The sequence below is a fragment of the Mytilus edulis genome, chromosome 2 (genome assembly GCF_963676685.1).
Source record: "Mytilus edulis chromosome 2, xbMytEdul2.2, whole genome shotgun sequence".
In the NCBI taxonomy this organism is placed as follows: domain Eukaryota; kingdom Metazoa; phylum Mollusca; class Bivalvia; order Mytilida; family Mytilidae; genus Mytilus; species Mytilus edulis.
The window spans coordinates 71,560,680-71,632,768 of NC_092345.1; the positions used below are offsets into that span (position 1 = coordinate 71,560,680).

The window sequence follows — 72,089 nt, forward strand, 5'->3', positions numbered from 1 at the left end:
TTTATAAATCAATTAAGTACATACACTCATAGATGAACTCTGAGGAAACCAAACTATATAACGTGAAATAAAGTCCACCTACAAATACTTGTGAATCTTACTTACTACAAAATACTGTAGCTATTGAAATGCAAAGCAGTTTATTCATTTTATTTTTGTGTATCACAGGATTCCAGATTTCGCATGAGTATGCTTTCGGTAAGTTTCTGTTTGGTACGACACAATCAATTTTTATTTGGAATCAGTTCACTTATTTGTAAGCTGCTATGTAAACTATGGTAACTTTCCCAATGTTGCTACCATATTTATTATAATCAGAATAGTTATTTTGCATACACGGATGATGGCCATTATGATTTGCATGCTGAAATTACCCTCAGTTCAAAATTCCATCACATTTTAGTTAACTTTGTTCAGTTTGAAGTTGAAAATAGAGAGAAGTTTCTTAATCATAAAGTTTAAAAATTATTTAAACAATATTGAAATACAGTATCAAAGTTATTAACAATTTTAGCTCCTTGACTTTTGATCTTGTTTGTACCCGATGAAATGTAGCCAAACACAAGTGTCATAATCGATGCCATATTAGTTTTGTTTAGAATTATGTGTTGTGTTTACACTAGTTTTTTTTCTAGAATTCTTGGTTTTGCGGCAAACTATTCAGAAATGTACACCCAATTGGTTATATGTGTAACTTAAATAACTCGAATGTTTCGAATAAGTGATTTTTTTCTGAAAGATAGAAAGACCAGATGATAAACGGGATAGTTTACGTGTCCAGAAGGAATGGAAGATAAAGGTTGGGATTGTATTACTTTGATATAATTAAATGTAAAATAATTCAAAAGCACACTGATATATGTATATTTAAATCTTCGTCAATAGATATTATGACAGATCTGCTTTCATCAGGGGTCAATCTGTCAGTTTTATGTTACACTGTTTTTAATTTGATCTAGTAAGCATGACTCCTACACTTTTGTGTTAGCACAGCTATTTGTTTCACATTACTGGTATCTAATGCAGGTAGAGAAAAGAAATGTTTTTCAAGAACAAGAATGTCATGTATTGTACATCTTTGACCTTTAATAACAGCAGCATCTACGATCGACTATTTATCGTTTGAGAGTTCATACTATGTGAATGTCAATGCGGAGATTTGACTATTTTCAAGACGGAACAATCTTTATTTCCATTTGATGTTCCATTATATACTATAAATCAAGCATTCTTGTATCTGTCATGCTAAAATGTTTTGTCTTATAAATTTATATTTAAATTCAAAAACTATTTCATTCATTACTTTAAACATAAGTATGTCACAGATTTCATTATATCAGGAAACCTCGTTGGTCTGGCACACCAAATTATGAAGTCATCGGAACATTGAGCTGTTCTACTTTGCTTTGATTTCATACCAATTTAATTTATCATTTACTATGAATAAAAAACATATAGTTTGATGATGTGGTAGAGACGTCGAGTAAGGTTATACCTTTATCTCCACTTTTTATATTTATTCTATTCTGAATTTCGCCTTTATTTCGAAAAATAATTGCTACTATATCTCTCAGCATTTCCTCAGTTAAATCATAACACTTTCTGTTGGGTTTAAACACTTGGCTCGGTACTTATACATCTCGTCAATGTGTTTGTATTGTCTTTAATTTTTTGGTGGTGTGTTTTGTATATGCGACTTTTTGTATCTCTTTGGTTCTTATAACGTGACTCTGTACTTTAAAGAGATCCCGTCAGTACGATATTGTTCTAGCTTATGTCATTATGATATATTTCTATTATGAATTACAATATACGTTGAACCACAAAAATCATTCAATCGCGTAGTTGGATTAACTATTTGTGGATTCTTATACATTCTATATATAACTTTTGGACTAGTTTAAATTTCGGTCTATTTCTGAAATTTATTCTTACATACTTTTAATTTTTTAACCCTGTATGCTAACATTGCCTAGGTAAATTTTAAAATTGTTTGTTTGCACATTGAACGACAACTCTATGTGACGTATAAAATTTTCTGACGTCAGACACACAAATCAATGAATGTGTTTGTAGATAGATGTTGTTGTGTTCTGTTAAATTGTTCCTTTTAACATTGTTATATGATGATGACTGATGTACCCATATTCTGACTATTTTATTTATTGTGTCTGTTTAGTTAACGCATCAATGTAAATATAACGAAATTTGATGAGACTGTCATCAAAGTGAGAGGGTTAGCGCCATAAAACCAGGTTTAATTTACCATTTTCTACATTTGAAAATGCCTGTAACAAGTCAGGAATATGACAGTTCTTGTCCATTCGTTTTTGATGCGTTCTGTTATTTGATTTTGCCATGTGATTATGGACTTTCCGAATTGATTTTTCCCTAAATTAAGTATTTTTGTGATTTAACTTTTTAGAAGAAGAATGAGGAATAACATATCAATGTCAAAATAAAAACATCCAATAAAAACAATGTGTAAAATTGAAGATCAATCTCACGAAATCAAATTTAATTCAAGGTGAACTTTAGTGCTTAAAAAAAAACCTAGATCTAATTGGCCTCTATAACGAATGAACAAAACACAATCCGATGTATATATTTTTCAGTGGACGAAGACGACCATTAATTACTATAAAGAAACTTGATTTGGTTCATTTCGCGTATGGACAAGGCTGGTCAAGATGGCTTTAAATTGTGCAACGAAAAAGAGTGGCAAAAGGTCGATAGTTGTGTTTACTGTCACTGATTGCAGTGTTTTTGGTGATACGTATAATTTTTAGAACTATGTAAAACAATAGAATGATTCATGTGTTCTGTATGATAAAATATCAAGGTTAACGCAATGTATAATCTTTCTTCAAATTGTCATAGTGTTTCATAATTTACAAGTGTCATCTGTGTTCAAAGGGGCATAATCTATCGTAGACTCTAAAAGAATTTTTCATTATAAAAAATATGTGTTTTACATTTACTGTATGCAGACCAGAAACGATGTTTAAAAGGTTTCTCATTGTTATTAAATTTTTCTTTCAGTTGAATTTGTAAGAATGCATGTTACTATTTTGTTTATATCATTTATCGTTTTAGTCTTACGGCAAAGAAAGACAAATGGTTCTAACCTCAAATACAAAAACAAAAACCAATTCAGAGATTACTTGATTTGTTTTTCAAGTTAAGTTGCCCTTTTTGTAGAACGAATAATTGTAAGTATTATGTGTAGCACAAAAAATTCTAATTTAATATCTGATATTGCAATAATAATGTGATTTCTAGAATAAGATTTAAGATTATAACACAATATGATTAGAATTTTCTCTGACTGGCATACAATTGAGAGTAGTCGCTACCTATATAGTAGAATAAACTTCTCATTTGTTGTATGACACCTGTTTATAGTTCCATATTATAAGCACCAATAGGTGAGCAACCTGAACAAACATAAAAGATAACTGTGACAATACCGGAACCAAGTTTAATTAACCATTTTCTATATAAGGAACTGTCAGTACCAAGTCAAAAATGTGAAAGTAGTTTTCCATTCGTTGAAGTGTTTGAGTTTCTATTTATGCCATTTGTTAAGAGACTTACCGTTGTGAGTTTTCGTTTGAGTTTTTTGTTTGTTATTTGACTTTAAAGTATATGGCGATTGAAATATATTTTGTAAATCATTATTGTAGAATTCAACTTTCCTTTTGCTGTGATTATTTTATTGAGTTGTTTCCCATTGTATCTGTTTGTTAGTATAGGAATTTAACGTTCCTGACATTATACTGTTTCTTATAACAGTATGCATATTTGATTAAAAAACAAAGAAGAAAAACTATGTGTATGCTTGATTTTATTAGAAAAACTAACCATGAAATTACTACACCTTTTTACATAGCTGGATAAATATATGCATGTGACATTACAAATTGTTACAAAAAATCAATTTACATGTTAGTTGTGTATGTATGTTTACATAATTTTTGCTGCTTGATCCCAATTATTTTAACACTAATCTATTGAGTCTATTTTGTATTCTCATCCAATTTTGCTAATAACTTTTAACAACTGCTTTACAATTGAAAGGTTTAGCTATAACTATAAAATCTGGTTTAACCCATCATTATTTCGAAAAGAATGTATGTACCAAGCAGACTTGGGGTAATTGTAATTGTAATCGTTAATCAGCTGTAATTGATTACAATTTTTCAAGTAATCATTGTAATCATTAATCAGCCAAAAATCTGATTACATGTAATTTAATTTAATCAATTACTTTTCAAAATGCCCTGTAATCCTGATTACATTTTGATTACATTATGATTACAATGAAAAAAATCTTGAATTGTGTTTATGGTCAATATATAAACCTTTTTGTTATTCTTATATAATAGATATTTAACAAGTTAAGATAGTTTAGTTTACTTTATCAAGCATGTTAATTGATTTGTATACTTCAGTAAAAAATAAACTGTTACAATATTTAAAAAAAGTCATCATTAGCCTAAGAAGGCCTAAGTAAAAGATATTGTACATATATTCACAATTAAAAAAATGTGCATATATATATTTGATAGAAAAACCTGTTAAATTTAAGTAACATTATATTTTTCTTTAACCCTGAATTATAATCTTTTATTGATATTGTGATTATTGTAAACTTTGAATTGACAGGTAGGAAACTAATTAAGGTTTTTGTTATTGCAATTTCCAAATGAGTATAGCTATAGGACAATATATAAGATAAAAGATTAATCAGACATGTGAAAATTTATCTAATTAGCACAAACTAAATTAAAAGTTGGACAAATATCTTGTTTAATGTAAGCAAATTTTTGTATGTACTTGGACTGGACATGTAAATTGCATTGACTTATAGTACTTGTAATTTGTTTACAATTTGTTTAAACAATTCTTTTAATTGTTTTCATAATTTTCATCTGTTAACTTTATTTCATCAATATTTTAACTTCCACAAACTGCACCTTGAAATACATATAAAATCTGGAAGAGGTCAGAAGACAAACAGCAAACTCTTTATAAAGCCATATTCAATTGAAGTCAAAATGATTCAAGGATCAATGATGATAAAGTGTAATAGGTGACACAATGTTCATGTATGTCTGTAGTGAACTTTTGTGGTTTATTAAATAGATGAAGTTTGAAGTTATCATTTTAAAATATATTAAACAATTTTTTTTCTAAAAAGAACTAACGTTATATTAAAAGTTAATTCATTCTCATCATTCAAAATGTTTGGTTTTTTTTTTTAATTCATTGTAATCAGATGTAATCATGATTACTTTGCCAATGTAATCATTAATTTAATCAGACACTTTCAGAAATGAAGTAATCATTAATTTAATTTAATCGTACAAATAACAAAGTAATTGTAATTTAATCAATTACATTGAAAGTAATCGGACCCATTTCTGGTACCAAGTCAGGAGTATGACGGTTGGTTTCTATTTATTCCGTTTATTGACAAAGTCTAACGTTTGATTCTGTCAGTTTTCATGTGCATCATCCGTTTGAATTTACCTTGTTCTGTATTTTTATATTACTTCATTGATTTATACAAAAGATGCATGTCCAAACAGCTGGAGAGAATATATTTAGTCCTTGTTCTTGTACTAAACATCATGTAAACTATGTTTTATTATACAAAATATATCCATATTTTTCAAAAACATTTCAAATTATTTTTCAATACATATAGATTATTATTATAAATTTAATCGTCGTTCTTTTTTCAATTTGAAATCCCAAGTTCCCCTACAGCTGGATCGAACACATGCTTTACTCTGTTTTCACTATTTCATATAAATATTCAATAGAAAACGTGTTATTGATGAAGTTGATTTAGTACAAAAAGCAAAACTATTACATAAGTTGGCTAGGATGGAGTGTGTTAAAATTCAACTATATATATTTATTATACTTCTGTTTCTAGCACAAAGTAAGTACCTGCAAGCATTTATATGTTAAATTCAAAAATATATTTTTTGTTGTATATAAAAAATCCTTTTTATTGATAACATTTTCAATATTCTATAAATTGTAAAAAACACAATTTAAGCTGCAATTTTTACTCGCTCGTTACTAGAATATGACAAAAAAATAGAATAATTAATGAGAGTGACTCAAGCGAACACTTTGTGAAAAGGGGCAGAACATTTGCATCTGACAAATACTGTGACTATTCCTCACATATTATAGTTTGTCAATACACCACTCACGAAAATAGTTGTCATAACTGCCAAGTGTTCGCAAAAACTATCATATTGCAAGTGTCCACTTAAAACCTTACAAAAAATTTGCCCAAATGCTTTTTACAAAATGTTTGCCAGCATATTCCCTATAAATTGTTGTTGTACAATTTACACATCATTAAAAGTAACTTTGACCTCAACCGTAGTAGATAGTATAACGTCATGTTGCGGCAATTTCTTTACGACCAGCATATTTCTACATTCGAAAAATTATATAGTCCTTTGCATTAGATACTTACACTACAAACCAGGTTGAAATGACCTATATCTGTACTCGGCTGTACTGATTTGTACTCGACAAGTCTGAATTGGTCTGAAAATTTACTTGATAATACTCGACTGTAGCCTGAACCATTCTTTACAGTCTGAACTTGTACTTGACTAGTACTGAACCATTTTATACCAGTCTAGCTAGCTGAACCATGCTCAACTCGTCCATCCCGTACTCGACCTAATCTGAACCGTACTCGACCTAGTCTGAACCATACTCGACCAAGTCCTAACCAACCTAGACATATTCTTTGTATCTATCAACTGAATGTTAGCCATGGCGTTGTCAGTTTGTTTTAGATTGATGAGTTTGACTGTCCCTTTGGTATCTTTCGTCCCTCTTTTATCAATTTAGGAAATATTTTTTTAAATAAAAATGAAATTTGAACAACAACTTGAAATTAAAAATGTATTCGATAGAGTATTGAAATAAACATTTCACAATAATCAATCATAATATATAACTTCAACACAATCATAATCAACACTTACATAATAATATATATCAACTTGAAAATATAAATAAAACAAGCTGATAAAATAATCTAAAAAATCAATTGTGACTAATATTTTCAATATTATTCAAAATTTTATAAATATTTCGGAAGTATTTAATGGTAACTGGACTATTTTCATCATTAACTTAAGCCTAGTTTAGATTTATGGTGTCAGTTGAGTTTAGTTAATAATGCAGTGAATGTTTTTTTATCAATATATATATATATATATATATATATATATACAACTCGTCTAAACATCAACCCAACAATGTTAGATCTGTAAATTTGCTTTCGCAAATTTTTTGTTCTTCCCTCGCCGGGATTCGAACCCATGCTACTGTGATATCGTGACACCAAATCGCCTGCACTGCAGCCGTCCCGCTAGACCACACGACCACCTGGGCTCTCAAAAAAAGAGCTTTCGGTGGGCGTGTGTTACCTTTCCACGTCAGTTTTAATCTAGCGGCGTACTACAGTACATGATATATAAGGCATGAAGATGTTATTGTTACAGATCAGCTAAATTATCTATAGTAAAGGATCCTACAAATTAATGTAAGATACAGTCACAGAAAATAATTATATTCATAAGTACGTCTGAGTCAGTGACAACCCTACAACAGATGTATCCATCGGATCGCCATCAATGATGGTGATACATGGCTGTGTACATAATGTATATACAACTCGTCTAAACATCAACCCAACAATGTTAGATCTGTAAATTTGCTTTCGCAAATTTTTTGTTCTTCCCTCGCCGGGATTCGAACCCATGCTACTGTGATATCGTGACACCAAATCGCCTGCACTGCAGCCGTCCCGCTAGACCACACGACCACCTGGGCTCTCAAAAAAAGAGCTTTCGGTGGGCGTGTGTTACCTTTCCACGTCAGTTTTAATCTAGCGGCGTACTACAGTACATGATATATAAGGCATGAAGATGTTATTGTTACAGATCAGCTAAATTATCTATAGTAAAGGATCCTACAAATTAATGTAAGATACAGTCACAGAAAATAATTATATTCATAAGTACGTCTGAGTCAGTGACAACCCTACAACAGATGTATCCATCGGATCGCCATCAATGATGGTGATACATGGCTGTGTACATAATGTATATACAACTCGTCTAAACATCAACCCAACAATGTTAGATCTGTAAATTTGCTTTCGCAAATTTTTTGTTCTTCCCTCGCCGGGATTCGAACCCATGCTACTGTGATATCGTGACACCAAATCGCCTGCACTGCAGCCGTCCCGCTAGACCACACGACCACCTGGGCTCTCAAAAAAAGAGCTTTCGGTGGGCGTGTGTTACCTTTCCACGTCAGTTTTAATCTAGCGGCGTACTACAGTACATGATATATAAGGCATGAAGATGTTATTGTTACAGATCAGCTAAATTATCTATAGTAAAGGATCCTACAAATTAATGTAAGATACAGTCACAGAAAATAATTATATTCATAAGTACGTCTGAGTCAGTGACAACCCTACAACAGATGTATCCATCGGATCGCCATCAATGATGGTGATACATGGCTGTGTACATAATGTATATACAACTCGTCTAAACATCAACCCAACAATGTTAGATCTGTAAATTTGCTTTCGCAAATTTTTTGTTCTTCCCTCGCCGGGATTCGAACCCATGCTACTGTGATATCGTGACACCAAATCGCCTGCACTGCAGCCGTCCCGCTAGACCACACGACCACCTGGGCTCTCAAAAAAAGAGCTTTCGGTGGGCGTGTGTTACCTTTCCACGTCAGTTTTAATCTAGCGGCGTACTACAGTACATGATATATAAGGCATGAAGATGTTATTGTTACAGATCAGCTAAATTATCTATAGTAAAGGATCCTACAAATTAATGTAAGATACAGTCACAGAAAATAATTATATTCATAAGTACGTCTGAGTCAGTGACAACCCTACAACAGATGTATCCATCGGATCGCCATCAATGATGGTGATACATGGCTGTGTACATAATGTATATACAACTCGTCTAAACATCAACCCAACAATGTTAGATCTGTAAATTTGCTTTCGCAAATTTTTTGTTCTTCCCTCGCCGGGATTCGAACCCATGCTACTGTGATATCGTGACACCAAATCGCCTGCACTGCAGCCGTCCCGCTAGACCACACGACCACCTGGGCTCTCAAAAAAAGAGCTTTCGGTGGGCGTGTGTTACCTTTCCACGTCAGTTTTAATCTAGCGGCGTACTACAGTACATGATATATAAGGCATGAAGATGTTATTGTTACAGATCAGCTAAATTATCTATAGTAAAGGATCCTACAAATTAATGTAAGATACAGTCACAGAAAATAATTATATATATATATATATATATTAAATAGTAAATAAAACAACTTAATAAATTTAAAAAAATGAGACCTTAATTGTTTTGTTTTATTAAACCAATAATCTATTATAATCATGATAGAATTTCCATAGCAATCCTTGATAACCTTTTTAATAACGGAAATGTGTAAAAATTTATTTCAATTAATTAAAGTAATTTTTGTCAAATTAAAGACATGGCATGCATCAAGCACTTTAATATGGTCTAATTACCTCAGTACATGTGTGTTTTACAGGTAAAAAGAAAGCCCTTTTTTCTTAAATTCGTGTATTACTTATCTAGTACATGTATATTTGAAAGGCCTTGCTCTTTAAGTTAAACAGGATGTTGCAATTTTGAATCAATGTTATTTAGAACTTGATACCTCTGACCAGGTGTGATCTTATTTATGAGTTTGCCCTAAGCAGAGGTAATACTTTTTGTCATATACTTAGACTAAATAACATGTGATTTTTACTGCATGATAATAGCATTAAATTAACGTAAATTTCATATTTTTCGAATTGGTGCTTAGCGGGCTGATATGAAAAGTTTATCACATGCTTCGATTGTTATCACATGCCTTTCCGTAACGTTATCGCATGGCATTCCGGTAATACTCAGCATATTCCGGAAAATACAACTCAATGCTACGTTTTCAGTGAAAAACATTACAAAGTAGTGTACAAAAGTGTATATTCTGTAAAATAATAATAAAAAAAAACAACATATCAAAATCCAAATACATTTTAAATAAATGCATTTTTTAAAAGTTTCAAACATAATTTACGAAGTTACTTTGAAAAAGTAGACTTTTCCAAACAGTGTTCATTATGTATAATATTGAATTATTTATTTTTTTGTCAATTCGTCCATATTAAAATGATTTTCTTCTCTGATGAGGCATATGATAGAAATATTTCATTTCGAATGTACTAAATTTGGGGTCCGACGTCCGCGAACTTTTCACTCTGTGAACTTCTTTTTGGGAACCACGTATTAAAAAGGATCAATATATGAATCTGTACTCCATTGTTGAAGCATATGATAAAAAGATCATAACATGTCATTTTTCATATCGCATGTATTATCTGCCCTCGGTCAATGTCAGCCCTCGAGCCTTGCGGCTCTTGGGCTGATATTGAACCTAGGGCTGATAATACATGCGATATGAAAAATGCCATGTAATAATCTTATAATATTTCACTGCTAATCAGTTAAAAACAATTTTATTTATGTCTTTAATTTTATCCCTTTTTGATATAAATTATATACAATAATGTGTTTTTATCCTAAATATAATAATAGATATATTTCTAATATAAGGTTAAACAATTTATAAATTTTGTTGGCTGTTGTTATATATGGCAATTAAAAAGAAATTTATTTTAACAGTTAAAAAAGTAGAGGTTATTTGATCTTAGTATGGTTCAGACTGGTCGAGTATTGTTCAGACCTTTGGTTAAGTATGAATTAGACTGGAAAAATAGGTCGAGTACAGGTCGATAATGGTTTAAGACTGTTTCAGACTGGTCGAGTAATAGTTCAGACTATTTTCAACGACAAAGATAAGGGACAAGTACGATTCAGTACAGTTGAGTATGGTTCAGACTGGGGTCGAGTGATGTCCAGTAAAAGTCAGACCAATTCAGACTGGTCGAGTAAAAATCAGTACAGTCGAATACAGATATAGGCCATTTCAGACTTTAGTGGTTTGTAGTGTTATGTTGTTTAATCCTCTTTTTTTTTTGATATATTCGTTCTGCCTTATTTTTTCCTAATCTTATTTTTTCTTCTTTTTTTTCATTTTAACATGTATTTGACATGGCCTCCCCCGTTTCTAAAATGACGCATTTCCGGATGATTATATGTAGGATTTCATAATAACCATTAGAATTTATCTCCCTTTATATATTATTTTTCTATATGCCCCCCTCGTTGTTTTTGAAGATAGCATTACTTCATTTAAATAATAGATATATGTCATCATGAAGTATTACCAGATTACCCTCTGTTGGGTTTTTATTATCCCCCTTTTAGAGATATTTGCATGTAACTTGAAAATTGAAACTGATAGGACCAATCTGAAAACGGCAAAAATGAATATTATGCACTATTTAAAAAGAACTAGAAGTCGTAAAGACATAAATAAAGGCAATAGAAGTATACCGATGTTCAAAACTCATAAATCGATGGAAAAAATCCGGGTAACAAACCAAAACCGAGGGAAACGTATTAAATATAAGAGAATGTCAACACAACATTAAAATTTAACAAACACAGAAACGAAATAAGAATTATATAAAATCCGATGAGAATAACAAATATAACATCATATACCCGATTCACCAACAGCCTTTCAGTAGCACACATTGTCAAATATCAAAGAGTACAAATAGTTTTACGCTTACACTTCAAGCTTAAATACTATTCAGAAAAATATACGAAATAGGTGCAAATACACAGCGTATAAGATGTTCCTCTCAAAAAGCTCTTATTTTATACATTATACACAAACTTTTACGACCATCCGAAAATAATCAGTATCAATTTGAGTGCAATCAACCAAATTTCGTAGATGATGGTCTTTTTTGATATCGAAATAAAAGACATGAGGTCTCCATTATATATAACATACTTACGATCTTGAAAATTTTGGTGTATAAACTCATTTAAAATGTCTTTATTTATAGTATGACCTTCAAGCAATATTTTTTTTTGTTCATTTATTTCCTTGTAGTTTCTCGTACTAAGAATAATAAAAAAGTAAAAACATGGAAAGCAAGGTTCCAAGCTTCTTCACCACAGGAGGAAACACAAGTTCAATTACCAGCATCTAACGGTCCCTCGACTTCTGGACCAACAGCGCCGGCCACGGGTAGTAAAACGAGTAGGTATTGCATTTAGTCAAACGCATTCGTATCTCATGCAAACATCTAATTACTTTTCTATGAAGTCTGATTGCCAATGGGACAACTCCCTACAGGCGAATAAATATCACAGAACTTAACAACTACAGGTAACCTTACTGCCTTCAACTATGAGTAAAAACACTTACTGCATAGTCAGCTATAAAATTCCCCTAAATGACAAATGTAAAAACTAACAGCCTTATAAATGTACAAAAAAATTAACAAAAAACAAATATGTTACGCATCAACTAAACGACAACCACAACATTACAGGCTCCTCACTTGGGACAAGCACATACATACAGAATATGCAGGTTCTACTGGAATGTTACTACACATAAATTGGAAGTTAATAACTGGGAAGCTGAAACCATTTCTTTAGTAGTAAAGGTTTTTCCCGACCGAACAAGTATGTCGCTACTGATATATTTCCCCTGTAAGGCGTGAGCTTCCGGTGGTTTTGTCATCTATCTGGAGGTTTTATACCCAGGGAAAACTTTAGGCTTTCAAACCAAATAACAAGGTTTAGATGTACGCTTAGAAATGGCCTTGTTATATCACTGATAACCAATTGAATTGCTAGAACCTATGCTGAAACTCGAAATTAACTGATAGAGCTGTGATACTGTAAATTGATTGAAAAAAATTTTGAGATTGTCTAGGTATGAAATTCAGCCGAATTATCTTTTAAGGTGACTCGGGCGTCTTCCTCCATCTTGGATTTTGAGGAAGTTGGTTTAGATCTTTAATGAAATTGGCAAATTTTGAGAGGAGTATTTAATTCATTTGTAAAACTTTTAATATAAACATAGAAAATTATGTATTTTATTCTAAATACGGCTGTAATATCAAAGTAATACCATATTTGTGTTTTATTTATTTTTAGCTCACCTAGGCCAAAGGGCCAAGTAAGCTTTTCTCATCACTTGGCGTCCGTCGTCCACCGTAGTCCTGTGTCCGTCGTCCGTCGTTGTTAACTTCTACAAAAATCTTCTCCTCTGAAACTACTGGGCCAAATTTTATCAAACTTAGCCAAAATTATTATTAGGGTATATAGTTTAACAAATGTGTGCAGTGACCCGGCCAACCAACTAAGATGGCCTCCATGGCTAAAAATAGAACATAGGGGTAAAATGAAGATTTTGGCTTATAACTCTGAAACCAAAGCATTTAGAGCAAATTTGACAAAGTGGTAAAATTGTTTATCTAGTCAATATCTATCTACACTGAAATTGTCAGATGAATTGTACAACTGGTGGTTGGGTTGCTGCCCCCCCCCCCCACCCAATTGGTAATTTTTAAAGAAATTTTGCCATTTTTGGTTATTATCTTGAATACCATTATAGATAGATATAAACTGTAAACAGCAATTATTATTATAATGTTTAGCAAAGTAAGATCTACAAATAATTCAGCACGACTAAAATGGTCAGTTGATCCCTTAAGAAGTTATTGCCCTTTATAGTCAATTTTGAACAATTTTCATTAATTTGGTAAATTTTTGTAAATTTTTACATAATATTTTCCTCTGTAACAGAAGGGCCAAGTTTATTATAGATAGAGAAAACTGTAAGTAGCAAGAATGTTCAGTAAAGCAAGATCTACAAACACATCACCATCACCGAAACACAATTTTGTCATGAATCCATTTGTGTAATTTCTTTAAATGCACATATACCAAGGTGAGCGACACAGGATCTTAAGAGCCTCTCGTTTTTATTGCTTTGCCAAAAAAAGCGGAGATAATTCGGATAGTAGGGGAGATAACTTCAGATTTTGTAATAAAAAATGTTGCGAATTTAAATATTTTAATATGTAGCAAAAAAAAAAACAAGTTCGGTGACGCCTTTTTCTTTTACTATTCTTAAAGCATGTTATCAGAGCTATCTTCTACTTTATATCTTAAAATTCTATCAAATAGTGTTCTTTTTATCACACAAAACTGGATTTTCCATGCATAATCTATACAGTAAACTTATAATTTTGCAAAACCTGTGGTGTGAAAATAAAAATCCGGTGACCCATACTTTTTATTATATATTTTTGAAAAAAGCATGATAAAAATTCATTTTCACAAAGTATTAAAAAATTCTCTGAATTTTGATTAAGACGCCCCAGCTAACTTAGTAGACTAGCTGCCATTAAAACAATTTGTAAAAGATGAACATTTATTAAGAGACAACTAAACTATATTGAGCACAGAAATTATCGTTGCACAAATATCAATCGTCTCAATTGCAGTTGTTTTATGAAGGACCGTAAAGTTAAATTCGATTAACCCTCCCTCTAGATTTATTATTACAGACAACAAACCACAAGTAAAAGAGATTGAAGAACCAAAAAACAATATAGTATCAAACAATGTTTGCAGTCTATTAACTTTTTTCATTTCTGATAAACAGCCACTCACTTGTATATCTGATACATAAATTTGGTAATATTAAATTTATACACCATTCTTGAAACAACACACATTTATATTTCAGTTACTAAAATGTGTTGCAATTCACATGTGGAGCGCAGCTAAAAGGTTCGACAGAAGAACAAAATGGGCGATACCAACCAAGAATGAAGTGATTGAAATAAAATTGTTAAATTTCCTATTTCTTTATGTCTCCTAACATGTATGTATGCACCCACACTTTCAAATGTTAATGATTGAGCGTAAATGATGGAGGTATATCCAGTAAAGCACTCAGGACTTTAAAAACTAGTTTTAGATTAGTATTATTTTCAAAATTTTACATAAAGTTGTATGTTTGAAATCCTGCACATCAATTTAATCTACACGAAGATGTAAAACCACAACAACAACAAAATGAATTCAGTGGAAAATTCAAAACGGAGCCCTTAATCAAAGGCAAAATCAAAAGGTCAAATGAATCAAACTAATGATCAATAACTGTCCTATTCCTGACTTGGTGTAGGCATTTTCTTAAGTTTTATGGATTAAAAGCTGCTAAACCTCTCACTTGTATGACAGTCGCATAAAATTTCATTTTGTTGACACAATGTGTGAACAAAACAAAAAGACACAATAAGTAAAAATGTCAAAGATAGGAGTTCAGCTGTCAACATTGTGTTATTAAAGTAATCACTTTAAAAATAAACAAACAAGTTACCATGGCACGATAACACATTAAATGGATACCACCAAAACAGACTACAGAGTAAAAGTAATATTCATAAAGACAAATAAAAGAATACTATAACATGTCATTTATGTCAAGATGAAAAACAACATTAGTTTCTTAGAATCTATACTTTGAGACCATCGTGTTTTATTTATTAAATTGGAATATTCATCAACAAGACCTTGGTACCTTCTAATGACCATTTAAAAAAGAAAAGAAATATACGTTCTTTGACATACCCCTGATTCATCAACATTCTGTCCAGACACTGGTGAAGTTTTACAAAGTCTGAGTTGTCTGAGTGTGAAATAAATTAAAAATGTATAATTGCAGAACTTTTCTCAGTAATGTAAGTGGTATTACATTACTTTGTATCAGTAGTGTAATTCATTGTTTTTATAATCGTGACTTCGGTAATATGTCAGTATTTGAAGAAGTGTATGCTATTTTTGTTGTATTGTTTTGCCTCTTTCTTGGCACCTTTCACTGAGTAGTTTTAAAATTCAATAACTGCAAAAAAATCGCTTTATCTAAGGCATCATTTATAATTTATAAACAAACATGTTCAACCCCGCCACATTCTGTATGTATGGGCCTATCCTAAGTCAGAATTCTCTAATTCAGTGGTTGTCATTTGTTTATGTGTTACATTTGTTTTTTGTTAATTTAAAACAAATTAGGCCGTTCGTTTTCTCATTTGAATTGTTTTACATGGAATTTCGGAGCCTTTAATAGCTGACTATGTGGTATGGGCTTTGCTCATTGTTGAAGGCCGAACGATGACCTATTGTTGTTATTTTCTGTGTCATTTTGTCTCTTGTGGACTTATGGAAAGTTGTCTCATTTGAAATCATACCACATCTTTTTTCATAAATTTGTGGGAAAAAATTGAAATTGTTAATTTCGGAGCTAGTAACTGTGCCTGTTTAGATACAAAGTCAAGTATGTAAACTTTTTATTCTGTGCACTTGTCTTCCTTGACGAATAAAATGGGCATCATTTCACATGTAGAATTTTTAAATCAGTTATGGGAATACAGTTTTTGTCGCTAGAATGTGTTAATACTTTTTTAATATTATTCAAAGTTATTGCATGTATTTTTCTGTTTTTCGAGTAACAATGTACAAACCTTATTGTACGAACTTTAATTATGTTTTCGTTTTAATCAAAATGAAATGAAATTGAACACCTGGGTAGGTGTGTGAATAAAGCAAGTGAGTACACGCACTCAAATACAGAGAACATGAATTTAATCCGCGATCAAAAACTTCTATACATCACCCACAACAAAGCAGTCATTTTAAAGAAAACAGATGGCAAGAAGTACAATTTTGCTATATCTGTGTATCACATGCTACCAGGTTTCATATGGATATCCATTGGGTAAGTATTTTTTTTTAAGTTGGTGAATTCAATTAATTGGTATGGCGACATGAATATTGATTTAAATTTGCTCAACTTATGTAAGCTTCAGTTAAAAATATCATTGTTTAATAACTTCCGTGTGTATAAAAAGTAAAATCACAAAAATACCGAACTCCAAGGAAAACTCAAAAAGGAAAGTCCGCAATCAAATGGCAAAATGAAAAGCTCAACCACATCGAACGAATGGACAACAACTGTCATATTCCTGACTTGGTACAGGCATTTTCTTATGTAGAAAATGGTAGATTGAACCTGGTTTTATAGCTGGAGTCGTCCATCAATGAAAAGAAATTTTTGTCGAAAAACGCATCTGGACTGACGCAATTGTTTTATTCGTTATGAAATCGAAGAAAATGATGAGATACCAGATGAAATTGATTTTAAACATATTTTATTCATTAAGATATGAAAAGGATTGAGCAACAGATGAATCTGGAATAAATTAAGCTGCAGTTATAGTACGTCAACAGATTATGATAATAATTTTGCTTGTGAAAGATATCTTCATTTCAAAAGTTATAAAGATATTTTAACGGTGATAATTGGCGTATCATAAAAATGAAAAAAAAACAACAGAAAACTCTACATGAAATATTGTTCTTAAAGCACATGCGATTGCATTTAAATGGAGTAGAATAGTTACGATTAATACTATTTAACAAGTATATATCTATCTATCAGATTTGAATAAATATTTTGAAGAAGATATACTAAAACAGCTGCATATTAAACACTGTTAAAACTCAACAAGTTTTGACAAATTGGTTTTATTGAAAAGCGATATTTTCGTTCAAAATTGGAAAAATTGTCATGGTTTAAATAAGTTAAATTATGAAGGAAAAGAGATATTATTATTTACAGAGACAAGTTCACAGACAAGGTTGACCAGTTTAATTGTTTTATTTAGCCATATTTGTTTGTATGTTCCCGGACAATGGATTTATTCCGTACCACAGACTATGTTCTCTTGTATTACTGGAAAAGGTTATCAAGAAAAAACGAATCACTCTAATAGATATATAGGTAACCATTGCAACAACCCTTCGGTGTTTTTTTAAGGAAGCGAGGAATAAAGCATATTTGTCTTTTGTACATATGTAGTTTGTCTTATGTTCATATTCATTGACCCATATTTTTCTACATAATACCTTTTCTTGTAGATAAGAGGACAAAACAAAATGCATTTCAAGAGAAAGTTGTTCAGTCGAATACGTTCCCTCTTGCGATATATGATAAAATCGAAGGTCAACCATGTCCAATCGGGATGTATTATAATGCAGCTACTGAAAAGTGTAAATGTTCTGACAACTCTACATACAGAGCAGACAATGTGCAATGTCAGTGCATTGAATGCTATGAAGAAATCACCTTAATTAGAATATATATAGAGTGTTACAAATATACTGTTACTAGATGTAAGCTTTTTGTAAGAATATTTTTCTATTCTTGTAGCAGGGCGTACGGACGACGTCTAATTGTAAATAAACAGAAAAGCAAAATTACAAAGATACCGAACTCCACAGACAATTCAAAATGGAAAGTACCTTATAAATGGCAAACTCAAAAGCTCAAACACATCAAATGATTGGAAAAAACTGATATATTCCTGACTTGGTAAAGGCATTTACTTATGTAGAAAATGACTCTATTTATAAGCTATATGAACAGGAGTTTCTTGTGATTACTATCTACTGCTATGTAAAATATCTCATACCAAAAGCAATGATTTTGAAACAATAAGCATGTACGTTTTCCTGTGCACGACTTTTTTTAAATATAGAACATTCGTTTAGTTCGTTTTTATATCTGTATTAATTATCAATTTCACAGAATATTTGAAAATTTAGATATTACATACAAGTTGATGCAGCTGTAATTTAAGCTTGGAAGGAAGAATTGACAGGGCGATACAGGTTAACTGATGTTAAAATCACTTTTATTTGGGAACTGAAATACAGAAAGGTTTCTATTAAATACAGCATATCCAATTATATCCGCTTTTATATTTCTTTTTCACCTGATGCGAAAAAATATTTGCAATGCTTTATTCAGTCAAGTATCATACTTGTCATGCATTTTCTCCGTACACAAAAGGTTTCTTAGTTACATATGAAACCTTTCATGCGGAACATAAAATCCACGAAAAAGTAAAAGGACCAAATGCAAAATTCGACGACCATACAAAACATTAAAAAGTCGACTTTATATAAGAATGAACTAAATATAAAAGTAAGGAACTGAAGTATGAATGCCAGTGAGACAACTCATGAAACCGTATTGCATTCAGGTAAACGAGAAAATAAACTGATCATAAATACCAGGATTGAACTTTTTTATTTACGTTTTTATTAATTCCTATTGTATATGTTTAACCAGTAGTGCTACTTATTCCCTTGAATTAATGTTTGCGCCTTAACTATTGATATCTGTATTTACTTGTTTTTTGTTTTGTTCCGGTATCAAGTTGTTTTTTTACACTTTTCGCTTTGTTCTGTTCTGTTAATGTATTAATAAATTTGGGCAGTGTACTATAACTCGCGATTGTGAAATAGTTTTCAAAAATCTGCTTATGTCTTAAGAGGGAGGGGGGGGGCAGGACCTTTTTCTGGATTTCGGGATCGGGTGTTTTTAAGCTCGAGATTTCAGGATTGATCCTTTCGGGATCCGGGGTTTAGTATTATACCATCATGAAATATATGAGAAGAACATAACCCGTGTCATGCCAACACCTAGTTTTAGAATAAATGTGTTTAATTCCGACGCAAAGACCCTACACGTGAATCAATATTAAAGCCAAAATATGCAATCTTAAAAAACCTGACAAACAGTATCTAAATAAGTGTTTTTTAATAAAACATAAATTTCTCTCGCTAATATCTAATACGTTGTTACATAAACGAGCGAATCGTATAAATTGAGATATAAAAACACCATAAGATTGTGACAAGGGAACGTCGTCATCTAAAAATGAACAATTAACGATAGGAAATGAAAAATCTTCTCTTATATCATAAATTTTTGTATTAAGCTTCCCGTTAATGATATAGATAACAAGATCGAGGAAGGGGCAGTGGTCATTGTTAGTATTAGCTTTATTTAAAGTAAGTTCAAGAGGATAAATTTCGTTAGTATACGTACTGAAGTCGTCATTATTGAGAGCCAATATATCATCCAAAATATCTAAAACTATTATTATTTTTTTGTATCAAATGTTGGTTTGATGGGTCTTTTTGTTTTTGTTTTATATCTTTTACATAAATTTGTTACCCCTGCCTCCTTTCTTTATTTTGTTAAGTTATCATGTATTTAGTATGCTTTGTTTGTATTAGATCCTTTCATCATTGCGGGCATTTTTTATTGCGAGTGGGTGGTCTTATATCGTCTGCTGTTGTTTTCGGTTAGTCCATCTGCACAATTATAAACAAGTTACAGTTTTTGGTTGAAGAATTTTTTATTGAATTTCAGTATGTATGTTTATGATAATTTCCTCTAAATGAACGTCAAATAGGTTTTTAACAATATTGCATAGATTACTGCACAACGAAATGTGACATTGCGAGAAATCCTTTGGCTAATGTCTTCTAATAACACAAAGAGGATAAGGGTATCCATCCAAGACACAAAATTCATATACGCACAGCAAAAAAAGACCAAATGAACATCGCCTTTATTGTTGTTCCTTATCTATATTTCACAGCGATGCCTTCAACACGGAGCCAAACGAAAATCACCTCACTACAAGTTTAAGACGACATAAAGCACCGTTTTTAGCGAAAATCTGCAACTGAAGAGCAATCCTCAATTGTAAATTGAAGAGCACAGTCTAAAAGTAATACGAATAAAATTATAATCTGGCAAAGATATCAAATATGTACTGTAATAACTTAGCCCGACAATCACACCGAAGGGTTGAAAAAACACATATTTAAACTACCACGTGACACTTAGAGGTGAATATAAGATAATTTGGCAGGAAATAGTGTTTGTTAAGGGCAAATAATTTACATAGACAATGTTAGATGTAATACCATCAACTAGGGTCCTCTCATATGACAGTTCTTTTCTTCTTGTTCTGTTGGTTGATAACGTTTGATATTATCAATTTATATGGACTTCTCTTTCTCCTTTTTGGATCATCCTTATATTTCGATATGGTTGTGATACTTTGTTTTCCTTTTTTTTTTAATTGTTCCACTTTCAGATATTGACTTTTCACTTTTCGCTGGACACATGTATACTATAAAAATACTCATTTAATATGTTTTCCGTTTTGAAATCAGAATCGGGTAGATTTTATCATTTAGTATGAAATTCAAAACAGTGTAGCTGTGGCCATTGATTGACACATTAAAATCATTCATTGACTGGGACAATTTGGGTGAACGTTTGTATGTAACGACCAATGCTCACTATGTACTTTTTAAAGACACTTAAACTATGGGGTCACCAAAGGTTGTCAACACCTAAATAAAGTAATTCGAAAAATTAATCAGAAATAACACGCAGTTGGAAGGCAAACGCCTGAATCTGACAGATAGAGGTCAATTTGTCGACAAAAAAAGAACCCGTATGTAAAATGTGTACGCCCACAAACAGCGCCACCTATATTTTTTTCTGCGGCATCTTTGAGAACGATGTCCCATTCTGTAGTAAATTAAAACATTGAATTAACTAAAACATAGAAAAGTAAGTGTAAAACACAAATTGAAAGATATATTTGCAGATGACTGTTTATGAATGATACGCTGGCAATGTGCGCAATGTCCTTTAATCCAAGACTGAAAATTAGTTTGTTTCCTACGTCAAGATGGCGGATTTCAATGTTTACATTTTTTCACCCATTTATAATCTGACACAAATTCGTATCCAATCATTTATTAGCAATTTTATTATTGATCTTTGAAGATCATCCAATTAAATTTGCCGTTAGAAAGTGGCTACACGTTACCAGCCGTCGTTACAAAGTAGCCATGTGTTTTGTGGGGATACCTTGGGAATGTTGTGTATTCAAAAGTTACGGTAAAAATCAATGTTATCTTCCTTATATTTCCATGCATACACAATTTATAACAGCAAATCCATTCTTAACAGACCCCATAAGGTAAACGGACATATTTAACTGTCTGCTTGAGCAAAAATTCGTGTAAATAAGTCTGATGGGTCGTTTTGAATTCAAGCACAGCAGACAAACACGTGGTAGATTGTTTATGTTTGAAAGTGTGTGTACCTGAATTGCACGTTGATGTTACTATATACTTACCAATAACCTTTATCGTGTTATACTTTCAAGAGTTATATAATACATCTTACCAAAGAAATACGTCTAGTTAGTTGTAGGGACTTCCTTTACTTGGTCCTTAAAAACATGTGCCTGTGCTAGTGAGGGTGTAATGATACATTACAGCATTTTTTGCATTTGATATATTTCATGTACATGTACATTTTATGTACACAAAGAACAATAAAGTAAATGAACGTACATGGGTGTAATTCCCACCCTAGGTATACATTTTGACTCTCATAACAGGTTGGAACAAATAGAACAGATAGCAATTGACAATAATGTAATGCTAAAATGCTAATTGATGGGGTTAAATCATCAACATCATTTTTTCTAGTATACAGCAGCTCCTCTAAGGATTAGTAAGGGCATACATGTACTTTACTTAAAGTCATGTGGCTATAAGTCCTGTCTTTTGTGCCTCTGATATTTACTTATTTATATTATAATTTCTAATGTTCTCTTGTGCATGTAGTAAGGCAAAAGCTATTGTTACTCTTATTTTCCTCATTTGCCTTAAAACAATGGAATGTATTGATTGTTGATGTATGTAAAGTGACTTGTAATTTAACTGTCACTGCTAACAGAGACTTGGACTCTGGTGATAAGTTTTTAGAATGTTATCTCATTGGCAACTATACCATAAATGTCAGTTTCCCCTTTATAAGTTTTAAGAAAAGAATTTAATGATAAAATAATAATAAGTTGTAAAAAAATTGAAAAGTTAAGCACAAGTGCCAAATCTAATTGGCTTTTCATTCAAGAAAACCTAGAGGCATTGAAAAGTGTTGAAAAATAAATGTTTTGAACTCAGAAAACTATCAATATATAGAGTACAGATATTGTTTTAATTGGGCCTTTGGGAATATTTGCTTGTTAATTGAAGATATAATTGTTATATGCCTTTTCAAATATATGTGTGGCTCTGATCTGGCTGTGGTTTAAAATCTAAGAATGGAGTTGGTTATCTCCATATTTATCTGATTTATATCAACATCATTGTTCCATTATATATACATATATATAAATCTTGTAATACATGTACATTACTTTGCTCTTCATATGCCCTTTAATTGGAATAAAATATCTTGTCTTATACCACATTTCTTTATGTTAGTACTGACAGGTTAACTTTTAAAAGCATTTAAAGTAAGTGAGTTGATGACAAGCTTAGTCAATGATTGTAAATCCAGATAATATCATGAGTTTTTTTTTTTTATATAGTAAATAATGTTATTTATAAAACTGGTTATCTCAATTAAAAGAACTGACATTCCGCTTTGAATTTATTTCTGATATCAGAATAATAAATTTCTTTTTGTTGTCCTTTTTCAAAAAATTCTGAACATACTGTATTTAAGTCAGTTTTGTTTTTGTCTGAGACTACTATAACATGGGAGGTGACCACAATCTCTATGTTATACATTGAAGTAGTCTCAGGTTTTTGTAGTCCAATTGACTATGCATTTTAGAGCAGGTAAATGTGAATTTGGATTAAATTTGAAGTTGATTCAGTATATCTAATGACATAATACCACTATTTTATTTCAACAAAGCATTTTCAAATTTTATTTTATACTGGTCAGCTTAGGTTATTATCCAATCAATAATTTAATTGAAAGGACAGTTGGTTGCAGGACTTTTGAATTCAAATATAAGAAAGAAGAAGAAATATAAAGCAAAACTTGAAATATTACATATAATAGGATTTATGATAACTGCAGGATATCAGATTGCAATACAGCTTTTGTTCAGTTATCTTTGTGTTGATTATTATGTTTTAAATCCCTTTCTGGTTCTTTGGATGTTCAGATTTTTTTCTCTTGATTTAGGCAAGCAACAGAACTTGTACAACTTATGTAGTTTCTCATCTCAAGGTGAATCCAGAAAATTTTAAACATAAGTGGTGGTATTCTCAACAAGGATAAAAAGGAGGGTTCCAACTATATGCATGATCCCATTCAAATGCATTAAAAGAGGGACGAAAGACACCAAAGGGACAGTCAAACTCGTAAATCTAAAACAAACTGACAACGCCATGGCTAAAAATGAAAAAGACAAACAGAAAAACAATAGTACACATGACACAACATAGAAAACTAAAGAATAAACAACACGAACCCCACCAAAAACTAGGGGTGATCTCAGGTGCTCCGGAAGGGTAAGCAGATCCTGCTCCACATGCGGCACCCGTCGTGTTGCTTATGTGATTACATTAATCTTCCATAAAAAGAGGAGGTTCCAATCACCAGACTCCCTGAGATCTGCAATTGTATCTTAAAGCAGCTATAATAAAACAAAAATTGTGCATGTACTTCTGGCCACTGCAGATTGATTTTCAATCTATGATCATCTATGAAATGGTCACAATTTTGAAGACTATATTTCCTTTTTTTTGCCATATTTTTGTTTAAATGTAATCTTCTGCTTCTGCTTCTATTGTAACACAGGTTCTTCTGACAAATGACTGATAAACCCATCTTGTATCCTTCTATCTACCAAAAGGGTGTTTGAGAATATATATATATATATATACAATAAGTTCAAGTTTCAGAGAAAAAGTCAGTCTGTTATAAAATGTAGGTAATTGTCTTCTGTAAGAACTTGAAAAAAATGTCATATTCAACCTTTCCATGACTATTTTAATGTTACAACAGTAGAGGAGCATGGAATATTGAAAGGTATTCAAGAACTCTTCGAAATAGATCTGCAATCATTAATTTTACTCAAATTTACTGTTGTGAACTTGCAATATCCTACGATGCGCGTACCGAGTTATCTCCCTTGATCTCCGCTTCGCCACGAATAAACTGACACAATTGCGTATCCGGGGTTTTTGTGATCTGATATTGTTATATTAGGAGCAAAAAACGGTTTTACTTCATATTTTATACCCCTCAACACGTTACCAAACCTATTTAAGGATTTATTAAGGATTTTCCGTGGACCTACGCAAATTTTCAGAAAAAAAGTTTCACTTCAGTCGTGAATTTATAACATTTTAACAATACTTTTTTATTATAATTATATAAGATAAGAAAGCTTATTCAATCTAGAATTGAACACTTTGGTTTTTATTAATGTACAAGTACAAATAAGACGATACGAGTCCAAAAACCACGAGACATGCACGTTTACCAAAATATCGTAAACTCTGACCTTTTATCACGTGACCAATGTCTTGAACTTAGACGCCATTAAATCGTTTGCCGTTCAACTGACGATATTTTGATTTATATCAATTATATAAATCAAAACACAAAGGTTATTCCTGATTAATTTTTCGAATTATTTTATAATTAAAGGCGTTAAGAAACCTTTGTTGACCCCACAGTTTAAATGTCTATCGTAGGTACGTCATGAACAGTGGTTGTTACAGATAAACGTTCACGTAAATTGTCCCAGTCAATGGATGATTTTGATGGGTCAATCAATGGCCACAGCTACACTGTTTTGAATTTCATACTATTTGAAAATTTATAATCCATAATTTTTATAGATAGTTGAAGTGAGGCTAAAAACTTTGACTTGCTTAAATTATCAGGTTATAATATGTAGCTTTGTCCAGAACTGCTTTATTTTTGGTTTTTAATATATTGCTTAGTTTCTTTGTTTGTTAATGTATGCACAATATCAAAATTCAAACATCTCGTATCATTAAAAACATTTCTTTTCATACAGATTCTCCTCCCAATCCTGGAATGAATCAATAAGGTTGATGCCAAACAGTGAATACTGGATAAAGAAGTTATCATGATGTCATCTCTAATAACCCAGAATAATATATTAATTTTGCATTTTCCTTGTGAAAAATAAACCAAATAAATTGTTTGAGAACATCATCAGATATAAAGAATCGATCACATTTAATGCATTTAAATTTTCTAAGGTTAAAAAAATATCTCACCAACAAACAATAATATAATTGATTGTTTAAAAGGAAGACATCTGATCCCAATTACGAACATGTAATACCTAGCTAAAACATCACAAAGAGCCACATCATTTCTTATATAACGTCGATCCTATTCGTGGTGTAAATATATAGGATATATATTAACATTGTCGAGAAATTAAATTTGACGTGTATTTTAAATAAACTTTTAAAAAAGAACTGCAAAAGATACCACAGGGACATTCAAACTCATAAGTCGAAAATAAACTGAAAGTGCAACAAATAAAATTATACCACATCTCTATTTTGATTATACTAAAATATCTAGTTAATCAACTACGATTAAGTCAAGTCCGATTTGATTTACAAAAGATAAATTTCAAGTTCCCAATTGTGAACTTTCCATTTCTATGTAGCAATATTCCAGCAGCGCATGCATACGGAGTATATATCTCCCAGTTGATACGATATTCCCGGGCTTGTTTTCCTATCAAGACTTCCTTGATAGAGGACTGCTGCTCACAAGGAAGATTTTAAACCAAGAGTTTCAAATTCCTTCGTAAATTTTACGGACGCCATCATGATTTGGTTGACAATTATGGAATAACCGTTTCACAGATGATATCAGATATGTTCCTTATGTTTAAACTACAATCCCATTCCCTTTTCACGAAATTGAACTATCGAATAAAACTATTTACCGGGTTTGTTATAACATGAGCAACTCGACGGGTGCCATATATGGAGCAGGATCTGATTACCCTTTGGGAGCACCTGAGATTACCCAAACTTTTGCTGGGGATCGTGTTGTTTAATCTTTTGTTTTCTATGTTGTGTTTTTTGTAATATTATTTGTCTGTTTGTCTTTTTCTTTTTTAGCCATGGCGTTGTCTGTTTATTTTCGATCTATGAGTTTGACTGTTCATTTGGTATCTTTCGCCCCTCTTTTGTAGTTCTTGTCTTGTTGATTAATATTGCTTGAAACATGTACACTCTATCTACTATAGTTTGCGCCTAAACACACACATCGGACTCTAAATCAACAGCAGTTTATCAATTTCTTATGAATTTTTAATAAATCTCATAATTATATGAACAGTACAAACAAAGACTAAGTGAATAACTGAAAGGGACTGCACTTGAAGCTTTGACATAATACACGTATCCTGCGATAGAAAAAAGAGAGGTTGTATGATTGCCAATGAGACAATTCTTCACAAGAGACCAAATCACACAGAAATTAACATCTATAGGTCATTGTTCGACCTTCAAAAATACCAGCCACTATTCTCAGTCAAAATGTAACTATCGAAAATTAAACACATTACTAGAATGATCACAAAATCAGACAACTATATTGGTATTGAAAAATCTGACACTTCAAAAACTAGTCTCTTGTGAATTCAAACAGTAACCCATTGTATCGATCAATACATTACTGTTATTGATTGTCAAACAAAGTGTTGATTTAATTCGAGAAGCGAGTGGCCTTACAACTCTGTTGAAGCAGCTTTTTGTGCATGGGTCACAACCTTGTTAACGAATCCCGTATAGTGGTAGAAGCGCAACATGAGAATAAAATGGAGCAATTTCAGTTCGAAGTGATTTATTCATCACATCTACTCGAAGCAGACGTAATTTCATGTAATTTCAAGTTCAAAACTAACTACAACCGATAACAAATAAAAAAATCAGTTTTCCAAGAAAATCATATCAATCACTACACATCTAACGGATTTGGTGAAAAAGCCAAAAAGCATGACTTTGTGCAGTGCTTAAATACAACTGAAATATAAATTTAAAATCAAATCCATGTATTGTTTTAAAAATCTTGGAAAACCTTGGTATAACTAGAACTAGATATTAAACAAAATTCAAATTGTGACAATATTTAGTCTCAATATGTTCGTTCGTCTTAGTACATACATATTATACGGAATGCTAAAAGAAATCTCTAATGATACACGAAGCTATCGTTTATGCGCATTTTTTCTCTTTTGAATAGTTGTACGGTATATACGAAACGTATGTTTAAAATCAAGGGCCCACCTTACTGTCTATCACAAACAACATGCCCAACAACATTTGACTTATAATATCGATGTCAGCTTTGATAAATGCATTAGTTTTACAATTTTCATCTATACATTACTTCTATTCTGCTTCAAGAAAATGCTCGATACTTTTCAATCATCTTAATTATCTATCTATACATACAAATTGTCATCATAAATTGAAATTCTCGACGTATACAATATTATAATCCCGTAGTCACCTACATCTTGATCGAATAAATATCTTACAATATTTTGACCTTGATTCGTACCATTATAAAGGTCATAATATAAATTCAAAACGTGTCGATCGGGAACTTATTTCAAACATAAAAAAAGAAATCACAAGTCGACTAAGATGCAATGTGTTAAAATTCAAGTGTATGCTCTTGTACTTCTTCTTTTTGTTGTATCGAATTGGAACAGCGCAATTGCTAGTAAGTACTAACATGTATTGATATGTATCTGTTGGTGTGTATAGTGATCTATAGTAAATTCATAGAATACAAGAAAGCTTTTCAACTGCAATATTTTACATGCATGCTAATTTATTCACAAAAATACGGAACTCCGAGGAAAATTGAAAACGGAAAGGCAAATGGCAAAATCAAAAGCTCGAACACATCCAACGAATAGACACCAACTGTCATATTCCTGACTTTGTACAGGCGTGTATTATGTAGAAAATGGTAGATTTAACCTGGTTTTATAAAAAAAAGAGTATATCTAACAAAATTCCGAACCCACAAATTAATTTGAGGGAGCTATGCCCAAAGTTTAAAATTTTTTTTTTTTAAAGTTTTTCAATATATAAGTCGTACTATCTGAGCAGAAAACAAAAAACATAGACGTATTCAGAATTTTTATTAATGAATACACCAAGAGAGAAGATACCAATATTAATAGACATAAGACAATAAGTCCAATGTTACTTTCAATTAAAAGAAACATAATCAATGAATAATTTTTTATAATGTTAATATAGAGTTTTGTAAACAAAATGTATGTCAATTAATTTAATCAGCTGATTATTCCCTGGGTAGTCAGTGGATTGTAACAGGGTACGTCAAGACTTGAAAGTTTATGTAACAAGCAATATTTGATGAATACAATTATTATGTAGTTAAAAAAATAAAAAAAAATTTAAACAAAAGGCATTTTACCTCTGTTTGTAGAGTTTATTAATGATGATAATTTTTGCGGTAAAGTAAAATGCACAAGTACATAACCTGATGGTCAAAGGAAAAGGTTCTGTTTTTATAAGATCAATTAAAACCCTCGTTCATTATTTAGGAATGATTTTGAATTTTTTCATCGTATTAGTTAAATAGTATACTGTTGGAATTTTCAACACTTAACCTTAAAAAATTTGTCAATCATTTAAAGTCAACCATATACCAATTATTTGAAAGAACGATGTCCTAAAATCAGTAAAAGAATTAACAAACTAAATCCATAATTTTTAGTAACAAGATTTGCACTGGCGCAATTACCTGTCAACGGAGGCTGCCGTTATGTTAATAGAACGGACATTGTCAAAAAATTAGTTTTCTGATTACCTGAATTGATGAGGAACATAACACGTACTTTGTGCCTACTTTAACAGATATCATCTGCCTCATTTTATATATTCGGTATAAGCAATAACTGGTCAAGGGTTTGATATATTGCTATGCAGTCTTTGAGACTCTAGATGTGTTCTTACATCGTTTGGTTTGGGTTCATTCAAAAATAAAAGCATCGTCAATAGTTTCTAATCATCGTCCATCTATTCTTCCTTGAATTTTTTTTTCGACAAACAAAAGTTTATTTATTATTTCAGCAACAGTAGAATGTCCTAGATATGCAACATACCAGATTGAAACTCAGACTTGTGAATGTGTAAGTGACTATATATGGGAGGATAGAAGTCGTACAAAATGCGTGGAGGACAGTAAGTATACATTTATGTCACGTTACAAATTAGAATTTATTAACATACATTTCTCAAATTAAAAAAGCACGTTTTTTTTTAAATGAATACGTACTTAATTATTCACCGTTGACTTTATTCTGACCAAGATGGGAAAATGATAAGACGCTGGTTTACATGGAACAGTTCACGTCAATGAAGAACATTAAATTCGGATCGAATTATTCATTGGTCGTGAATGGTTGTTTGGTCCTCTACATGTTTTAGAGTAACATGAACCTTTTTAGTAGATTTTCCATTTGAAGTATTTAAGATGTTATAGTACATCACAACGTTATAAGTGTAGATAATTTAAGTTTATATTTTGTAGCTGAAAAAAGGTTCGGCAATGGACATGTGGATGGCTAAGGGCTTCGACAGATGAAACGAAATAATGAAATAACTATGCCACTGAGGAACGACTCAAACGAAATAAAAATGTACAAGTTGTTTGTCTTTATACATTTTAAACTCTGATTGTTGTACCTGAGATGGGAGATGATTTCACATCAAGTTCCATGAAGGAAAATAGTATAAGTTGTAAAAATTAAATTGATGCATATATACCAAATTGTATTGAATGTTTTTATTCTTGAACAGGTACAACGAAAATGAAAATAATGTTCTTTGTTTATTTCATTGTGTTATTGTCTTATGGTAATGTTTGTTTTTTGTGTTTTATTTACGCTAATTTATTCTTTTCATAGAGTGTCTTTCTTTGCTGTAATAGTTATTTGTTTTTCAAAGTCGTTAAAATTATTTTGACTGCTGTTGCGCAATAAATTTGGACAATTTTACCTTATTATGTGTTTGTTTTGCCTACTCATTGGTGTCAATATAATGGACTTTTATGCAACTGTCATACAATTGCCATTATGCTGAAGATAAGATAAAAGAAAACAACATCAAATGTAAGTAAATTGAAGTGGTTTTTCATTTCAATGTTAACATAGGTTATTTCCCACAAATCGAATAGGAACATAAATCAAGGTAAAAAATAAAACAGAAGAAATTATCAAAATTAGGGACACCGAGTGCGTCGACAGAGTTTGTGTATTTTTGGTACTTCCGCATGCGAATTAGTTCTCAGGAAAAATGTTACAATCGAAAAATTGACATAATCGGTTAAACGACTGATAACACAAGTAAACTGGTATTTAAATTTTTGTTAATGGGTTGTTGCTAGTGAGTCGATAAATACGTTTTCGGTGAACAAATTCGTGAGATGACCGTAAATGGTGCCAGTCGGTCTGCTCCATCAATCTGTTCGGTCAGATTTTGATTTAGAAGGACGACCCTGACAACCAAGTCGGAAATAGTGATAACAACAATATTAGATGGAATAAATGTTCTAAAATAATATAATTATGAAAATTCTCGCATTAAAAATTTTGATTGAAATAGCTAATTATTTTTTTTTTGTACGTAGATTGTAGTTTAAGCGGGAATGTGGGTACTCGCGTGATGAATTTATAATTTTTTCTCAACCATTTATGAATACCTGAAATTACAAAACATATATTGACATTTTCATATAAATGAAGAGATGCAGTATAGTGAATGAAGCAACCAACAATCAGAGATCAATACAGTGGAAGTAATCAATTATATCCTACCGTAGTGCCATCAACGATGAGAAAACCCCATACCGTCTAGTCGGCTATTAAAGTCCTTCACACCAACAACATAAATAATTCAGTTGCAAAAAGTTCCGATCTAATTGAAAACATAACAATTTACCAAAAACCAATATGGCAGACGTTTAACAACAACAACTACTGAACTTCAGACGCCTAACTATATATAGCTAGGGACATGCACATACAGAATGTGTCGGAGTTAAACATGTTCGAAGAAGGCACCCTTTCCCTAACATGGGATAGTGGTGTACTGGTACAACGAATGAAAAAAATATAAATATCAGTTGAAAAGCCATAACTCAATAGATCACAAGAAATAAGCATCACTTCTAACATTAACACAGATCGGACGTTGACAGCAATTGGTACATCATGAACAACAAAAAACAACACAAAGATCTAAGAAATCTGAGAGCACTGAAAGTTAATAACAGTTAGTTAAAAGCCAATAACAATTAATAAAATAATCATATAATTGCTAAGAATAAAATATAAATGAATAGTTTAAATTTCATGGTACACCTTAGTGTAACATTTTATTTGGCTTAGGAAAGAGACAGAAATCAGATGATGACACCAACCGACCTCATGAGGTTTGGTCATACTGTGTACACATATGTTTGATTGGAAATATCTCATGAAAAATATTGCAATTAGTATACGTGGGTTACCTTATTGTGACCTATTGACTAGCTATAAGGTATGTTGAAATATATATTGTAGAAATTCAGGGCCCACCTTGCGTTTTTATCGCAGAAAAACATACCAAACAATATTTGACCAATAATATTGGTGTCATCAAAAATAAATGTGTTTTTCTATTCTCATATGTTACATTAAACGTATAGAAAACATCTAATTACTTCTATTCAGTTGCACAAAATTACTCGATACTTTTCAATTACCTCAAATTATTATCACTACACAAATCTTATCATCATGAATTGAAATTCTCATCTTATTCAACAGTTCAATCCGTGGTCACCCAATGCTGGATTAAACAAAGACTTTACGCTATATTCCCCTTGATTGGATAAAATTTTATAAAAGGTCATGATATGGAGTGAAAAAACGTGTCATATTGGAATTTGTTTTGAACATGAACACAAGTTGACTAAGATGAAATGTGTTAAACTTCAAGTGTATACCTTTTTACTGCTTCTGTTCCTTACACGTAATGGGAACTGTGCAACTGTCAGTGAGTACTTACATGAATTGATATGTCCTGAGTATTTGTTTATTTTTTATCTGTGGATTGTAAATTAAAAAAATTAAAATTCACCTATTATTTTACCTGTATGTTATCTTCAGTAATTACAAACCTTTTACCGCGGTTAGCTATATTGATGTCAATGATTTTTTTTGCTTTAATATTAAATTTTAAAAGATGCAATGTTCTGAGTTTTTGAAACATGTGGTAAGAGGGAAATGTTCTAGTACGTATAATCAAATCTTTGCAATTCAAATGTACATACACCTTTGTGTTTTTTGTTTTCCTGCATTGCAAGTCCTAATTTTTTATAAGAATTTCGCAGCTTAGAAAAGTTCAAAGTCACACGTATGTCATTACGAATATAGTAGAAAAACAAAAAAAACTAAATTTTGACAACATTCGCATTGATGCATACATTAACCAGTTGACGGCGGCTTCTGCGATTCTGTCCTTTCAATGGTAACACTTATAATTACGTCGACAATTAAGGATTTGTCCTATTGCTCATATTCAAACACTCTAAATATCTTCTTATCCTTTTATGCTACCGTCTTGTTTTAAAATACAATCCCCGTCAATTAATTACGACTATTGTCGATTTTTTTCATCATAGTAAATTTTCTCTAACCAGCGTCATTTTTTCTCCTCGTTATATCTTCTTTATCGACAAACGGATGTTTATTTACACATTTCAGCAACAGTATCATGTCCTACACATGCAACATACCAAATTGAAGCTCAGACTTGTGAATGTGATAGGGGCTATATTTGGGAAGATAATAGTCACACAAAATGCATAGATGAAGGTACGTATACATTTATCTGACGTTATTTTTTGCAATTTTTAATATTCATTAAACCGAACAAAAGAGCGAGACTTATTCTTAACGGAATTAGTACGCACTTTCAAACAGAGGAATTCATTCTGATTTAGATATGAATATAATAAGAGTAGTTCATATTTAAACGTAGGCTATTCGTAATGAATTGATATATTGAATGGTTTTCATTGTTGTTGGTTTTTTTACAACTTTGATACTGTACACTTTTTAGCGTGAAATGAACCTTTACTTTTTTTCTTTTCTTTTTTTGGTTGTATGTTGATTTTTTATGTATCTCCCCCTTTGTTAAAATCTCAAACAAATAACAACATGTTCATGGAGGAACGAAGCATATGTCAAAAGTCTATTATTTAATTCTTATATCGGTTTAATTGACAGCAAACACGGATTAAATATAAAGAAAAATTGCTGTCAGTTGGAGCTGACTATTCACGCTATATTAACTCATCATAGATACCAGGATTTAATTTGATTTACCCCCAAAAGCGTGTTTCGTGTAAAGGACCCATCAGTGCCGCTCGAATCCAAAAATGCAATATCCCATTTTTACATTAGAAATAAACCAAAACGCGTTTAATGTTTAATAACTACGTCATTCGTTGCATTCATCATCCCTAGTATCTCAGAAATAACAATTTTACTATATTAAAAAACACAGAATTCATTAAGAAATAACAATTTGACAATATTAGAACAACACAGAATTCATTAAGAAGAAAGCAATGTTTCTAATTTTAGATGACAGAGGGTTTGGCAATGCAGCTGTGGAAGGCTAAGAGATTCGACAGATGAGATTAATAAACCTTGCCAATTTAAAACGGCACAATAAAGAAATAGAATATATCATTTTGTTTTTTATATTGTAAAATTTGAACTGAAATTTGTACCTGATATTTTATGTCTTTTATTTAACATTAATAAGGGTCACTTTGTCTTGATAAAAAGACATATACAATAATGTCGACTTGAATTATTAGCAATCAATAATAAATGCAATAACTGACCAATTCAGCAAATTGAAAAAAAAAGCCATGAGACCAACCATGCTTTTTCGATATAACTCTACTTTCGGTTTAAACTCGAATCTATAAGCAAAACACCTTCTGATAGTTTTAAGTTTTAAGTTTCACTGAAAAGTGTATATGCATTGTGTGCTCATAAAATAACTTTGTAAATTGCAACTAATACAGAACATAAGTGTATGATATTTCTGCTATGTAGATATATATATATAAAAATATTTGAAGTCTGAAAAATAAAGAAAATTTAGTACTATCGATCGAATTTAAACAGCAAGACGTCGTTTGTCATTTTCCAGGCTTAAAATCCGCATTTATATTTTAAACGACTATCATACAAGTGAGGGTTTAAGCTAGCTATAAAACCAGGTTTTTTAAAATAGGAAAATGCCTGTACCAAGTTAGGAATATGACAGTTGTTATCCATTCAGTTGGTTTAGATTTGTTTTAGTATGATCATGCGATGTAATATGGAGTTGAAGGTCTTGCTTGCAGTCCTTTCCACTGTGATACTAGTACTCTTTTCGTCATAACAAATATGCAATACTAAAGAATCAAGTTTCCGGGCTATTCAGGATAAACGCATGACTCTTATTGATAGAGGTATAGTTTTGAGGACCTGTTTTCAGCAAATCATTATCACTCTAGTTACGATATTTATGAACGACCTTGACTAACCATAGGGGTTTTGTGCGGTGATATATTTGCAGACAAAGTCATGTATTTAAAAGATGGTAACTTCATACATACCTTCTTATGAAGAAATGAAAAGAAGATAGCACTATCCTTAAATTTCACTTTCTGCTATATATAAAAAGTAAAATCACAAAAATACTGAACTCAAAGGAAAATCAAATCGGAAAGTGCATAATCACGTTGCAAAATCTAATGACAAAACACATAAAAAAAACACTGTCATATTCTTGACTTGGTACAGGCATTTTCAAATGTAGAAAATGTTGGATTAAACCTGGTTTTATAGCGCTAACTTCTCATTTTGATATCTTTCTGCATGGCTATATTAAACGCATATATCCTATTGAACTTGGAAAACCAATGAAGATACAACAGAGACAATTAAGTCGGGTTCATATCTCAACATACATTTAAAAATTACCAATGAGGGTTTTTGAGAACAAAATATTACCACAGAAATGATATTTTCAGCTTCACAATTGTGACTTTCTATTTCTATGTAGCATCTTGTTGATACGATATTCCAGAGCATTTCATTATGATTATTGGCATTTATATAGAATCTTTAGGATAATATTAGGATTTCCTTGACAGAGAAATGCTGTTTTTACATGGAAGCTATTAAACCAAGAGTTCAAAGTTGTGAATTTGAAATTATCTTTTCGAAAATTATACGGACATGATCACGAGTTTTCCGTTATGAAATATCAGTCTCTAAGATGACCACGGATATGTTTTAATTATCGTTACCACAATACCGACATCTGTTTATCTCCTTAGACCTACCGAATTAAACTAACCACCAAGTGTGTGCTTACATGAGCAACGCGACGGTTGCCACGTGTGAAACTGGAGCACCTACCCTTATATTGCGACTCATATACCACCAGTTGTTGTGTTATTCGTTTTTTTCAGGTTATAGTGTTTATATATGATTTTAGACATCTGTTTGTCTTTTCATTGTATATTCACATGAATATCAATTATATGGTTATTTTTATAAATTTCTTGTTACAAAACTTTTAATTTTTCGAAAAAACTTTTTTTTATCGATACCTAAATGTTATAACGATTTTTTCCTTATAGACTAGTAAGGAAATTCAGTTTCAACGTTATAATATATCGCTTGTGTGGCATAACCTCTTACAATGGTAGTTTGAATCATAAAAAACATTCTACAGCCTTATAAATTCGTATAAACTAAAATTTGAAAAAAGTGAAAGAATGGTTTGACTTGTTTTCAAATTAAGTTTTCTTGCCCTGGGAACGTTTAAATACATTATAAACAAGTGTCTTTATTTCTTTAGATGGTAATTTATCTTTTGTTGATGTTTGGATACCTTGTACTAAATGATTTATGGGTTCCATGTGCGCTTTTGTATTGACGTCTCATGGTACAATGAAACCAATATTTTTAATTATAGAAACCTTTAATAGTATAGAGATATATAGATATTACAAACTTGGAAGGAATCATGAAATAGAGATTCACTGTGAAAGAAATATGTTTTACATATTGGAATTTGATATAAAGTGTTACCTCAGAAGGTTGAATTTCCTAGGAATAATTATATACTTCAATCTCTTAATTATCCTTTAAAATACCTGGTGTAAAACATTCCTTTCAAATATAAGGCTCGAATCATGAACGAAGTGTTAACGATATGCAATTGATAAATTTACGGCTCTAACTTTATCTATTTTTAAAATTAACAATGGACATAGGACGAGTAAGCACGGCTCTCAAATAAAGTTCATCATTCCCTGTTCTATTCTACTGATTTGGAAGACATTTTACAAAAAAAGTCACTTCATTTCAATTACAAGATATTTCATGAGGTTGATGTTATTGGGATCCTAAAATCTGAAGTAAAATCCTCTTTTGATATTTTCAAATTTGTGTCCTGGAGCAATATAAAGATTCATTAATCTTTGAAATACTCTTCTTGAGCAGCAAAATGGGTACTATAAAATTTATTATATTAACAGTCACACACAACACGCATTGACTTTTAAGTAAGTAGTTAATAAAGTATGTCAATAAAGGTTTTGATTTTGTAAATATTGCCGGTATATTTAACGACCATTCTGTTAAAGAACAAATTCCTGGATATTTTGACAATACTGAGCTACCTATTATTTGTTATATTTACAAGAAATCTACCCGGAAATTTGTGTTTAATTATAGTCAACTGTGTAAAGATGTTAATATCAGTGAAAATACACCTACTTCATGTAATTGTAGTACCTTAACATCGTTCAAGACCGAGAGTTAAAATCATTCCTCAGTAAAGGACCTAAATATCGTCCCCCGTCAATTATTAATTGGAATGAGTGTCGTAATATCATCTACGACTCACTCCATACTTACTTACTGAAATGGATAAAACGGGAAAAAGCTGACAAAAAATCTTTGGACTCTTTTTTTTTTAATTCAGTAATGAAGATAGTTGATATACGTATTCAACATTTTAAAGAACATTTTACTATTAACAATAACCACAAAACACATATTTCTCGTATCAAACATAAACTAAAAGAACTAGCCAAGAAATTTGTTTTTGTCCCGGCCGATAAAGCTGCTAATAATATACATTTTCTTTGGTTACATCTTCTGACATCAGACTCGGACTTCTCTTGAATTGAATTTTAATGTGCGTATTGTTATGCGTTTACTTTTCAACATTGGCCAGAGGTATAGGGGAGGGTTGAGATCTCACAAACATATTTAACCCCGCCGCATTTTTGCGCCTGTCCCAAGTCAGGAGCCTCTGGCCTTTGTTAGTCTTGTATTATTTTAATTTTAGTTTATTGTGTACAATTTGGAAATTAGTATGGCGTTCATTATCACTGAACTAGTATATATTTGTTTAGGGGCCAGTTGAAGGACGCCTCCAGGTGCGGGAATTTCTCGCTACATTGAAGACCTGTTGGTGACCTTCTGCTGTTGTTTTTTTTCTATGGTCGGGTTGTTGTCTCTTTGGCACATTCCCCATTTCCATTCTCAATTTTACACTGTTTAAAGTAGAACATAATACAAAATACCATCAACTGTTATTTTTCGTTTGAATTGTTTTACTTTGTCCTGTCGGACTTTTTATAGCATGAGGTATGGTATCGTTTATCGGCATTTTTAAATATATATTCCTTATATCGTAACTACAATTCCGTACCATTTTCACGAATGCGACCAACCTAATAAGACTATTTACCGGGTTTTAATAACATGAGCAACACGACGGGTGCCACATGTGGAGCAGGATCTGATTACCCTTCCGGAGCACCTGAGATTACACCCAGTTTTTGGTGGAGTTTATGTTGCTTAGTCTTTAGTTTTCTTTGTTGTGTCTTGTGTCTTGTTATTTGTCTGCTTGTCTTTTTTTATTAAGCCATGGCGTTTATTTTAGATTTATGAATTTTACTGTCTCTCTGCTATCTTTCACACCTCTTTTAAAGGGGAACTGTAATTGATGGATTGTTATTTCCTAAGCAATCAAATAGCATCTTTTTTTTCGTAAAATGATACATTTCAGAACGATTTTGTTTTATAATTATATTATCGTAAACAAACATAATAGTCACAAATATTTTGAAAGAGTTTTTGTACCGAAGAAATTGAAAATGAGAAAGTTTTTGTCAACGTACATCCAGATGTCTCAAACAATTCCCTGATGTATTTGTATGTTAACCGAGGTCAATATTCTTTGAATGGATATTTTGTTTGATAATACACAATCATACAAAGTAACTGAGATTTATTTAATTATATTAATATAAAAGCTTACAATATGTATCTGTATAAAACATGATTCCTTCTGACCATACAAAAAGGTCAATGCTTGTCTAAAATGGATATCGTTAAAACTCAAGTCCTAGCATTTATGATCGTCTTCCTACAATTAATGGTACTGCATAGTGTTGATTGTAGTGAGTATACACATATTCTAAATATACTTTTGGCTTTTCACCTGTAAGGATCTTAATTTAAATACACTTTTCATTGCGATGTTGTTAGACGTAACCGTGTCATGAAAAAATCCCTCCAATAGGAAATGATATTTAATGGTATTGTTTATAAGACACTTTCTAAAAAGAAATTATATTAGGCGAATACACTGACGATCATGGCAAATACCTGAGATTTAAAAGAAATGAATCAGTGTATTATCAGTTAAACTTGACTTGTTACCGGGTGAGCGTATAATATTCCATTACTTGGGATTTGTTTTGACCACCTTAAATGTTCTTTTCTTGATAATTTCGTTATCATATGTGCCAAAAACGAAACCACTGTATAGTTTATACAAAAGCGCAATTTCTCAAACGTTAAACATATTTATTTATAAATAGTCTTCTTTTAAAAAAACAATTAGAATTAAAATCATGTAAACGCTATTCAGTCTTGTAGATTTATAACATCACAGTGTTTTTTAAAGTTATCTAACTAACTGGCTGTTGTATTAATTACTTCTCATATTTGGTAGCACAAATTCACATTTTTTATTGTATGAAAATATTTGTAACATAAACAACAGCCGTACACGAAGGCAACAAGTAGAACATTTTGACGTAAAATAGACAACGCCAAGTTTAGGTGTAAAAAGCGAAATCAATAACAACGGTCTGAAAACATAGAAAACTAAACCAATTCATCATTTGTATATCAGGGTTGAAACTTTGTATCCCTGACGTGCGTTTCGTCTAAAAATGTCTCATCAGATTGAAGAGCATTATACAATTTAAACAATAGCAACACACATATATAATGATTGAGCAGGAACTGCTAACCCTTTCAGAGCACTTGTGTTTCCTTCTCTTCGGCGACAACAGTGTTGCTAAATAGTTAGTGTTCTAAGTGTGTTATATTTCTTTGATATTTTCAGAGGTTTGCCTTTCCGTCGGTTTTATTTTCCTAATTGTATTGTCTGTTTTTGCTACCTTGGGTATCTAAATTTTCTTTTTATTAATCAAATGTTTTTGTCTTGTTTGTAAAAGACGAAAAAGACTTTCAGGAGAGTTATATTAAATGAACATATCATACATGTATGCTAATAAGTTGTAAAGTCTAAAATTGGAATTTCACGTATTTAATGACAAGATTTCAAATCATCCCTAGAACATTTGTTTAATTCATATTAATTTCAAAAACTACAACAACCATATTTCAGGGCATAACCAATGTAATGATGAGAATTCATCTTATAATCTGAGAACTGGAAGTTGTGAATGCAATGACGGGTTTCTATGGAACGAAGATGAACAAAAATGTGATGGTAATATCAAACTTTATATTTTTAAGTTAGACAGATATAATACAAAAAGAATAGCAGGTGACACCTTAGGTAAAGTATTATAAAACAGATCATAACCAACACAAGCACGAACAAATTTAACAATTAAAGTTTTACCATGCACTTCATAATGAAAAACTGATCGTAAAGCCTATCATTAATTACGTTACTTGAAAACAATACAATGTGTATTATTTTGTTCTTCAAAATATTAAAATACAAGTCCCAGCTGACATCTAACTTCTAAGATTTGATAGATTGATCTAAGCAGTTATTTTATATTATCTCAAATAAACAGATTTTTGTAAATATATGATTTTATGTCACGTTTACGGAAATATTTGTTTCATAGCTTACTCATTTATGAATGATTTTTTATATCTTTTTCTTTTGACATAATTGACATAATATAAGCATATTTATACCGGTCTAGATCTTGCTCATTAATTCGTGTAACCGTCAGAATTTCCGATGGGACACTCAAAAAGAATAAATTATTATGTGTTCATTCGAAGAACAAGGCATTTGTTTTCTTGTTGACTTTTAAGATTTGTTTTGATGATAACATGCTAATAGTTTATTTATGTTCCGTTGGACATTTGCCTGAACCAGTTATAGACGTCGTTACTTTTGTAATTTGAACTTGATTTCCATAACTGACAAATTTATTTACTTAAGAAAATTATGGTTTGCTCTGTTTAATATTCTCGAAAATGTATTGCATGAGAAAATGCTGTTATACTTCAACTAGTTTTGTTTATTTCCTAAATATAGTAACATAGCTATATTTTGGGTATAATGATAATTTCATCACGGAACACTTTCTTCACAGGGGTTCAATAAGGGATGCAAATAAGTTTGATATTTGTGTTATTATTTAAAAAGTTACCAATGTATTAGTATAAGTTGCAGTATAAAAACAATATTAAGTCAATGTCATAAAAAAGAAACTTTTTTGTACTCGGCGCAAAACCTAATAAGACTATATACCGGGTTTTAATAACATGAGCAACACGACGGGTGTCAAATGTGAAGCAGGATTTGATTACACTTCCGGAGCACCTGAGATCACACCCAGTTGTTGGTGGAGTTTATGTTGCTTAGTCTTTAGTTTTCTTTGTTGTGTCTTGTGTTTTGTTATTTGTCTGCTTGTCTTTTTCTTATTAAGCCATGGCGTTTATTTTAGATTTATGAATTTTACTGTCTCTCTGGTATCTTTCACACCTCTTTTAAAGGGGAACTGTAATTGATGGATTGTTATTTCCTAAGCAATCAAATAGCATCTTCTTTTTCCTAAGTAATACATTTCAGAACGATTTTGTTTTACAATTATATTATCGTAAACAAACATAATAGTCACAAATATTTTAAAAGAGTTTTTGTATCGAAGAAATTGAAAACGAGAAGGTTGTTGTCAACGTACATCCAGATGTCTCAAACAATTCCCTGATGTATTTGTATGTTAACCGAGGTCAATATTCTTTGAATGGATATTTTGTTTGATAATACACAATCATACAAAGTAACTGAAATTTATTTAATTATATTAATATAAAAGCTTACAATATGCATCTGTATAAAACACGATTCCTTCTGACCATACAAAAAGGTCAATGCTTGTCTAAAATTGATATCGTTAAAACTCAAGTCCTAGCATTTATGATCGTCTTCCTACAATTAATGGTACTGCATAGTGTTGATTGTAGTGAGTATGCACATATTCTAAATCAAGTTTATACACTTTTGGCTTTTCACCTGTAAGGATCGTAATTTAAATACACTTTTCATTGTGATGCTGTTAGACGTAACCGTGTCATGAAAAAAAAGTTTCTCCATAATAAAAGTTCGAAAAAGGGAAGAAATATTTAAAATATCATTTTCAATGTAACAATATTTAATTATACAGAATTTGTTCGTTTTAGTTCCAATAGGAAATGATATTTTATGGTATTGTTTATAAGACATTTTCTAAAAAGAAATTATATTAGGCGGATACACTGACGATCATGGCAAATACCTGAGATTTGGAAGAAATGCATCAGTGTATTATCAGTTAAACTTGACTTGTTACCGGGTGAGCGTATAATATTCCATTGCTTGGGATTTGTTTTGACCGCCTTAAATGTTCTTTTCTTGATAATTTCGTTATCATATGTGCCAAAAACGAAACCACTGTATAGTTTATACAAAAGCGCAATTGTTTTACTTTGTCCTGTCGGACTTTTTATAGCATGAGGTATGGTACTGTTTATCAGCAGGCATTTTTAAATATATATTCCTTATATCGTAACTACAATTCCGTTCAATTTTCACGAATGCGACCAACTTATAAGACTATTTACCGGGTTTTAATAACATGAGCAACACGACGGGTGCCACATGTGGAGCAGGATCTGATTACCCTTCCGGAGCACCTGAGATCACACCCAGTTTTTGGTGGAGTTTATGTTGCTTGGTCTTTCTTTGTTGTGTCTTGTGTCTAGTGTCTTGTTATTTGTCTGCTTGTCTTTTTCTTATTAAGCCATGGCGTTTGATAGATTTATGAATTTTACTGTCTCTCTGCTATCTTTCGCACCTCTTTTAAAGGCGAACTGTAATTGGTGGATGTTATTTCCTAAGCAATCAAATAGCATCTTCTTTTTCGTAAAATGATACATTTCAGAACGATTTTGTTTTATAATTATATTATCGTAAACAAACATAATAGTCACAAATATTTTGAAAGAGTTTCTGTACCGAAGAAACTGAAAATGAGAAAGTTTTTTTCAACGTACATCCAGATGTCTCAAACAATTACCTGATGTATTTGTATGTTAACCGAGGTCAATATTCTTTGAATGGATATTTTGTTTGATAATACACAATCATACAAAGTAACTGAGATTTATTTAATTATATCAATTTGAAAGCTTACAATATGTATCTGTATAAAACATGATTCCTTCTGACCATACAAAAAGGTCAATGCTTGTCTAAAATGGATATCGTTAAAACTCAAGTCCTAGCATTTATGATCGTCTTACTACAATTAATGGTACTGCATAGTGTTGATTGTAGTGAGTATGCACATATTCTAAATCAAGTTTATACACTTTTGGCTCTTCACCTGTAAGGATCGTACTTTAAATACACTTTTCATTGCGATGTTGTTAGACGTCACCGTGTCATAAAAACAAAAGTTCCTCCATAATAAAAGTTCGAAAAAAGGAAGAAATACTCTATGATATCATTTTCAATGTAACAATTATACAGAATTATTTCGTTTTATTTCCAATAGGAAATGATATTTTATGGTATTGTTTATAAGACACTTTTTAAAAAGAAATTATGTTAGGCGGATACACTGACGATCATGGGAAATACTTGAGATTTGGAAGAAATGAATCAGTGTATTATCAGTTAAACTTGACTTGTTACTGGGTGAGCGTATAATATTCCATTGCTTGGGATTTGTTTTGACCGCCTTAAATGTTCTTTTCTTGATAATTTCGTTATCATATGTGCCAAAAACGAAATCACTGTATAGTTCATACAAAAGCGCAATTTCTCAAATGTTAAACATATTTAATTATAAATTGTCTTCTTTTAAAAAAACAATTAGAATTAAAATCATGTAAACGCTATTCAGTCTTGTAGACTTATAACATCACAGTGTTTTTTTAAGTTATCTAACTAACTGGCTGTTGTATTAATCACTTTTCATATTTGGTAGCACAAATTCACATTTTCATTGTATGAAAATATTTGTAACAAAAACTACAGCCGTATACGAAGGCAACAAGTAGAACATTTCAACGTAAAACAGACAACGCCAAGTTTGAGTGTAAAAAGAGAAATAAATAACAACGGTCAGAAAACATAGAAAACTAATCCAACTCATCATTTATCTATCAGGGTTGAAACTTTGTACCCCTGACGCGCGTTTCGTCTAAAAATGTCTCATCAGATTGAAGAGCATTATACAATTTAAACAATAGCAACACACATATATAATGATCAAACAGGAACTGCTAACCCTTTCAGAGCACTTGTGTTTCCTTCTCTTTGGCGAAAGCAGTGTTGCTAAATATTTAGTGTTCTAAGTGTGTTATATTTCTTTGATATTTTCAGAGGTTTGCCTTTCCGTCGGTTTTATTTTCCTAATTGTATTGTCTGTTTTTGCTACCTTGGCTATCTAAATTTTCTTTTTATAAATCAAATGTTTTTGTCTTGTTTGTAAAAAACGAAAAGACTTTCAAGAGAGTTATATTAAATGAACATATTATGCATGTATGCTCATAAGTTGTAAAGTCTAAAATTGGAAGTACACGTATTTAATGACAGGATTTCAAATCATCCCAAGAAAATTTGTTTAATTCACATTAATTTCAAAAACCTACAACAACCATATTTCAGGGCTTAACCAATGTAATGATGAGAATTCATCTTATAATCCGAGAACTGGAAGTTGTGAATGCAATGACGGGTTTCTATGGAACGAAGATGAACAAAAATGTGATGGTAATATCAAACTTTATATTTTTAAGTTAGACACATATAATACAAAAAGAATAGCAGGTGACACCTTAGGTAAAGTATTATAAAAGAGATCATAACCAACACAAACACGAACAAATTTAACAATTAAAGTTTTACCATGCACTTTATAATGAAAAACTGATCTTAAAGCCTATCATTAATTACGTTACTTGAAAACAATACAATGTGTATTATTTTGTCTTTCCAAAATATTAAAATACAAGTCCCAGCTGACATCTAACTTCTATGATTTGAAAGATTGATCTAAGCAGTTATTTTATATTATCTCAAATAAACAGATTTTTGTAAATATATGATTTTATGTCACGTTTACGGAAATATTTGTTTCATAGCTTACTCATTTATAAATGATTTTTTATATCTTTTTCTTATGGCATAATTGACATGATATAAGCATATTTATACCGGTCTAGATCTTGCTCATTAATTCGTGTAACCGTCAGAATTTCCGATGGGACACTCAAAAAGAATAAATTAGTATGTATTCATTCGAAAAAAAGGCATTTGTTTTCTTGTTGACTATTAAGATTTGTTTTGATGATAACATGCTAAAAGTTTATTTATGTTCCGTTGGACATTTGCCTGAACCAGTGATAGACGTCATTACTTTTGTAATTTGAACTTGATTTCCGTAACTGACAAATTTATTTACTTATGAAAATTATGGTTGGTTCTGTTTAATATTCTCGAAAATGTATTGCATGAGAAAATGCTGTTATACTTCAACTAGATTTGTTTATTTCCTAAATATAGTAACATAGCTATATTTTGGGTATAATGATAATTTCATCACGGAACACTTTCTTCTGAGGGGTTCAATAAGGGATGCAAATAAGTTTGACATTTGTGTTATTATTTAAAAAGCTACCAATAAAATTGAGAATGGAAATGGGGAATGTGTCAAAGAGACAACAACCCGACCAAATAAAAAACAACAGCAGAGGGTCACCAACAGGTCTTCAATGTAGCGAGAAATTCCCGCACCCGGAGGCGTCCTTCAGCTGGCCCCTAAACAAATATATACTAGTCCAGTGATAATGAACGCCATACTAATTTCCAAATTGTACACAAGAAACTAAAATTAAAATAATACAAGACTAACAAAGGCCAGAGGCTCCTGACTTGGGACAGGCGCAAAAATGCGGCGGGGTTAAACATGTTTGTGAGATCTCAACCCTCCCCCTATACCTCTAACCAATGTAGTAAAGTAAACGCATAACAATACGCACATTAAAATTCAGTTCAAGAGAAATCCGAGTCTGATGTCAGAAGATGTAACCAAAGAAAATAAACAAAATGACAATAATACATAAATAACAACAGACTACTAGCAGTTAACTGATGTATTAGTTTAAGTTGCAGTATAAAAACAGTATTAGGTCAATGTCATAAAAAAAGAAACTTTTTTGTACTCGGCCCTTATACAAAATAGATTATATTTTTTTGACATTGGCCTTATATTGTATATTTATACTGTAAACCAACTTATTTTCGCGAGCGATTTATTTTCGCGAGTAGAAAAATAACGCGAAAAAAAAATTGTCGCGAATATGTTAAACTCTGATCTTTACAAAAAGTTAATTAGAAAATCGTGAAATTATATAGCCGCGATGTGACACAATAAGTTGGTTTACAGTATATCTTTCAGTTGCTGTTTTCATAGATGTATTCTTAAAATCTATTTTTTATTTATCCTTATAATGTTGCCTCTACTATAATGTTTGTTCATTATGACATAAATTAATTCTCCTAATTTTTTTCATAAAGTATGCAATTACGACAACTAAAATTTAAATTTCAGGTGAGGAACGGTGGGACAATGCAGCGATTACAGGAAAGAGATAACAGCTACAAAAGAACGATATTCTACGATATTCAATGAATTTCATTATCACTCATCAATGTTAAAAACAATAAAGATGATAAAGTTATTCCTATTTTATCGCCTGGAGTATACCATTGTAATTATATAATCTATGATATAATAACAAGAAGATGAAAAAAAAAACTTTTCACTATAGAACAAAGGACAAAAAGCTAATAATCATATGTCACCGAATGGTCTTTAACCATGAGCAAAAACCACAACGCAAAGTATTCTATGAAAGACCCCGAACTAACCAATGTAAAATAATTCATTTGAGAAAAACTTCAAACTACTATTGCCACCAAAGCAGTTTAAATAACAAAGTTAAGCGTTTGTCAAAATGAATGAGAAACTGCATTCTGACAAAAAAAGGATATGGGAAAGTTGTAATGTGTTTCTTTGATGAGTTTTACGTAGACGACGAAACATGCATATCGATATGGCGTATTAAATTATAAGCCTGATACCTGTGATAACTATTTGATATGTCATAGAATGACTCTTTGTTAAGAATAGTTTCATATAAGGAAATGATCACCTGTTGTTAGAAGCATTTAATTTCAGTTCACAACTAAACGGAGGAAAATCATCAATTGTAAGAGGAAAACAACGGAACAACAAAAACAAAGTTCAACATGCATAGACATGAACTATAATATAACAAAAATATTCCCGATTATGGGTACTCAATGCTCTTCAACTTTGTATTTGTTTGGACTTATAACTTTTTTGGTCTGAGCGTCACTGATGAGTCTAATGAAGACGAAACGCGCGTCCGGCGTATTAAATTATTATCCTGGTTCCTGTGATAACTTGGTTTAGGACAATTTTAGAAAACATGGTGGGTTGAATGTTAAAAATACCGCTGCAATTACAACATTACTTGACAAGAGTACAACACAATTAAAAAACGCAAGCACACTCAGGACAAAGAAATACATAAATAAATTATATGATATTGCATTACAACTGTAAACCACAGATTAGTATCCAATGAAAGTACTAAAAAACTGTGACAAGAAATAAAGCTACTTTTCATAAAGCATTCCTTAAAAGCATTTGGCACAGCATACTGATGACGTTTATACATGTAGTTAGTACGTACAAGAAAAGTATTAACAGAAATACCTTGCTTCAAGGTATTTCAAACGGGGAAGAAATCCATTAACCTGACAAGCACGAGTATTTTACCAACGATATGAATAGAAAACAATTACATTGTATCATATTCCTGCAGACTTGGTGCAAAAAAAAGCAAAAACAATAATAAAAAAAATGCGTAAGTCATCTTTTTTATATTTGTAAAATCTTTGAAAAATGCATCAATTGACAAAACAAGTTAAACCAGCAATTAATTATCTTTACTTCAAAAGAACATTTGACCTTGCAAAACACTACATTTGGGTCATCCTAATGACATATGAAGTTGCATAAACAGTAATAATTAGATAAAGACTATGTACAATAAGTAAGTTGCAGTGGAATAATGGTTTTCACTTCAAACGGGCATCAGCAAAGGCTATGTTATATCTCCTTATTCCTCATGATACGCGTTAATTGATGAATGAGATCAGGAAATTGAAACAACAAACTTAAAAAAACAGTAACATCTATTTTAAAAGACATGGTATTTGCAGAGAACATTTGCACATAAACGTTGCGCAAATGCAAAACGAAAAGAAACAAAGTCCAAACACAGTTAGATAAAAACAGACAGAAAGCTAGTCAGGTCAAATACCAACATTCATAAACACGACAAATAATTAAAGAACCCGCTAATGATACCAGCAGGGTTGATAAAGCAAGATTGAGTATAGCAAGAACATTGTTTTGTCAACTCACCATCCTAACAAAGCCTGCGTATGCAATATGTATCTGTCAGTTGATACGATATTCCATAAAAGACGGACGAAAGATACCGGAGGGACAGTCAAACTCATAAATTGAAAACAAACTGACAACTTAAATTTCATATCTGCTTCCCTTGCTGTAAGCTATAAATCAAGGGTTCCGAATTTGTTTAGAAATAACAGTCATGAAATGTCAGTTTCACAAGTGACGCCGTATCTGTTTCAATTGCCCTTAACACAACCCCGTGCTCTTTTTCTCGAATGTTACATTTTTCACTATATTTGTAATAACACGAGAAACACGACAGGTGCCACATGTGGTACAGGATTTGCTTACCGCTCCGAAGCATCGGAGATGACTCGTTTTCGTTTAGGTTTGTGTTGCTCAATCATTTTGTTGTATGTTGTATTTTGTCGACTGTTTTTTATGCTTTTTGTCGTGTTTCGTCTTAAGGGAGTTCGCTTCTCAGTTTCAAAGTAATTAACTTTTCAACACACTAGTTTATATAGATAGGGAATTAATAAAGGAATCCAAAGAGCAAAAAAATATATATAGGTCACCGTGCTTGTTTTCTAGATATAAGCCATTGAAATTTTTGCGGGAAAATATTCTCTCTTGACTTTTCATAGCTTTATCATTGACAGGTTGAAGTTCTCAAAAACTGTTAAAAAGTAATTAAAATTTTATAAGACTTTTACAGATGGCATATCATTATACATGTAAAAGATTTACAAAAAAGAAAAATGGGGGTCACCGGGAAAATTTTTCAAGGCATTCAAATGGGTAAAACCAGAGGATTCCGAAAATCTGACAAAAAATCCAAAACGTGACAAGCCAGCTTCCTTACGTCATGGCATTGTCAGTTTGACTTCGAATTATGAGCTTGAATATCCTTTTGGTATCTTCGCCTGTGTCCTCCGACATATATCGTGATAATTGTGCCTTCCAAGAAATGGAATACTTAATATCATAAAGGTTATGTGATGAATGTTTTGCTTTGCGTCACAGAATGCTGATCCTAACCTCAATAAGTTGCCTGCTTTCCAAAGTAAATATTTTCAAAATATTCCATAACTGCAACAAGTGTATTACGATATTTCTCTACTCGAGACAGTTGAATTTTAATTTTTAAAGTGCGAGGCTTGCCGGACTTTTTAGATTTAAAATTTAATTGTTAAGAGTGGTGACATATCGTAATACACGAGTTGCAGTGGTGGAATCTGTTTCTGTTATGATTTTTATCCTTCCTTTTCAAGAATTTGTGGAAAGTTGTATTCTTTTGATGTGACATCATCAGGCATGGTCGCCTTTTTTCATGACGTCACAATCAGAAAATTCAGAAGAAATCAAGAAAATTTAACGTCACAATTAAATTTCAACCAATCTTTTGCCGAGAACAGATTTTTCAATAGTGAAGAGAAATACTTTTCTCACACCGGTCAGGAAATGTGAAAATAGCAAAAACAATAGAATAAAATTGAGAATGGAAATGGGGAATGTGTCAAAGAGACAACAACCCGACCAAATAAAAAACAACAGCAGAGGGTCACCAACAGGTCTTCAATGTAGCGAGAAATTCCCGCACCCGGAGGCGTCCTTCAGCTGGCCCCTAAACAAATATATACTAGTCCAGTGATAATGAACGACATACTAATTTCCAAATTGTACACAAGAAACTAAAATTAAAATAATACAAGACTAACAAATGCCAGAGGCTCCTGACTTGGGACAGGCGCACAAATGCGGCGGGGTTAAACATGTTTGTGAGATCTCAACCCTCCCCCTATACCTCTAACCAATGTAGAAAAGTGAACGCATAACAATACGCACATTAAAATTCAGTTCAAGAGTAGTCCGAGTCTGATGTCAGAAGATGTAACCAAAGAAAATAAACAAAATGACAATAATACATAAATAACAACAGACTACTAGCAGTTAACTGACATGCCAGCTCCAGACTTCAATTAAACTGTCTGAAAGATTATGATTTCATCATATGAACATCAGGCACAATCCTTCCCGTTAGGGGTTAGTATCATACCATCATAACATATATAAGAAGAACATAACCCGTGTCATGCCAACAACTGTTTTTAGAATAAATGTGTTTAGTTCCGATGCAAAGACCTTATCAGTGACTCAATATTAACGCCACAATATGCAATCTTTAATGACTTGACAACAGTATCGTAATTATATCCCTTCTTAAGAAGTCTATTCAAAGGTTTTGTAAGTTTCTGAGGTGAATACTGACACCTTTGTGCTTTATAAAGAATATTTCCATAAAAAATTGGATGTGAAATACCTGAACGTATTAGAAGTCTGCATGTTGAGCTATATTTACGAATGATGTCTTTATACCGATGATAAAATTTAGTAAATGTTTTGACTAGTTTGTGATATCGAAAACCCTGGTGTAATAATTTTTCAAGAAACACGTTTTGCCAAACGTATGTCAATAACAAATTTGTGGAATGAGAAAAATAAATGAGAGGTTTAACTAGCTGTAAAATCAGGTTCAATCCACCATTTTCTACGTAAGAAAGTACCTGTTCCAAGTCAGGAATATGATAGTTGTTATTTATTGGTTTGATGTGTTTGAGCATTTGATTTTGCCATTTGATCAGGGACTTTTCGTTTAAATTTTACTGGGGGTTCGGTATTTTTGTGATTTTACTTTTTATAATATAAAATGTGTGGAAGAACAGCGGAAATCGGTTATAAACAGACAAAAAAGATAATACGGTGAAATCTTGAGAGACACGGCGTTAGCATTATTTGCATAAGATACATATACTACTAAGTATGCAGGTAGGCTGATCAACTATCGACTATCGGTTTCTTTTTAAAGCTTAGTGGCAATATTTGTTTTAAATCTTCTTATTGAGAACTATTTTACAAATTGAAATCAGTTATGACGTCAAAGTTCATTGTGAGGTAGTTTCGTAGTCCTGATGTTTTGTGTTGATCGATTTTTTTTTGTCGGTGAAACTTGAATGTTACAAAGATTTTAAGATGTGATCGACCTTTTCTGTTGTTGATGTTCATCAAATATTTAAAGTAAGATGTGTAATCCTGAGTATAATCAGCACAAATTCAAATAACGTGTATCGATACTAATTTATAGGATGACAAGCGTCAGTTCCTGCTGATGTTGAACTATGGAACGTTAATTTCAATTATTTTTATTCCTTGAAATATATCAGACCTTTAACATATGTGTTATGTCCTTTTAGTACACCTTTTTTTCACAAAATGTTAGAATTTTATCTAATCATGAGCGAGTTTTAAATATAAATGACTGAATTCAGGGAATAGTCAAACATGTTACTACTTTCGTTTTATAAAAAGATAATTACATTATATTGATTTAATTACGATTCATTCTTGATCATTCTTAACAGTGTCTTTGTTCTTTATTTCTCATTCTTAACAATCCATTCAATATTACTGGAATTATTGAAATTGTATATATATATATTGAAATAACTTATACTATATTGTATTTACGTATCAAATCAATTCTGTATCAATAAGATCAAGGTGTCACTTAAAAAAAAACTTAGAGATCAGAGGACTGCGAATATGAACCGTTGTATTATCAACGTTCTTATCTTGTTTATTTTGTGTATACAGATGCGCAGTAATGTGAATGGTATGTATATAATATGATAAATTACTTTTATAATGATAAGGTATGGGGCAGTTATTTGCAAAAGTTTACAGTAAATCTTACTCATTCATATTTTAAAAATCTTATTTTTGCGTATACTTCTTTTTTAACTCTTTTCATTATTGTGGTTTAATAATTGTCTTGACGTATTTATAAAAGAGAATACCAAGTTAATATAGAATGAAATTCAAAACAGTGTGGCTTTGGCCATTGATTGACACATTAAATTCATCCGATTCGATTCACGACGTACCTACGATAGACATTTAAACTGTGGGGTCACCAAAGGTTTCTTAACGCCTTTAATTATAAAATAATTCGAAAAATTAATCAGGAATAACCTTTATGTTTTGATTTATATAATTAGTATAAATCAAAACATCGTGTTATTTCTGATTGATTTTTCGAATTACTATATTAAGGTGTTGTGAACCTTTGGTGACCCCATAGTTTAAGTGTCTTAAAAAAGTACATAATGAGCAGTGGTCGTTACATACAAACGTTCATCTAAATTGTCCCAGCCAATGAATGAATTTGATGTGTCAATCAATAGCCACAGCCACACTGTTTTGAATTTCATTCTATATATTCTTGACGCTTTATATTTGCGATATTTTTCTATTTTCGAAAGTCGCAAAATTAAATTGAGCGCAAAAGTTGTTTGGTCTACAATATTTTCTTTCGTTTTGATTTTAATATAAATTACAAGAGAGCTTGATACATAGGAAAGGATCAGACCAAAGAACATAATAAAATGTTTTTGGTGAATAAACAGTGTTGAAGTTAAATCTCCGTAGTATACTCCAGATTTACATAGGATTTTTACTACCTTAATTTTTAGTTTTATCAACGGTTTTTTACTGTGAATTATCCTTTTAACTTCACTTGTGTCATCCTTGTATTTTCCTATGAACGTCGATTTGTTTTTTCTTATTTATATGTTGGTATGGTATTTTAGTATTTTAACTGAGGTATTGTAATACATATTCGACAAATTTGATCAAATTTTCCAGTAAATTATGCTGAAAGAACCGTGCATTCGGCTGTGTGTGTTATAAAATTTCACACACGCACATCAAGTTGGGATATTGCCGTAATAACTGATATTCAATGTATAGAGAAACTCGCTTACCTTTCGGAAAAGAAAGAGATAAACTTAATTGTAATTACAAATTGGTCACAAATTTCTGTCACATCTACTATTCTCTTTTTTATTCAATAGAAATCTAGATATACTGCTTTCATTCTACATATTGATTCATTTTGCAGCCTATTTAAACAAAAATAACATTTTTTACTCGTCCTGAATATGCCTGAAATTTATGTCACTTAATGTGAAGCAAACAGCAATAAGTCATTGTTTAAGAAACAAGTAATCAAAACGCACTTTTATCTTTAGAACTGTGGTTGATGCATACATTACTTAGGTGGTATGGGTGTCTTCCTCCATCTTGGATTGTAAAAAACAGAGAATCAAAGGTCCAGATTTTCCATAAAGTTAGCAAAATTTGATGCAGGAATGCAGATGTTTAATGTACATTTTCATTTAAAAGTACCAATTTATAAGAATATAACTTCTAAATATTGATATTTTTGCAAATGTTCATAATTTTTGGTTGTTTTTTTTTTTTTTTTTTTAAATTGGCATTTTAAGGGGAGGTAACTCTAAAAAAGTGCATTTTCTGAAGGATTCTGTATGGAATTTTCCTATTTTGTATTTTAGCCGGAAAAAACGTACGGTGACCCTATCTTTTCTTTTTATATTCTCAAAGCAGTCTCTGAAAGCTATCTTTCCTGAAGTATTTAACAATTCTATCATTTTGTTTAGTTTCTAATCACAAAATGGTGTTTTTTCCTGTATAATCCATACAAAATGTGTCATTTTGTCCTGTCCTGTAGCTTGAGAAAATGCGCGGTGACCTATCATTTTTATTATATTTTTCAATATGTATCAATAGATACAACGTTTTGGCAAAGTATGAACAAATTCTATCATTTTTATTTTAGACTCCCATACCACCTTAAAGCTATTATTATTACACATTTACGACTAACATAGATTATAAATGAGTTGTGATTGAACCTCTTTATATGCTAATTCATCCATTTAATAGAAATGACGAGCCCTAAGTGACTACCATTTTGTTTCGCATATTTTGTCAATTTAAGATTTTGCTATACATGTATTTCCGAAGTCAACAATTCTGTTTTTTTCTCAAACAAACATATTTGTTTTACTGCATTTATCTTGTCATCGGTAAAACAACTTATGTTTCAATGAGTATATATATCAACGGGTTTGATAACGACATCATAAACGCTCTCAGGTGTACCAATAAAATGAAAAGAAAACAGACAGTAAAACCTTTGAAAAAAGTAAAATAAAAAAATACTCAACTCCGGGGAAAATTCAAAACGGAAGGTCCCTAATCAAATAGCATTAATGCGTATAAGTAAATGTATTATTCGCGCGGCACTACGATTTCCCTTCACATGTACAGCCTAATTCAATCAAAATCTATTCGGTATAATTAAACAGAAATATCATGTTATGGAGGGTTTTTCCCATATACCCCTTCAAAATCATGCCGAGAAAACAATTGGGTTTTGTGTGGTATAAAATTTCACACATCCACGTCAAGTTAGGATATTGACGTTAAATCTGATGTCAAATGGCCCCAAAAAATCACATAATAAACTACATTAGTCTTGTATTATTTTAACTTTTAGTTTCTTGTGTACAATTTGGAGTTTAGTATGGCGTTCATTATCACTGAACTAGTATATATTTGTTTAGGGGCCAGCTGAAGGACACCTCCGGGTGCGGGAATTTCTCGTTGCATTGAAGACCTGTTGGTGACCTTCTGCTGTTGTCTGCTCTATGGTCGGGTTGTTGTCTCTTTGGCACATTCCCCATTTCCATTCTCAATTTTACATCAAACGAATGGACAACAACTGTCATATTCCTGACTTTGTACAGGCATTTCCAAATGAAAGATGAAAGATGCAGATAAAAAAATCGACAAATGGAAGGATTTGATGTGTATACAAGGTGCACCTTTTGGTTTTTGACTTTTTTGTCTTGTTTTATTCATGTCAGGGCCATTAAAAAAAATGTCTACTGACCTTTACTTTTGTTTTCAGAATTTTATAACATATAGTTAGAGATAAAGATATTCTTGAAAATATTAATAAATACTTATTATATGTACTAGCAAAAGGGTGGCAATGCTTAATATATGATAAATCTAGAGAGAATCACTTCCGTTAATTTTGAATTGATTAATTCTTAAAATCAAGGACGCATACCTTTACCCAGTTTCTGAAATTTTGGTTCATATGTTTATAAATTACCAATATTTAACAGTCTTTAAAAGTGCTTGTTATTTTTTAAAACAGGAGCTCATATCCAAAATGCATCACTCTTAAGAACTTCCATACTATGTGACCATGCACGCACCTTAATTATCAATTGAGATATGTAATTGCCTTACGATAGTGTAGAGTGTATTTTACAAGTGAATATTCAGAAGTTGACAATAAACACATTTAGTTAAAAACCAGTTGTTGGCATGACACGGGTTATGTTCTTCTCATATATGTTATGATGGTATGATACTAAACCCCACACGAGAAGGATTGTGCCTGATATTCATATGATGAAAATATAATCGTTGAATCAGTTTAAATGAATTCTGGAGCTAGCATGTCAGTTAACTGCTAGTAGTCTGATTTTATTTATGTATTATTGTCATTTTGTTTTTTTGATCTTCTGACATCAGACTCGGACTTCTCTTGAACTGAATTTTAATGTGCGAATTTTTATGCGTTTACTTTTCTGCATTGGCTAGAAGTATAGGGGGAGGGTTGATATATAATAAACATGTTTAACCCCGCCGCATGTTTGCGTCTGTCCCAAGTCAGGAGCCTTTGACCTTTGTTAGTCTTGTATTATTTTTTTGTATTTATTATTTTAGTTTCTTGTGTATAATTTGGAATTTTGTATGGCGTTCAATATCACTGAACTAGTATATATATTTGTTTATGGGCCAGTTGAAGGACGCCTCCGGGTGCGGAAATTTATCGCTCCATTTAAGACTTGTTGGTGACCTTCTGCTGTTGTCTTTTCTATGGTCGGGTTGTTGTCTGTTTGACACATTCCCCATTTCAATTCTCAATTTAAATAGTTTAACTTAAGTGATTAACCTGGTTATAAACCCAACTTAGAAGATATCTGTCTGTGTCAAATTCCAAATTTCAGTTGTACTGTCAAGGTCATTAGGATGTCATAAATATAAGCCACCACTCAAATGCAATTGGAAAGACTAGAGATCGTAAAATATCAGAACACATTAGAAGATCGTAGACTTGTATCATATATATCAAAATAATGAAATCGTCACTAAGATATCAACCGATCAAAAAACAATCAAAAGAGAGGTCAGATATATACATTTACTTCTTATTGTTAAAATATCATTGTAGAACAACATATTGCTAACTTGGACATTGCTTCTGAAAACAATGAAGAATGTGTATTTATTTTAGGTTTTATAATACGATGTTCAACATATATGGAATATAATAAGGACACAAATTCTTGTGAATGTATAAACGGATATAAATGGGACGAGGAAGTTCAAGCATGTGTTAAAGGTAGTTTATCTATTACCGACATACATATTTGTTGACAACACAGATTCTACATATATGATAAGACAATAATATATATCGCTTGCTTGTCAATACATACTTTAAATAGTTGTCAAAGGAACCAAGATTATAAATTCATACGCCAGACGCGCGTTTCGTCTGCATAAGACTCATCAGTGACGCTCAGATCAAAATAGTAATAAAGCCAAACAAGTACAAAGTTGAAGAGCATTGAGGACCCAAAATTCCAAAGAGTTAACAAAACATAAACAAAACTACAGGAAGCCCTGTGCATACCGTATATACAATTCAAAATAAAGATGATTGTCTGCTCTATGGTCGGGTTGTTGTCGCTTTGATACATTCACCATTTCCTTTCTCAATTTTATATGATAAATGAGAAGGTATAATAAGTTCAAACTTTTGGTAAGTTGCTTATATATCTACCAAGTGACAATCCTTAATACGATCTGAAGACTTAAGTCTTGTCAAATATCCGTATTAATCATTTTGAATCTATTCTTACATATATGTAACGCAATATACAGCAAACACTGCCATAAAAGTATAATTTTGAACGATATTTTACAATAAAAGAGGGACGAAAGATACCAAAGGGACAGTCAAACTCATAAATCTAAAACAAACTGACAACGCCATGGCTAAAAATGAAAAAGACAAACAGAAAAACAATAGTACACATGACACAACATAGAAAACTAAAGAATAAACAACACGAACCCCACCAAAAACTAGGGGTGATCTCAGGTGCTCCGGAAGGGTAAGCAGATCCTGCTCCACATGTGGTACCCGTCGTGTTGCTTATGTGATTACAAATCCGGTAAATAGTCTAATTCGGTAGGTCACATTCATGAAAGGGAAGGGGATTGTAGTTACGACGTAAGGAACATATCCGATATCATTTGTGAAACGGTCATTCCATAACAGTCAACCAACTCGTGATGGCGTCCGTAAAATTTACGAAGGGATGATTTCAACTTCACCATTTGGAACTTTTGGTTTAATAGCTTCCTTGTGAGCAGTAACCCTCTATCAAGAAAATCATGATAGGAAATGCAAGCACGGGAATATCGTATCAATTGGGAGATATATACCCCGTATGCAGGTGCTGCTGGAATGTTGCTACTTAGAAATGGAAAGTTCACAATCGGAAAGCTGTAATCATCTATTTTGTCGTAAAGTTTTGTTTTCAACCGACCCTCATTGTCAATTTCTAGATGTAAGTCAAGATATGAAGCCGACTTAACTGTATCTGTAGTATCCTTTATCTCCAATTCGATTGGATAGATGCGTTCCACATAGTCACCAAATTTTGAATTGTTTAGTGAAAGAACGTCATCTATATAGCGGAAAGTAGAGTTAAAGCATATTGCTTACTTCTTATCTTTCTTCCTAAGAAGTTCCTGCATGAAGTCAGCCTCATAATAATAAAGAAACAAGTCGGCAAGTAGAGGGGCACAGTTTGTTCCCATTGGGATGCCGACAGTCTGTTGAAAAACACGTCCTGCGAACGTTACAAATATGTTGTCAATCAAGAAATCAAGCATCTTGATAATATCGGTTTTAGAGAATTTTTTGTTTGAATCAGAGTGATTCTTTACAAAGTATGATTTATCCCTCCCTAAGACAAGATACTTGTATCTACGTTGGCCATTCTTTTTTATGAAGCAAAGTAATACCAACTCTTTCAATTTGTCTTTTAGTTTGGAATGTGGAATACTTGTGTAAAGAGTAGAAACGTCAAATGTTTTAATACTGTTACAAGATGAAAGAGAGTTAGATTGTATGTACTCTAAAAGATCTTTGGAATTTTTAAGTATCCACATCTGATTCACGCCACCTCTAGAATAGGCAGTTTCACAATAACTTTGAAGCCCGCCTTTGAATGCTGATAAAATAGATGTTAATAATTTAGAAAGAGGTTTCGTGGAGCACTTGGAAGACACAGCAATATACCGTTGTTTGTAAGGACACTTATGTAGTGTAGGATGACAACCCTGAAAATGTTTTGTCATTTAAGGGACCTAACTTAAAATCTTACAATACCTTTCTTTAAGATTTTATTGAGACAAAAGAAATTTAAGAAAAATGCGAAATGTATTGATTATCGGATGACAAACTGATGCATGTATTATGTTCTGATAAATCAAAGCTTTTAATCATACCAGAAGCGAAATGATATATACACATTATACAACCCCGAAGTAATGGAAAATTTGGCATATTTTTAAATGATTGTAAATGTATTGTATTCAATAACGTACTTGTTAGTACAACTCACCAGATACAGCTGTCATCGCTTTGTCTTGGCCATGGTCTCTTAAGATTCTTTTGGTTTTATATTTGCTATTTTTCAAAAATTTGGTATAGCGCATAAACCGGTTATGGAAAGACACTCACAATCGTTATTAAACGTATCTTTTTTATAAACAATTACATAAACATTGACGCGATATATAAAAAAGGGGATTTTAAGAAATACATTGTATTTTTTAATAAATTAATTTACTTTTCCACATTGAAATGATTGGAGCAAATTTGTATTGTAAAACCTAATAACATATATAAATACTTTCAGATAGTACTGGTTGCTGCCTTCCGGGTGCTCCTGGGAAACGATAACATGTAGTACCAAAGAAGAACGACAAGAAAAACATTATTTACAAATATTACTAGCAAATAAAGCTGTAATTCTAATCTGTTTGAAAGGATTTATTTTTATTATGTCATTTACCGATTAAGAACTTTAATGGCGACACAGTTGATATCAACATTGCTCATAGAATATTGTTCTCATAACTAGTATTAAAAGAAGTTTCATAGAAAAACCGAAAAGAGATCAAGTAAAATTATTCCTCACAACAATTACTTTCATCAGTTTTAATCTTGGTAAAGCAATACAATTTACAATCTGAAAATTCTGCATCTGATATAGATCTCATCTACAGAAAAATAAGCTAGAAATTTAATCCCTAAACGTTTGATGTGTTTGAGCTTTTAATCTTGCAATTGATATGACTCTCTGTTATGACTTTTCCTTGGAGTTCGGTATTTTTGTTATTTCACTTTTTTCAATTTATCTGTAAAAACCAGGAGTGTAAAATTTGGTGGTTGTCTCTGGTTAGCCATATTTGTTTTTCAGTTATTCAATCAACAAAAGTTGTATGTATATTTATAGATTATAACATGCCCTTTTAAATATTGGCCCTGATTTCATCCGAAACTCCTATATCAGTCCGAGGCTTTAGCCGAGGGATGATACCAGGGCCAATATGGAAAAGACATATTATAATTTCTTTATCAAATGTTTAAGTTCTGCAAAAAAAAAGAAAAACGTTCAATTATAAAATGATTGAACACATTTTCTAGTAATTCTCATCATTTACTACAAAAACATTTATTGTAACATTTCCCTTATTTTTGAATATGGTAATACACAAAAGCGAGAATTTGGCATAACTGGGGCTCAATCGATAAAAGTTGGTTTGACTTTGTCACTAGTGACCATTATAGCAGAATGATCGAAGTTTTTATTACAAACACCGTCATTGTAAGCCTTTGTCGTTAATAAGGACGCAATGATATCACGTCATTTAATCTGGACAAAATAACCAATACCTACTTTTTGCCCCGGGCAGCAATATGAGTAGGACAATTTTTCGGTTTTTGTAAAACCCGACGTTTTCGTAACAAATATGTAGACGTATTTTATTTTCCGGACCTTTTATAGCTGACTATGCGGTATGAACTTTGCTCATTGTTGATGCCGTACGGTAACCAATTTCTGTTAATTTCTGTGTCATTTTGTGGAGAGTTGTCTCATTGGCAAGCATACCACATCTTCTTTTATATAAAGATTGAATACACATTTGATTGAAAACAGTTTTTTATATAGACAATAACAATCAAAACCAAGGAGTAACTAAAGACTCACCAAATCAAAGGACATTTACATCAACAGTTATAAATAATAATTAAGAAACAACACGAACTCCACAAAAAAACCGGAGTGAAATCAGGTGCTCCGGAAGGGTACGCATTTCCTGCACCGTATACGGCACCCGTCGTGTTATTACTTTGTTCAGTTCTGTAATGATGGTAATATAGATTAGACCGTTGGCTTTCCCGTTTGTATGGTTTCACACTAGTAATTTTTGGGGCCTTTCATAGCTTGCTGTTCAGGGTAAGACTATGATCCATGATGAAGACCGTACCTTGACCTATAATGTTTTATTTTTATAAATTGTGACTTGGATGGAGAGTTGTCTCATTGACACTCATACCACTTCTTCCTATATCTCATTAGTACACAGCATAAAAAAATGCTGCTACTTATACAAAACAAAACATGTAATAGTAGGCAGAAATTACTTTTTATTCAAAATGAAAATAAAAAAAATACTATCTGTATTTATCTATTGAGATAACTGCACATGTTTTGGGCATATCTTAAGGTGTCAATACGGATCCAACCAAGTATTTGGGTGTTTAACCAAACCATATATACTACTGAGATAACGATGTTTAACTTGTTAAAAGGCATGATATAAACACGACGAATCAATAAATTCGACTTTATATAATTTCATTACTACTGAGGGCAGTGGTGAGTATTATACATACACCATTTCATGCACTTTAGTTACTAGATATTACCAATAATTAGCAAGGTCCGGGTCAAATCTGTTACCGATAACAATAGTATATGTCACGTGTAGTATGTATGATAAGTTTTATCATGCTTTCATTAGAAGCACAATTATGAGTTGTCGTGTGAATAAAGACAATAAGCACACTGTACCGGCACTAATTTGATTTGCCTATCCATTTCACAAGCCTAGCAGTGACGGGACTTACTTCCAAAAAGTTAAAAGGTTAACCTTTCCAAAACATGAATAAATACAATACAATAAACATACGAACACATCAACTCACCTGATTCGCTCTGGTTTTTAGCAAGAAAACAAGAACGGGTTATAAGAGAATAAATTTGGGGTGCCTGTAAAGCTTTGCACCTTATAATCAGCATGTCTTTATCAGATGAAAATACGAATACTAACAATCATCCAGGCTAAAATAAGAAGTGGGCAGCAACTGTCACGGGTGTGTTATGATTAACTGTAAAAAATATTAAAATATGAAGATGTACACAGGTACAACACATAACCGCTTATTCGTGATAGTAACCAATAAGGGTTTCGCTTCATCTTTTTTTTTCAATCTATGTTATCATTGAATACCATAGATACAATATTAAAATATGCGTTTCTGCGTTTCTTGTATATAGTACATTTTTCAGTAGAATGTGATTATACAGTTATTTGGTTTTCAATCGGCCGTAATAAGGCTCCCATATTAGCCCTATTAAACACACACATGTTAATCCATTACATTCAATATGTGCCTGTAGATCAGGTACCTGTGGTTCACTTGTCGTCGTTGGTTGCTGTTTGGCATATGTTTTTATTTTGTTGTTATGTCATAAATGAGACTGTCGTTCTTTTTTATTTCACGTTATTAATGACAAAAATGATTGTGTTACTGTTCCAGATACAACTTGAATTATTATTTCAGTTTTTCAATCGTCAATTACTCATTCTTGAGTTGGAACAGAAAATATTCCATTGCATTTCAGTATTTTAAATTTCTTTAAACGATATGCCAGAGCATATATAAAGAAGGTGTTCTTTTAGTCGAAAACAACTGCAATATTATTATTTAGAGGAGTTGATAAATTCAGTATGAATCATTTCCAAACATTTATTGTCGTTTCTTATGTGTTTTTATAATACCTAATATATCATAGAAAAGTAGTAGGGAAAGTTATATAAAATGTATAACTAATTCATTTTATATAAACATACCTTCATTATTGATTTGATAACGGTTCACTTCTAACGTATTTTTGTTTTCCATTTCTCACTTTAACATTGATAAATAGCGCATTGAAAATAGTGCTCTATCTAAGATTACTAGAGGTTATTGAAATTGAATATGCATTGAACTGGAATAATTACATTGTATATACGCATCACTTCAGTTCTATAGGAATAAGTTAATAAGTTCAAGGTGTCACTTAAAAAAAAACCTAAGGATGGGGAACATTTCTTATTCAACAAAGATCGCAGATATGTATAATGATTATTATAAAAACAATGCTAAACTTATTTGTGACCATAAAAAATCATAAGTTTGAATAGAAATTAGATAAGTAAAACTGCAAATGATGTCTTTTTACACCGCATAAAGAAAATACATTTGCTACAAACATAGAATATTAGGCAAAACTGCATCTTTTATACAAACCGATGAAGCTGTTATACAGCCAACTTGAACACATACATTTTAACGTGTTACATTATATATGTGCCTATAGAACTTCAGGTACCTACAGTTTATTTGTTGTCTTTGGTTGCTGTTTGATATATTTGTTATTAGTTTGTTGTAATGACATAAATTAGACCGGAGTTGTTTTTATATTTTATTTCATTTACATGACAAGGATTATGGTGTAACTTTTCCGGATACAACTTAAAATATTATTTCTCTTTTCAAACGTCAGTTTGTCAATTTTTAGTTGTAACATTTAATTTGCAATTGCATTTCAGTATCTGAATAACATGTAAATAAGGAATATACCAAAATGTATTTAAACGACATGCCAGAGCATAAACCAGAAATAACAGAAATGAGTTTTTTACTGAAATTTCTCTAAATTGTAATAATTTTCTTTAGACAATTTTTCAAAGTTTTTATGGCTCTTTACACAAGAAAATTTAAATGTTTATAAATGTTTAGGAAAGTATTTATCTAGAAATCTAGATATAAGGAGAAGTTCAACTATAATAAATGGAAATTAGCCACAATTAACAAATATACATATTTTGAGTGGCAAATGATTTTAATTGGTATGTTTTAAAGATGTTAATTGTATTATCTGGTTCTGTCCTGGCCTTTTTTTAGCATTTTTAATAGTATTAAACGATGTTGTTTTCTTATATGTCTCTAATTTATGTTTAATCTTATGTACTTGTATGTAATGTCATGAAAGCTCTTTATAGGGCCCTTTCATTGGAAATAAAATATTCTTATTTTTATTCTAATTCTAATATACCAAATCTGTGTTCTTTTAGTTTAAATACAACTGCAGTTTTATTATTATTGGGATGAGCTATTAAAATAAGTCAAATATATTACTATTTTTTTTTACATTAACATATAATACATTATTGATTTAAATACGGCTCATTTCGTGAGTTGCGTTGTTCTTTATTTCTCATTTGAAGCATTGTAAAATAAATCAATGAAAATCGTGTTCTTTTCAAGACTTGTGGAGGTTATTGAAATTGAATATGTGGTGAACAGGATTATGATTAAATTGAACATACGCGTCTATTCAGGTCTATTTAAATAAAGATCAAGGTGTCACTTCGGACAGAAAACCTTTTGAACAGAGAATGGCGAATGTTACTGGCAGTAAATCTAAAGTTCTTTATTTGTTTATTTTGTGTCTACAGCTATACAATCATGTGAATAGTATGTATGATATATAATTACGCATTTTATATAAAAATTAGGATTTTGCTACCTGGAAACAATTATTTTTCATTATTTCAATTGTTTTAAAGATATATATATATATATGAGTAAAACCTATGTAAGGAATGTATCAATCAAAATGCAAAATATACTAGTAATGAATGTAGTCGTTATTCATTGAAATTTTTTAATGATGGTTCGGATTCACTCCGGATAGCTTTAAGATTCGAAATTGAACTAGTGGTAAATCCCGCAAAGCCTTTTGAATACATACAGTTTATAGTTGATTCTCATAATAGCACTGTGTCCATGCCGCTGATGATTAACTATGAGTCCTCGGGGGTATCAGCACCTAATCAGTCCATGTTTCGAGATTAACATGGTTTGTAACTTACTTTTCTGAAAGGGTTAATTGATTGATTTTAAAATTATATGGAAACTCAGGTTCAAACTCTAGGGCAAAGTTGACAAAAGATGAATTTTACTGATTATTCTAAGTCGCGTTTGGTCATATAGCTCGCTACGTGTTACATTATTTATAAATCCTTTGCTTTTTATTATTTTACTCTGACGTTCCTTATAAGGGCCATTAAAGAGAGCTCAACAGCCTTATAAAGTTACAAACAAATAAATATCTATTTTACTACCACAATCCGTTTAACTTGACTTGCATTATCCATGTCATGCTTTGTAAATTTAACTGTCTAGAGTAGTGCGTGATACGATATTTATCAACTCTCGACAGTTAAATTTTCAAAGGAAACCAAAGGGACTTTAAACTCATGATAAATCGAATGTCTTGATCTGTAAGGGAGTAGCACATTATATATAATATGACAGATTATAAAACTTTACTATTTCAGTATCTTTTAGTGGTGATTGATGAAGATTGAAACATAATATCCCTCGTGAGGTCAGATTTCGACATCCCATCATATTAGTTCATTCATTACTTTTGATACGTTGACCAATAGTGACGGATCATGTGTAGTGTCGGTTTCATTTGTTCTCTAGCATTACCCTGCCAAAGCATGTTTTGCATTTTTATCACACCCCTGTAAAATGATATCATTTACTAACGCGAATTTATCGAGATGTGTAAGCGACATATGACGGTGTAGAGGATATTTTATGATAGAGATATTAGAATGTTGGGGAAAATAAAATCGTTAGTCTGTCATCAATTCTTCTTGTCTGTGTCTAATGGTCTACTAAGCATAACATAATCTTCAATGAATAAGATATTTAAGAGCCTTACAAGATACATGACTTGGATAATATAAATTAAGAAAAATATAGGAAATTTTGCATTGAGATATTAACCAAACAATAACAAAAAACAAAAAAGGCGCCAACATGCGATCCTTTAAGTAATTTTCATGTTTAAAAATTGTAATACTAAAATTGTGCAATGTTCAAATTGTAATACTAAAATTGTGCTATGTTCAAATTGTAATACTAAAATTGTGTGATGTTAATCAGACATATCTCTATAATATTATTATTTTGTAGGCAATCCTATATTATGTCCTGGAGGTTCTGTATATGATGATCAGTTACATACGTGTGTAAATGTATGCCAAGAAGGATTCATATGGGTACATTCGACCCAAACATGCATTAAAAGTAATTCATGAAATAAGAACAATTTTGTCTTATCAATACATTCATTAAGCTTAGATATTCGATATTTTTGACAAAAGATCCCGAAAAAATAATCGAATGAATATATATACATGTATATGTTCTGAAGGTCAATAAATATCTTATCAATGATAAAACTATATGAGGGTCTTCCTTTACCTGATGTGAATTTCCAACCTAACGATCATAATTCGTTCAAAAAAACATGAACACAAAAAAGTAATTTAAGAGTAATATAGAAAACACTTGACGATTGGATTCTAACACCATATAAGTGGTGCCAGTGGAACAGGATGTCATTACCCTTCAAGGGCACCTGTGATCACCCACGGATTTTGTGAAGTTCGTATTGCTCAGTCTAGTTATTTATTTCGTGTTTTGTATTCTGCTGTATACTTTTGGTGGTTTTGTTTGTGCCATGGCGATGTTAATCTCTTTTCGACTTATAAGTATAAGTATCATTTAGTAAATTTCGCCCATCTTATAGGTTTCTCATCATTCGCAGCGTTTTCCCCGAAAAGGAGTTTGATGGAAATATCTAAAATGAAAATTAGATGACATATGCATCTATAAACAACCTTATCAAATCATAAATCCAACACCTTTGTTTTATAAATGAAACCTTTTTTTCATTTCATTAAATATGTAATTGAATTGAAACTACTATTTACATTCTCCTGATTTAGTTATATGGTGTTCTTATGGTTGTACACTCTCTTTCTTTTCCGGAACAACCACAAACAAAACAGCAGCATGCTATTTTCAAAATGAATTTAAATCATTTGCCAGATAAAACTGAGAACGAAATCATTGATGTCTTATCTATTACTTGGAATGAGCGTATAAGGAACTCAGAAATCAAGCAATCACACTATAAATCAAACATATAAAAAAGTAAATTCAAATATGAAAAGTAAAAAAACTGTTCTACTCTATTACTTTATAATCATTTACTTTGCAGTATTATTTTGAAAAGACGGGGAGCAAACATATCATATTATCTGTGAAAATAATTTGTATACATATAATTTCAGAGATTGGTGTCTGTTGGAATGGTGCTCCACTCGGATAAAGATAATAGCTTGTTCTATAAGAAATTAAACTGTATTTATAATTTGTTTGATCTGTTGTTATACTTTATAATGATTTAATTTGAAATTGTATTTATTGATAAATAGTTAGTTGTTTAACACCAGTTATCTTCACTCAAAGGTTATCAAACATTGTCACACTTTCTCTCGAGAGAAAAACTTTCCAAATACAAATAAGATGAAAAGATTGTGATATTTGAAGTTCCTCTGACAACAATGAGTTGTAGATTGTGAAATATGTTCATTTATCTCATATCTAAAAATAAAGCTTGGGAAAAGTCCTCATACATAAACACTGTTGAAGAAAAAGAAACAACTCATAGTAAATATCAAAATTTAAGAGTAAAACTGAAGTTGGGCTTATCCTTTGTAAGCATTAGCTTCTGAGTTCAATAATTAATCAATAATCAAGATTATATTGTTTCGATCAACGTAACATAATGATACTGTTTTATTAGTTAATGTGTATAAATCCTGTATTCGTTTTTCTTTACATTTAGAGAAAAGTTCAATGTACTTTGAAAGAGTAAATATAAAAAAATGTCTTATTTTCAGCAACATATTTTATGTGATATTAATTCCAGTAAATGCTGTTTAGATTTCAATGGGCTCAAAACCGTTCTGTGCACACTTTGCTGATTTCCTATTTGTTTTTGTCGCTATGTTGTCTTGTTTATCCATGTCCTTCAAAACAACTAATAATTGTGTGGCTGAGTTGGGTTTTTTTTCGTGCAGACCTACTAGTAATGTCGAAGCTGCCTGCTATAAATTCTAAGTCGAACTGACAAATAGTTTACCAATATTTGGCATCTCAGACATCTGTATTCAAACAAATTAAATATAAAGTAAGAAGATGTGGTGTAATTGCCTATGAGACAATTATCCACGAGAGTTCATACATAAAACACATCCTTCTAACAGCATGAAAGAACTCCAATGTGATTTTTGCCACGTTTAAAATGAAGATAAATGAAAGAGCTGACAACAGTCAAAGGTGGCTTAAAGTAAAAATGAAATAACAAATTTAGAAAGAAGGTAAATGCTTGTACGAAAAATCTAGTAACTCAGTAAATCTTAAAATAGAAATAAATAATGTAGAGAACAATTTACAAACTATATACATAAAGGAAACTAGTGGTGCACAAATTAGGTCCCGAGTCAGATTGGCAGAAGGAGGGAAAAAACACAAAATACTTTTTGAGTATTAAAAATCAAGAAAACCAAACAGAACTATGTCTAACCTATTAAAAATAATCAAGTTGATATAGTTTGACGCAATCGATATTTTATTCTTGGCGGAAATCTACTACCATGCAAAATGTGTATAAAAGAACTGAACCAGACCCTTCCGAAATAAAATAAAAATATATAAGTGAAACAAAGATAAATCACTCACTGAACTATTGGGTGGTAACCTAACATGACAAGAATGTACAAATGCTATATTCAATATGAAACTGAATAAATCCCATGGACAAGATGGTATATGCGTAGAATTTCATTGTATTTTTTTATTATGCCTAAAAGAATCTGCAATGAAAGTATTTAATACATGTTATGAAAAATCAGAAATGACAACGCCCCAAACATTCAGTGTTATTTCCCTTCTATATCTATAAAAAGATATCATTAGAATTCGACAGACCATTCACTTCTATGGCTTAGCGCAACGATTAAAGGTGGTGTTGTGTGTATATATAAGAAATCGGTACATAGGTTTTTATTATTCGCCGATTTCAAAATATTATTATAGACTACTTAGAAAAAGTAATACTTTTCCAAAGCCTTCAATTCTATAGAATGGCCCATTATGTACGAATCACTACTAAAATTTGGATTACTATACTCCTTCTTAAAATTGGTTAAAACTTTTTATAATGATACTACCGGGTACCGGTCTAATAACCGATAGATCTCAGAAACCTACAGTATTTACCGTGGTTTAAAACAAAGATGTCCGTTAAGTTCTCTCATTTTTGGAATAGCAGTTAAAATTCTGGTCTGTAGAGTAAGACAAGATTTTAACATTAAAGGTTTTTACGAGCCCAGTAGTCAGCACTACGGTGTTGACATGAATATCAATAATGTGGTCATTTTTATAAATTTCCCGTATAAAAAACTTTGAACTTTTTGAAAAACTAAGGATTTTCTTATCCCAGGCATAGATTACCTTGGCTGTATTTGGCACAACTTTTTGGAATTTTGGATCCTCCATGCTCTTCAACTTTGTACTAGTTTGGGTTTATAAACATTTTTGATTTGAGCGTCACTGATGAGTCTTATGTAGACGAAACGCGCGTCTGGCGTACTAAATTATAATCCTGGTACCTTTGATAACTTTTTAAATTAACCTCAATGATGAAACGCATAGTCTAAAAATTTTCTAATTGGCTGACGACACAACCCTCTTTCTTCTTAATTCTAAAAATGACATTCGCTAAGCATTGATCGAAATTGAAGTATTTGGAACACTTTCTGGTTTACAATTCAATGCAAATGTACATTTATCATTTTGGTGGGGTTCGTGTTGTTTATTCTTTAGTTTTCTATGTTGTGTCATGTGTACTATTGTTTTTCTGTTTGTCTTTTTTATTTTTAGCCATGGCGTTGTCAGTTTGTTTTAGATTTGTGAGTTTGACTGTCCCTTTGGTATCTTTCGTCCCTCTTTTATCCCCGGCTTAGTATATTTCAAGGATTTTGATTGGTTAACGCACGTCGTTACAAAACCCATAGCCCCTGAGTGTTGCTAACCCATATCCCCGGACGTTGTTAACCATTACATCGGGAAAATTCAAGCGCGTTTTCCTTAGTTCCATGGTTGTCCTTTATGAAATATCGAATTCTGAAGATTATCCATGATGTCTGTATAATAAGATACTTAATCCACTAACGAGTTTATCTTATTATGTCGATTATTTTCACTAATTGTAGTAAATGCATCACCATTCTGCCTCATTTTCAATGAATGGGACTATTGACCTAGCTATGCAAATGACCTACGTTGACGTCACACCGTCTATGATGTAACTCTCACAATTTTGAGCGCAAAATTCGACCAATTTCACTTTCACTGTCTTTCGATTAAAAACGTCTTATACTTGTCTACCTGTAGTGTTCTACCAAAGGTAGTACCCTACATCCCGATTTAAAATATGTCAAAATCCCAAATTTCTATGAAAGATATTTAAAAAATGAAAAAAACGTTACTTTCACGTTAAACTTTGTGGTCGAATTTCTCTAAACAAATTGCCCGAATTAGACTACGACCGGCGATAAATTAGTTATCTACGTTCATATCCGTAGATATGGATATTTTATAACACCCTTCAGTACCCTGTACACCCTTCGGCTGCGCCTTAGGGTGTACTTGGATACTTCAGGGTGTTAAAATATCCATATCTACGGATATGAACGTAGATAACTTATATAATGTATGTTCCATTCATTCTCTGTCTATAAAAATTAAATTGAAAGTAGAATTATCAACGGAGTAATGAAAAAGAAAACACTCGCAATGGTGTAATTAACGAAGCATATAGAAATCAAAATAATGTATACTCTCTAAAAGTAAGCATAAAAGCAATATATGAATACATGTACATAAATACCATTTCCTAAAATAAATATCTACATTCAACATGTGCTTCATTTATAAAGCGTAATTATCCGTTACCATAACGGGGTCAATACCACTGCTGTAGAACAGTTTGTCCTTGAGTGTAGTCAGTACAACTGTGCTAAAATGATTTAAAAAAATTGCTGTTTGTCTTAAACTCCAGTTGATTAATAAAGAAAATACAAAACTTACTTTTGCTGGACAGATTCACAAAACGCCTGTCCATGCCAAGAGAGATTCAATAAAATCAACGGTACTAATTGTTGCACCAGATGCGCATTTCGACAAAATATGTCTCTTCAGTGATGCTCGTGGCCAAAATATTTGAAATCCAAAGCTTATGTAAAAGATGAAGAGCTATAATTCAAAAGGTCTAAAAAGTATAGTCAAATTCGTGAAAGAAATCAGAGCTTTGCATGATGGAGATACATTCCTTATTTTATAATAATTTCTAGTATTTTGTAACAGCAAATTTAAATAACACAAAAAAATCCGTATTTTCATGCCAGTACCGAAGTACTGGCTACTGGGCTGGTGATACCCTCATGGACTAATAGTCCACCAGCAGAGGCATCGACCCAGTGGTAGTAATAAAATCAACGGTACTAATTTTGTTGCACCAGATGCGCATTTCGACAAAATATGTGATCCGCTTACCGAATTATGCATTTAAGGCAATTTCGTTCATAAATGTCATTCCATTTTTTACTTAAAACTATCGAGTTTAAACATATGTTTTACTGATGGTAGGTTGAATAGCAAAATTTATGACAAACGCGATGATTTTAATTTTCCTATAGTCAACTTTCCATTTCTGTTAAGCAACATCCCAGGGGCACCAGAATATGGA

At 31.6% G+C, this 72,089-nt stretch overlaps 1 protein-coding gene and 3 long non-coding RNA genes across 4 annotated transcripts; all 4 read left to right on the forward strand.

Annotated features, from left to right (window-relative positions):
• Positions 1-5,818: 5,818 nt before the first annotated feature.
• LOC139510665 (uncharacterized) lies at positions 5,819-14,904 on the forward strand. The gene is made up of 3 exons (XR_011661946.1): positions 5,819-5,953; positions 12,133-12,282; positions 14,791-14,904. It is a non-coding gene; the product is annotated as an uncharacterized lncRNA (long non-coding RNA).
• Positions 14,905-32,776: 17,872 nt separating this feature from the next.
• LOC139510667 (uncharacterized) lies at positions 32,777-34,582 on the forward strand. The gene is made up of 3 exons (XR_011661948.1): positions 32,777-32,882; positions 33,593-33,703; positions 34,478-34,582. It is a non-coding gene; the product is annotated as an uncharacterized lncRNA (long non-coding RNA).
• Positions 34,583-39,277: 4,695 nt separating this feature from the next.
• On the forward strand, positions 39,278-47,215 carry LOC139510668 (cell death abnormality protein 1-like). Its single transcript, XM_071297215.1, has 4 exons — positions 39,278-39,381; positions 40,623-40,727; positions 45,141-45,245; positions 47,086-47,215. The coding sequence occupies exons 1-4, from the start codon at positions 39,303-39,305 to the stop codon at positions 47,127-47,129; spliced, it is 333 nt and encodes a 110-aa protein (XP_071153316.1). The 5' UTR covers positions 39,278-39,302; the 3' UTR covers positions 47,130-47,215.
• Positions 47,216-52,534: 5,319 nt separating this feature from the next.
• Positions 52,535-60,035, forward strand: LOC139510669 (uncharacterized). Its single transcript, XR_011661949.1, has 3 exons — positions 52,535-52,657; positions 57,224-57,331; positions 59,928-60,035. It is a non-coding gene; the product is annotated as an uncharacterized lncRNA (long non-coding RNA).
• Positions 60,036-72,089: the final 12,054 nt, after the last annotated feature.

What these genes read in the sequence shown, in the direction of transcription:
- LOC139510668 (XM_071297215.1), top strand. Translation starts at nt 39,303, where the DNA reads ATGGATATCGTTAAAACTCAAGTCCTAGCATTTATGATCGTCTTCCTA. An exon ending in ACTGCATAGTGTTGATTGTA is followed by an intron (nt 39,382 to 40,622) that starts GTGAGTATACAC and finishes ACCATATTTCAG; the next exon opens with GGCATAACCAATGTAATGAT. An exon ending in AGATGAACAAAAATGTGATG is followed by an intron (nt 45,246 to 47,085) that starts GTAATATCAAAC and finishes TTTAAATTTCAG; the next exon opens with GTGAGGAACGGTGGGACAAT.